Source organism: Cetorhinus maximus, chromosome 19 (genome assembly GCF_964194155.1).
Source record: "Cetorhinus maximus chromosome 19, sCetMax3.hap1.1, whole genome shotgun sequence".
NCBI lineage: Eukaryota > Metazoa > Chordata > Chondrichthyes > Lamniformes > Cetorhinidae > Cetorhinus > Cetorhinus maximus.
In genome coordinates, this window is record NC_135897.1 from 93,460,808 (window position 1) to 93,532,896 (window position 72,089).

General features: G+C 44.5%; 2 protein-coding genes across 2 annotated transcripts; both read right to left on the reverse strand.

Moving 5' to 3' along the window:
- Positions 1 to 224: 224 nt before the first annotated feature.
- Positions 225 to 33,107, reverse strand: cldn11a (claudin 11a). Its single transcript, XM_078564593.1, has 3 exons — positions 32,625 to 33,107; positions 3,481 to 3,645; positions 225 to 640 (listed from the first exon to the last, which is right to left on the reverse strand). Exons 1-3 carry the CDS (start codon positions 32,848 to 32,850, stop codon positions 396 to 398), a joined length of 636 nt encoding a protein of 211 aa, XP_078420719.1. The 5' UTR covers positions 32,851 to 33,107; the 3' UTR covers positions 225 to 395.
- Positions 33,108 to 59,741: 26,634 nt separating this feature from the next.
- Positions 59,742 to 66,275, reverse strand: LOC144694111 (EEF1A lysine methyltransferase 3-like). The gene is made up of 3 exons (XM_078564468.1): positions 66,123 to 66,275; positions 62,627 to 62,738; positions 59,742 to 60,154 (listed from the first exon to the last, which is right to left on the reverse strand). The coding sequence occupies exons 1-3, from the start codon at positions 66,273 to 66,275 to the stop codon at positions 59,742 to 59,744; spliced, it is 678 nt and encodes a 225-aa protein (XP_078420594.1).
- Positions 66,276 to 72,089: the final 5,814 nt, after the last annotated feature.

Consider the following 72,089-nt stretch of genomic DNA (forward strand, 5'->3'; position numbering starts at 1 on the left):
TGTACATTGGGCTTAAATCAGGAACCAATCAATAGCTATTTACCTTTGCTCTGTCTCAAACCCATAACCCGGAACATCTAAGCAGATCCAGACTGGATGTTGCTTCTGCAGATTTGATGCACATAAGATTGGACCTTAATTTTGTCATTTTTTTTCTCTCACTGAGGGAAGAGTTGGTGAGTTTCATAGCTCAACATGAACATGATTCATGAGAAGGTCAACAATAAAAATCACAAATGAGAGTTTATTTTTCTGACCAACATGAAGTACAACTTCAATCTTCATTCGCCTTCAAGTCAGCAGAGAGTCGATCTTAAGGTGGACATTTGCCACCGGTTTTACTGGCCCCTGGATGCAAGATCTGTTGGGGCTTCTCCAGGTTGCATACTTGTTCCTTAGACGTGTGCACTCTTGGCATGTGTTGGGTTTGTTATGGAGGAGGAGCCTTGCGAAGCATAGTAATACCGGTTTTCCTGGTGCTGCGATGAAGGGCCAGCGCAGCAGATGATTACTGCACCCCCGAACAGGCACAGTATGGTGCCTATCCAACCCAGAAAAAGTGAGTAACCAAAATTGAAGAGGCGTGCATCCTGGTGAACTCCCACCGGGAACCAGATTGTGGCAACTGCAGCACAGAGCGCTGTAAGATACAAACACAAGGAAGAGCTTGCACTTAGATAGCATCTTTCACCGCTTCTTTCAGATGGCCATTCATAAATCCATCTCCTGCTTTCCATGTCCAACAGGGGCCTTATATAAAAAAAACCAAATACAATTTGCATTTCAATAGCACATTTCATGACCGCAGGATGTTCCAAAACACCCTGCGGCCAATCAATTCTGATTTTGAAGTTTGGCCACTGATGTAATGAAGGAAAGATGGCAGACAATTTTTGCACAGCAAGATCCCACCCACAGCAATGAGATAACGACCAGATAATCTGTTTTAGTGATGTTGGTTGGGAGGTAAATGTTGTCAGGGCACCAAGGAGAACTTCTCCGCTCTTCTACAAAATAATGCCACAGGATCTAATACATCCACCTGAGAGAGCAAGTAGGGATCGGCTTAAAATCTCATCTGTAAAATAGCACCTCTACAGTGTGGCTTACACTGTACTGCACTGGATTATCTGTCTACGTTTTGTGCTCAAGTCTCTGGCCGGGGCTGGGATTGACTGACTTAGAGACAGGAGTGTTGCCACTGAGCCACAGCTGACACCAGGTCACCTGAATTTCATGGTCACCCACTGATGGGGGGTGTTTAGGCGGGAGAGGAGCGTGAAAAAGCACTAGTCGGCTTCCTGCTGGGTTTCTGCCCGCCCCAACCTTTCAGCGCTTTTACACTGGGGTAGGAAAGGCCCGCCCTGGCCCCAGTTGAGTCCCTTTAAGTGGCCAATTGTTGGCCACTTAAGAGCCGTTTCCCACCCAGCCTCAGTTTTTAGGCTGGTGGGAGAAATTCGCAGGTACGAGGGAAGTCTGAAAATGATCGGGTTTAGGCCTCGGGCTGGAAGCGGTGGGGTGGAGGGAGCGCCTCCATTGGAAGCACCCACCGCTGGACCTCCTCCCCCTGACAACCTCTCCCTCAATATCACACTCCCGCATTATCCACCACCCCCACCTAGGCCTTCCCTACCCTTCCAGCCCTGAGAAAACCTTTCCATGCACTCCTGAAACTTAGGCCATGTGGACTTCAGGACCTTCCTCTTCTGTCCACTGCTGCTTCTGTCACTGCAGGGACCAGAGAGCTGTCACCTAATCCGGTGGGATTTACACCCAAGTGAGTGGCGGAAGTCCCGTCAGCTGCCAATTATTTTTTTATTCTTTCATGGGATATGGGCATCGCTGGCCAGGCCGACATTTATTACCCATCCCTAGTTGCTCTTGTTCAGGGGGCATTTAAGAGTCAACCACATTGCTGTGGGTCTGGAGTCACATGTAGGCCAGACCAGGTAAGGATGGCAGGCTTCAAGGGCATTAATGAACAACAATCGGCGATGGTTTCATGATCATCATTAGACTTCTGATTCTAGATTCTTATTGAATTCGAATTCCGCCATCTGCCATGGCGGGATTCAAACCTGGGCCCCCAGAGCATTACTCTGGGTCTCTGGATTACTAGTCCAGCAACAATACTACTACACCATCGCCTCCTCATTAGTGCTCCCCAAGTTAATGCTCATTCGAGTGTGAAATGGCTGTGGGGCCGGTAGTGTTGGCGGGGAGGTGTTCCCTGCCGACCCTTCAGCTGCCAGGACGAGAAACCCCACCATCTGAAATATCCTGGCCAGTGTTAGTCAAATGGGGACCGATTAAAGGGAAAACCCATCTCATGCCAAAGTCTAAAGCACCTCTAACCCAGGGCTTCCCAGCTGTCAGTCATGGCACTTGGTGGGGTCATGAGGTGAGATTTTGGGGTCGCAAACTCAGTCAGAAGTGGCTGCTGTGGAGCTCCAACTGACAGCGGTGAGGGCAACTCTTAAATCCCTGTGTTGTGTTGCTGGTGGGCGTGGCCTAATGGACTATGCTCTGAGGCTCAATCGCTGCTATAAAAAAACCTGTACAAAGGTAGGAGTGTTCTTTTGTGTAAAATGCGTGCCTTCTCATCAATGCTGAACTTTTGCTCCCCCACCCCCATGGTCACTAAAGCCCAACCCCTCCCCGCACTCAACCCCCAAAGCCTACTCCCCCCATCCACCCCTCCCTCCATCCCCCCTGCTCAAAAGCTCTCACCTCTCACACTGGGGTCTCACAAAGTCTGAGGCATTAAAATGGGGTCACACCCAGGAGAGTATATGGGAAGCATTGCTCCCTAACCATTGGCAGACAAGGTACCAGCATCTCTCACCAGAGGGAAGATACATGTAAGAGACGGCTTGTTAGAGTATGGGATTAGGACACTTCTCCCTGAATCAAGGCCAATCCTGATTTCTGCCCCAGGTCTTTCTGAGTGAGGCTGTGAATGACAGTTTTATGTCCTGGGCTGCCGGCTGCATGGAATTGGACTGAGAGTGCTCCTCATCGATTTCATGAGGGAGCTACAGAGAATTGGGTCTTCACCCTTTCATTCTGCTCTGGATTCAAATCCAGATTTCAGAGAAATTGGGCGTTGGCTATTAACTCACACTGAAACTCAGCCTCTTTCTCACTGAGATCATGGGGTGACTGTGAGTGGTGATGTTGGAGGGTGGGGTGGCGGGTCTTTGCCGGTAGGTGACACTCAACTTTAGTGAACCAGCTATCCATTTTACAACCATCTTCTTTTCCAATGAAAATTCCAACAGATCATAACTGCGAGTTTAGCCACAAAGAGCAACTCAACCCTTCTGTTCCCTTCCTCCCTTGGATAAGACAAGGCTTGTCCATTAACCAGAAATAATTGGGGTGTGAGAGGGTTAGCACCATCACCGTCTACTGAGTGATGGTTTGTATCCTCACGCTTGGTAACCAAGTGCACTGACTGTCTGGTGATCCGTTACTTACCTAACAAAATGTGGAGAATGGCACCCAGCAAGGATCGCCTGTGCTTGGAAGAATGGTTTTCGGTTCCAAGGCGCATGCACGGTAATGCTGTGAGTATGAGGAGAGTTGCCGGCAATCCCAGGATGGAGGCTGTGATCATCAGGGCTCGGCTGGTCTGCAGGTAGGCTGCGAGAGGAAAAAGAAGCCATTATTTAACTGCCCGTTTCAGAAGTAGTGGAGATCATTGATTTGAGAAAAACAGAGATGACTATTTTAGGCTGCTGATGATTTGAAGAGAGGTTGACGAAGCTGAATTTATTCTTAATGGCAAATAAGAATGTAAGGGATAGAATTAGGGAATCATAAAATTTTACTGTACCAAAATTCAGCCTGATCCAGTTCTCTGAAAAGCTGCAGGAAAATGTGATGTTAAAAAAAGTAAATGGGATTTCTGACATAGGGTACAAAAAGGGATGTTATATTACATCTTTATAAATCACTGGTTATGGCTCATCTGGAGTATTGTGTCCAATTCTGAGCTCCACACTTTCAGATGGATGTCAAGGCCTTGGAGAGGGTGCAGAAGAGATTTACTAGAATGGCTCTAGAGATGTGGGCCTAGAGGGACTGGAGAAGCTAGGATTGTTCTCCTCAGAGCAGAGAAGGTTAAGAAAAAAATTAACAGAAATGTTCAAAATTATGAAGGCTTTTAAGAGAGAAAATAGGGAGAAATTGTTTCCACTGTTAGGAGGAACGGTACCCAAAAATCATGGGTGATTGGCAAAATATTCATGAGGGCAGTGAGGAGAATTTTTTTATGTAGCGAGTTGTTAAGATCTGGAGAATGCAATGATTGAAAGGGCGATGGAAGCGGATACAATGGTAATTTCTGAAGGAAATTGGCTTTATTCTTGAAAAGAGAAATTTGATGAGCTATCGGGAAAGAACAGGGGAGCAGGACTAATTGGGGAAGCACTTTCAAGGAGCCAGCACAGGCATGATGTGTTGAATGGTCTCCTTCTGTGCTACGTCATTCCATGCTTTTAATTTGCCATTAATCCCATTCCCATGAGCTTTCCAGGCCTTTTACTCTTATAGATTTTTCTTTTTCAATTATTTATTTGCTTTCCTTTTAAAATCTAGGTTCTGCATCCATCTCTGTTTGTTGTTGGGCATTCAGAGAGTAGTTAAGGGCCCATCATATTGATGTGGACCTGGAGACACATATATTCCTAATTGAGATAAGGATGACGGGCGTTCTTCTCTAAAGGGACATCGTTGAGCAAGTTGGGTTCTCACAACAGCTTCTTGCTTGGCCCTGAAACGTTTTTCAAAAGGGTCAGAAAGTGAGGGAAGTAGAGAAGCAGAAGGGTTTAAAGAGGGAGCAAAGGGCCTTGGTGGCTGAATGTGCAGCCAACAATGGTTGGGTGAAGGAGGCAAAACAGGCCAGATTCAAAGTTATGGTAAGTTCAGGGGTTGATGGTGGAGGGGAAGGGTGGGGGATGGTGAGGTGGGTGGGGGTGCTGCGTGGTGCAATGGTGCTGTGTGTTGCTCCTGATGTTAGATGTCACCCCCGCTGCCCTCTTTCCCCGCAGCTTCCAGTGCAGTAAGCGTCTGTGCATTTGGATAAATAATATATCCTGGGTTTCCACTCAACCAATAGCTTTTACTGGAAAACTAGCAGAGACCCACAAAATCTTTGCAGTGAAATTAGTATCTTTGTTATAATTGTACTTCTTTAAATCCCCAACCCATGCCACTCCATCCTTCGAATGACATCCCTCTCATGCCATACCTATCCCATTCCTTCAGTCCTCTCATACCATCACCATCATACCCATCCTCCCCAGGGAATGGTAGAGCCAGGGGCATTGAATATTCTTAAGGCAGAGATAGATAGATTCTTGACTAACAAGGGAATCAAAGGGTATCGGGGGTAGACAGGATAGTGGCTTTGAGGCCACGATCAGGTCAGCAATGATCTTATTCAAAGGTGGAGCAGGCTCAAAGGGACTTTTCCTGCTCCTAATTTGGGTTTTCGTATGTTCTTTACTCAGTGTTTTTCACTGGAAAATGAAAGTATTGGTTGAGAAAGAGATTGGATTTGAGTGTGTTACCTCTCCATGCAAAAATAGCCTAATCTTACATGGCCTGACAATCCCAGCTCAGACAAGAATAATCGTTACTAGGCTATGGTAGTAAGTGGGGTTGCAAGGGAGCTTAACCACTGGTTGTGGCTCTGGACCCCAGAAAATATCAGTACATTCATTATAAAAGATGAGCAAAGTACAGGGAAAGAGATGAAATTCATCCCTCAAACTACTAAGCATTTGTACAGCTGGGTTCTTCCAGCCAGCCTGACCATTGATCAGCTTGGTGGAGGTAGGTTCAATTGAGGCATTCAAGAGGGAATTAGATGATTATTTGAAAAGAAACAATGTGCAGGGTTATGTGGAGAAGGCAGGAGAATGTCATTAGGTGAATTGCTCATTTGGAGAGCTGGTGCAGACATGATGGGCCGAATGGCCTCCTTCTGCACTGTAACAATTCTGCAATCCTGTGAGCTAAAACCCAGTGCTTCACCTGCCAGGGACTGACTGCTGTTTAACTCTTTTTGATGTAAGTGTTTGAGGATTGTCAGTCTTGCCCTGTGTGTACAGAGGAAAGCCATTTGAGGCCAGGAAAGGAAATCCCAGGATTGTCTGATTCATTCAGTTCCAGCACACTTCCTGTTAGATCATTGGGCAGAAACAGGATGTGACTATGGAAGTTCCAGGGTTTAAAACGTTGCTTGTGATTGTGTGGTATATATATCACAGACTTGTCATTTATATTGAGGGAGAGGTCGTGGGAGGAGCTTCAAAGCCGAATTGGAAAGAGGCTGAGGTATTGAAAGAACTTTGGATCAACAGGTTTGTGCTTTATAGTGGGCCAGACATGCCTTTTCATAATATCAGACAGGTTAATAAGACCATTAAAGAAACTAACCAAGCACTCGGGTTTATCTCTAGAAGATGGAATTGAAAATAGGGAAATTATGCTAAACTTGTATTGAACCTTGGTTAGACCACACTGAGAGTACTGAGTGCAGCTCTGGTCTCCATACTATAAAAAGGATATAGAGGCATTGAAGAAGGTGCAAACGAAATTTGTAACAATGATACCAGAACTGTGAGGTTATACCTATCATGAAAGGATGAACAGGTCTCTTTTCTCTTAAAAAGAGAACGCTGAGGGGTGGCCTAAACGAGATCTTCAAAATTCTGATAAGAGTACACAGAGAGAGAGAGAGAGAGCGAGTGCTTCCACAATGGAGAAGAACAAAACTTGAGGCCATCAATATAAAGATAGTCACAAAGGAATCAAATAGGGAATTCAGAAGAAAAGTCTTTACCAAGAGTGTGGTGAGAATGTCAAACTTTGCAACAATTAAATGAATCATAGATATGGCACAGAAGGAGGCCATTTGGCTTGTGGTGTCCCTGCTAACTCTCTGTAAGAGCTTCTCTATGAGTCACACTACCCTGCCTTTACCTGTAGCCCTGCAAAAATGTTCTTATTTGTTATAATCCAATTCCCTTTTTGAAAGCCATGATATAATCTTCCTCCACCACACTGTCAGGCACTGCATTCTAGTTCCTACCCACTCACTGTGTAAAACAGTTTCTCCTTATGCTGTTGTTGATTCTTTTGCCAATCACCTTTGATCTGTGCACTCTGGTTCTTGATCCATCTGTCAATGGAACAGTTTCTCCCTGTCTACTCTATCCAAACCGATCATGATTTTAAACACTTCTGTCAAGCTCCTCTCAACCTTCACTTCTCCAGTGAGAACAATTTCTGATTAATCTTTTCTGCAGCACATGGAGTAGTGGTGTTGAATAATGCAGGCTATAGAGGAAACAAAATAAGCATATGAAGGAGAAGGGACTAGCAACTGATGCTCATACAATGGGATGAGGATAGATGGAAGGAGGCTGGAATGGAACAAACACAGGAATGGAATCAAAAACAAAAATAGCTGGAAAAACTCAGCAGGTCTGACAGCATCTGCGGAGAGGAACATGGTTAACGTTTCGAGTCCGAATGACTCTTCAACAGAACTTAGGAAATATAGAAATGTGGTGAAATATAATTACATAGTGGGCCACCCACTGTCCTTTCACTCTCTGGGACAGTGGGTATCACTGGGGGACGGGGCGGGAGGGGGTGGGGGATGGGGCGGGAGGGGGTGGGGGACGGAGCGGGAGGGGGAGGGGGTGGGGGACGGGGCGGGAGGGGGAGGGGGACGGGGCGGCGGACGGGGCGGGAGGGGGAGGGGGTGGGGGACGGGGCGGGAGGGGGTGGGGGACGGGGCGGCGGACGGGGCGGGAGGGGGTGGGGGGCGGGAGAGGGAAGGGGAGGGGGTGGGGGGGCGGGAGGGGGAGGGAGTGGGGGGCGGGAGAGGGAAGGGGAGGGGGTGGGGGATGGGGCGGGAGGGGGAGGGGGGAGGGAATGGGGCGGGAGCGGGAGGGGGCGGGAGGGGGAGGGGGTAGGGGACGGGGCGGGAGGGGGAGGAGGAGAGAGCAGGTGGGGGCTCGGGGCTGGAATGGACAAGACAAAGGAAGGTAGGAACACAAGGCTGGGTTTTGTAGCCCCATCCCCCATCTCCCAACGCCCATCCCCCATCCCCCAACCCCCATTCCCCAACCCCCATTCCCCATTCCCCAACCCCCATCCCCCAACCCCCATGCCCCCATCCCCCAACCCCCATTCCCCCATCCCCCATCCCCCATCCCTCAAAATCCCATTCCCCATCCCCTCACCCCCAACCCAATTCCATGTGTGGGAGGAAAAGATTAGTGTCAAGATAATTAAAGAAAATAATTGAGGCTGGCCCTCAACAAAACACCGAGCTTAAAGCTGGGCAGGCAGAGGGATGCAGGGGGGTGCAGGGGGGTTTGGGGTGGGATGTGTGGGTAGGACTGGCCTTTCTTTTTCAGCTTTGTCCATTCTCAGTAAGAGGAACATCATGGTCAAGTTTGAAAATATTCAACATCAGCAAAGAGAATTCTGCTGGGAAGGTTCTGGAAAGAGCAGGAAGCAAAACAAATGTGTTTCTTACCTTTCATTATCATCTTAGGACGTTCCAATGCACTTTAAAGGCAATGGAATGCTTTTGTTATAATGTTGGCAAAGAGAGAGAGAGAGAGAGAGACGAAGGAAGAGAGGGGCAGAGAGAGAGACCAAAAGAAAAAGACAGAGAAAGGAATTAGAGAAGTGGAAAAGATGAAAACAGAAACAGGCAGAGAAAGACAGAAAGAGAGGCAGAGAGAGAGGAAAAGCGACAGAGAGAAAACAAAGATAGAATGACAGGGAGAGAAAGAATGAAAAGTAGAGAGAGAGAAAGTGAAAAAAATAGAGATATAGAAACAGCAGGCTAGAGAAACAATCTACTGTCGTAAAGAGGGACAAAGAATAGGACAGAGAGATAGCAAGAGGGAAGGAGGGAGAAAAAGAAAGGGATATAGAGACCAGGAGAGAGAAAAAGAAAGATTCAGAGCATCAAATAAACAAGAAAGAGAGAGACAGCGAAAGGCAGCCAGATGGACAGATGGGGAAGATGTTTTAGCCACACAGTGTGATTATAAAACCAGTGACATTACTAAAGGAAACCTGATCTTCACATTGTCCCTGCCTCGATTGGACTGACAGCTGATACAATGGTCATGTTTAAAGGGACATTGTGTTTGCCAAATTATTTCTCTTGTTGGAGGGGGAGGATTGTCGAGCATTTTCACCTGTCATGCCAATAACCTAACGTCACAATAGCATAATTGTTTACTTGCAAGCAAGCAAACAAGGAACAAATGAAAAGATTTGCTGAATATGCTTTTTTTTTGCCAAGGTATTGTCCCTTTAAGCTGCTTCTGCTGGCCTCATTTCCTCCGTTTGTAGGTTACACAAACCAGCTGTTACCAGACTTTCACGGATTAAACAGCAGCAGCTGCAAAAACATTGAATTGAGCCGCAATCCTCACTCACATGGTGCCATCATTACCTTGAACCATAGACACAACCCTTGGAATAACTGGCAACTGCAACGAATCAAAAGGGTCGTGAGTCATTATTTTATTTTGACAGAATTGTGGTTGGGGAGGTTTGTTGAAAGCAGCAATAGGGCATGTGGCTTGTGAAAAGCATTGCGTTTTTAGTTGCAAAAATAATAGAAGTCAGAGAGCGACAGGCACCTGGTGAGTCATGGTCCAGTGAGTCAGAAAGACGTGGGTTCAATTCCTACTTAAATGATTTGAGCCCATAATCCAGACTGACACTCCCAGTTCAGTACTGAGGGAATGCTGCACTGTCAGGTCTTTCAGGTGTGATGTTAAACCAAGGCCCTGCTCGCCGTACCCCTAACCCCCTCCCCCTCCCCCCATCTCACCCCACAAACCCTGGCCCTCTAGATCTAAAGGATCCCATGTTACTATTTCAACAAAACGCACCAGGCCCCCAAAGCATTAGCCTGGGGTTTAGGATTATGAGTCTGTGACATTACCACTAGGCCACCTTGGGAGGAATTTTATGTTCCCCTGACGATGGGTTTGTATGTGGCAGAAGGTGGGGTGTGGGGTGACTAAAATTTATTGGATGGCCTTCCCACAGGACTCCTGTCCACCCCAACCTCTCCGCAATGATGTTGAGGCCTAGGCTGGCCTGCCCACCCTTACTCCAGGTTTTTTAAATTGAATTCAGATAGCACCATCTGCTGTGGTGGGATTCAAACCCAGGGGGTCCCCCGACGTTACCCTAGGTCACTAGTTCAGTAAAAATACCATAACACTGCCACCTCCCCACAAGACTCTACCCCCCGCACCCCCACCCCCACCACCCCCCCTGCCCCCCCACCACCCCCACCCCCCTGCCCCCCCACCACCCCCACCCCCCTGCACCCCCACCATCACCCCCCCTGCCCCCCCACCATTACCCCCCCTGCCCCCCCACCACCACCCCCCCTGCCCCCCCACCACCACCACCCCCCCTGCCCCCCACCACCACCACCCCCCCTGACCCCACCACCACCACCCCCCCTGCCCCCCACCACCACCACCACCCCCCTGCCCCCCCACCACCACCCCCCCTGCCCCCCACCACCGCCCCCCCTGCCCCCCCATCACCAGCCCCCCCCCTGCCCCCCAGAATGTCCAGCCCCTGCAAGTCCTCTGTCCCTCCCTGGCATCTTCGCCAACACACCCACCCTTCTCTGCCCACCCCCTTGGGCCCCACCTCCTCTCCCTGCCCTGAGACCCTCAAAACTTACCTGGTCCTGGAATCTCAGGACTTAGGCTCTGGGGACTGCTTGGGCTGTGGGGACAGTCGTGTCCACTGCAGGGACTAGAGAGCCACTGCAGCTCTCTAAGGCATGTCTTCCTTCTGAGTGGGGGGTGGAGCGCTCACCTCCAACCAATTAACGCTTGTTGGAGGATTAAATGACTGCAGAGCAGGCAGTATCGACAAGGATGTGTTCTCTGCCGTCTCCTCGGACAGCAGGCATGGAAACGCCGCCATCCTACAGACCCTGGCCCCAGGAATTTTCTGATGTTTATACTTCACAAGGTGGAATTAAAAAAAACATAAAAGAGAAGCAAAGGGAGAGTATGGAAAGAGACTGGCAGCTAATGAAAAAGGAATCCAAAAGTCTTCTATTGGCAAATAAATAGTAAAAAGGTAACTAAAGGAGGAGTGGGGAAAATTAGGGACCAAAAATAGGATTTACACCTGGAGGCAGAGGGCATGGTTGAGGTATTAAATGAATACTTTGCATCTATTTTTACCAAAGAACAAGTTGCTGCACAGGTTATGGTGAACAAAGAGGTAATTCAGACACTTGAAGGCTTAAAATTGATAAGGAGGAGGTATTGGATAGTCTGTCTGTGCTTCAGAGTGAATAAGGAATCAGGACCTGTCGGGATGCATCCAAGGATAGTGAGGGAAGCGAGAGTGGAAATTGCGAAGGCACTGGCCATAATTTTCCAGACTTCCTTAGACTCGGGTGGGGCCATAGGACTGAAGAATTGCATGTATTACGTTCTTGTTCAGAAAAGGGTGTAAAGATAAGCCCAGCAATTACAGGCCAGTCAGCACCTTGCAGATGGATAATTCATGACAAAATGAATACAGGTATACTCTCTCAAAACTGACAGCCACAGGACCGATGCCATGTTGGGTTTTGGATTTTGCTGGATTTTAGGATGGGTGTGCTTTGGGCAGTGTGCAGTTCGGGCCAGCCTGAGTTGAGTGGGGTGAAGGGTTGCTTGGAGCATGGAAATAGACTGGTGCACAAGGAGCAAAACAGATAACGGGTCTGGTGCCTGCAGCACCTAGCCGAATAGTCCAGGTAAGTTAATTGAGTGAATTTTTAAAATGATGTATGGCACTGTTATGATCCAAGCTGAGGTTAGCTCTGGATAAGTCGGATCCCAGAGTGGAACCCAGCTTGATAGATCCTAACTTTTATTCTTTGTTTGTTTAGATACATGGAGAGTAGCTATTGAACAGAGTCACAGGAGTCAGCTGATGAACTTTTAACAAAATAATAAAACATTTATTCAACAAGAAAAGATGAACTATATTACAATACTTTCATCCACAGCTATAACTTTACAAATGTATACAGATTTGTAAGGAAAATGCAAGTTACAAAAGCTATCCTATACTCTAATGTTGACAGTAAGTACACAGTCCATGTAAACCTATGGCACCCTGTGGTCAGACACACCACACTCTGAAACCAAGTGACAGATGACACATCAAACAGATGCTATAGATCTCTCCTCAACTCTGCTCCCCCCCCCTCCACAGATGCTTGTCACATTGTGAGCCAACCAGTCTCACTAAATTCTGTCCTTCACACGAGGGTTTCCAATCAGCAATCTCCAGGACCTCACCTTGGAATCCTCTCCCAAACTAATGCTTTCTCTCAGACACCCTCCGCAAGGGTTCACCTCCAGGGTTTCAAACTCTCCCTCTGATGTTCCTCTCCCCTGGGTCACCACATGCACTCAAGCTGTCTTTCATGCACTCTCTCTCACCAACTCAGCCTTAACAGTACACCACTGCTTCACATGTCCATAGCAAAGAGTTACAGACCTTCAGTTGTCTCTTTGAACCTTCTTGCTTCTTGCAAGCTGTTCTCACTCTAAACCTGAAGCTTGGAGCCTTTATCTCTGCCCCTCACTCTTAACTTCACTTAACAGGACCTTTTCCCAGGTTCCTGTCCTTCCTTTAACTAGAAAGTCTTCCTTGGACTTTTTCTTCTTCCACTCCCCTGGAGTTTTGGGGTTTTTCTTAGCTTGGGACTTGCTATCTGTCCCCTCTTAGGCTGCTTCTGCTTCATAGCTACCTTCAAACCAACTGAACTCAAACAGCTTCTAAAAGAAACTGCTGTCTCTCTTCTGTGCGTGTGTCTGTGGGAAGAACCTGCCTATCTGCCCCCCCATTGCTAGGCAACAGCACTATTCTTCCTACTATTGTGTGTTTACTTTCACTTTATAAGGGTCGTAAATGTCTCATTAGAAATGCAAACAGCCTTTTAAAGTGAAACAAAAACTCCATTTGACCTTTCTTAACACAGATACAGAAATACAAATCAAACTTAAACTTTAAAACTAAAATTCATTCCTAACACCCACAAATACAAGTATAATTTACTTAAACTATATCTATTTCCTAACAGGTGCATTCTAAAAATGTCTGGTTTTCAGAAAACTCCAGTTTTTAGACAGTCAGTTTTGAGAGTGGGTATCGGTAGGCACTTGGACATATGTGGGTTAATTAATGAAAGCCAGCACAGATTTACTAAGGGCAAATTGTGTTTAACTAACTTGCCGGAATGTTTTGATACGGCAACAGAGAAGGTTGATGAGGGTAATGCTGTTGATTGCGTACATAGACTTCCAAAAGGCATATGATAAAGTGCTGCACCACAGACTTGTAGGTAAAGTTATAGCTCATGGAATAAAAGAGGCAGTAGCAACATGATATGAAATTGGCTGAGTGACAGGAAATGGAGTAATGGTTAATGGGTGTTTTTTGAACTGGAGAAGGACCTGTAGTCAGACAGGAACACCTAAAAGAGTGGGAGAGAGAAGGACCCGGAGACAGAAAGCAGCACCTAAAAGAGCTATTGAGTTCAGTCCAGTCCGTGGCTCCAGGACTACGTGCTGAGGGACGCACTAAAGCTTGGGGCAGCTGCCGCAAAGGCGCAATGGGGAAGGGTCGCTGTCTAAGACCGTTCTACCACAGCGCACCGAGAGACTGGGAACTGTTTAGAGCCCCTCGGGCTGTACAGATCAAAATGAAAGGCTGTAAATGATTGTAATATTGTTTGTACTGATGCACCTGGTGATACATTTTGTAAAAGTTTAACCTGGATTGTACCCTTGTAATGTTGTTTTTGAAATGGTTTTGAATGTGATTGAAGATATTTTATGAATAAAGTATATTTTTACAAAAAAAAAGGATTGACCACGTTCTGAGTAAAATCAAAGTGTGATGTCACAGGAGAACCGGTCATGACAGATCATCTTGTGACCTCAACATCACTATCCTGCCTATGCCTGATCACCTGTGTTTCCCTTGTTAGTCAAGAATCTATTGACCTTTGCCTTAAAAATATTCAATGACCCTGCCCCCACCACTCTCTGGGGAAGAGAGCTCCACAGACACATGACTATCTGACAGAAAAAAAATTCCCCTCATCTCTGTCTTAAATGGGGGATCCCTTATTTTTTAACTGCATCTCCTAGTTCTAGTCTCCCTAGCAAGGGGAAACATCCTTTCAGCAAACACCCTGTGAAGCCCCTTCTTATGTTTTTCAATAAGCTCACCCCTCATTCTTCTGAACTCTAATAGATACAGTCTCAGCCAGTCCAACCAATCCTCATGGAATAACTCCCCCGCACCCCCACCCTCACCCCTGGAATCAATCGAGTGAACTATTCATCTTAACTGGGGAGTTTTAATTCAGGTAAGTAGAGCATTAATTGAAATAATAAGTATATAACCACAGGCAGGACTAGAGGTATTAATTAATATTTAATCAGTAAAAGAATTAACAGGTGCTGTGTGGCGGCTGCAGAATGTGGGAGCTCATGGACCCCCGTGTGATCCAAGGCAAACATGTCTGTAGCAAGTGTTTGTGGCTGGAGGAACTTCGACTCAGAGTCATTGAGCTGGAGTTTGAGCTGCGGACACTGTGACATATCAGGGAGCAGGGAAGTTACCTGGACACTTTGTTCCAGGAGACAGTCCCACTACTTAGGATAGGGTTGTCTGATTTGGTCCATGGTCAGGAACATGAGGGTCTGACTGCTAATGAGGCAAGGATGGGGATCGAGAAGGTAGAAGTGGAGGAGCTTCAGCCCTTGCAATTGTCCAACAGGTTCGAGGTTTTTGCAGCCTGCATGGACAAAAGTAGGGGCTGCAGGGTGGATGAATGAATTGACCATGGTACCATGGCACATGAAGCCATTCAAGCGGGTCGATTAATACGGATGTAGTGGTAGTCAGGATAGTATAGTCAGGGGGATAGACACAGTTTTCTGAAACCTAGAGCAAGCGTACAGACAGCTGTGCTGCCTGCTCAATGCCAGGGTACAGGACATCTGCCCTGGGCTGGAGAGGAACTTGCAGTGGGAGGAGGAAGGTTCAGTTGCTGTGGTCCATGTAAGTACTGATGAAATATATAGCACTAGGAAAGAGGTTCTGCTTAGAGAGCATGAGCAGTTAGAGGTTAAATTAAAAAGCAGAAGTCAAAGGTAATGGTCTCTGCATTATTGCCTGGATCATGAGCAAATCAGAATAAATTAAATAAGATTAGAGAGTTAAACATGTGGCTCAATGGTTGGCGTGGGAGAAATGGGTTCTGATTCATGGGGCACTGACTCTAGTACTTGGGAAAGTGGGAGCTATAATGTTGGGATGGTCTTTGCCTGAAACATGCTGGGATCAGTATTCTGGTGAGTCATATAACTAGAGCGGTAGAGAGAGCTTTAAACTAAATAATAGAGGCGAGGGATCATGTTAGCGAAAATGTGATAAAATAGAGAGGACAAGGGAAGAGAGCAAGATAGCAATAAGCAAAATAATCAGAAGGGAAACAGCATATAAACATAAGAGTGTGCCAGCAGATAAGGCTAGGGGCTGCAAAAATAATAAAAATACAGAAGTAAAGGTATTTTACCTAAATGCACACAACATTTGCAACAAGGTAGTTGAACTGATGGCACAAATAGAAGTAAGCAAGTATGATCTAATTGCCATTACGGAGGCAAGGCTGCAGGTGACCTGGGCTGGAAACTGAATGTTCAAGAGTATTTGACATTTAGGAAAGATAGGCAAAAAGGAAAAGGAGGTGAAGTAGTGCTGTTAATAAAGAATGAGATCATTGCATTCGTGAGCGAGGATCATAGCTTGGAAGGACAAGATGTAGAATCAGTTTGGGTGGAGCTAAGAAACAGCAAGGAGCAGCAAACATTGGTAGGAGCTGTTTATCGGCCACCATACAGTAGTGGCAATGTATGGTATGAGTCAGGAAATTATAGGTGCATGTAACAAAGGTGATACAGTAATCATGGAGGACTTCAATCTACATATAGATTGGGTAAGCCTAATTAGCATTAATGCTGTGGAGGACGAATTCCTGGAAAGCGTACGAGATGGTTTTCTAGAATAGTATGTTGAGGAACCAACTAGAGAATGGGTTATTTTAGATCTAGGATTGTGCAAGGAAAACGTTGGCTAATTAATAATCTCACTGTAATGGGGTCCTTGGGGAAGAGTGACCATAATATGAAAGAATTTTACGTTAAGTTTAAAAGTGATATAGTTCAATCCAGAACTAAGGTCTTAAATCTAAACAAAGGAAGCTATTAAGGTATGAGGGGCAAGTTGGCTGTGGTAGACTGGGAAACTACATTAAAAGTTATGACGATAGATAGGCAATGACGAGCATGTAAAGAATTAATACATGGTTTGCAAAAATTTACATTTGTTACATTTACAAAAAACAAGCAGAAAAGGTGATTCAACCAAAGTTAACAAGAGAAGTTAAAAATTGTATTAGATCAAAGGAAGAGGCTTATAAATTTTCCAAAACAGTTGTAAGTCTGAGGATTGAGAACGTTTTAGAATTCAACAAAGGAGGACCAAGAAACTGATAAAGAAAGATAAAATAGAATATAAAAGTAAACTAGTGAGAAACATAAAAATGGACTGTAAAAGCCTCTACAGTTATGTAAAAATGAAAAGGTTAGTAAAGACAAATGTGGGCCCATTACAGGCAGGGACAGGAGAATTTATAATGGAGAATAAGGAAATGGCAGAGAAACTAAACAAGTACTGGAGGACCAAGGGACTGGTGAGATCGAGGAACTGAAAGAAATTAGTATTAGTGAATAAGTAGTACTGGAGAAATTAATGGGATTGAAAGTTGATAAATCCCTGGATCAGATGATCTACACCCGAGTCAGGTGGCTGTAGAGGTAATGGATACAATGGTGGTCATTGTCCAAAATTCTATATATTCTCAAGTGGTTTCTGCAGATTGGAAGGTAGCAAATGTCACCCCACTATTTAAGAAAAGAGGGAGAGAGAAAATGGGGAACTACAGACTTGTTAGCCTGACATCAGTAGTAGGGAAAATACTTGAATCTATTCTAAAGGATGTGACATATGGACACTTGGATAATAATAACCTGATTGAGCATAGTCAACATGGATTTATGAATGGGAAATCATGTCTGACAAACCTTTTGGAGTTTTTTGAGGGTGTTACTACCAGAATTGATAAAGGGAAGCTAGTGGATGTAGTACACTTGAATTTTCAGAAGGTTTTTGATAAAGTCTCCCACTGGTGGTTGGTTAGCAAAATTAAAGCACATGGGATGGGGGACAATATACTGGCATGGATTAAGGATTGGCTAACAGGCAGAAAACAGAGAGTAGGAATGAACAGGTCATTCTCTGTGACTAGTGAGGTACCACAAGGATCAGTACTTGGGCCCCAGGTGTTCACAATATATATCAATTATTTGGATGTGGGGGCGAAATGTAATAGTTCCAAGTTTGTGGATGACACAAAGCTAGGTGGAAATGCATGTCATGAGGAAGATGCAAAGCTGCTTCAAGGGGATTTGGACAGCCTTAGTGAGTGGGCAAGAACATGGCAGGTGGAATATAATTGCCCGAATAGGCCCGACACGCTGACGCACAAGATGACGCGAGAAGATGTCGGGCGTGTGTCCCAATGTCATCGCACATCATTTAGATCTTTCGTTTGGCAAGCACGTGCCGGAAGCGGCTGTGCACTCGCCGAATGTCAACGTCCTATTAAGGCCATTAAAAAAAACAATTAAAGCTGTTTACGACGCTGCCCGTGCAACCTTAAGGTTGGCAGACAGGCGAAGAGCCCAAGCAGCCTTCGCATTTTTACGAAAGGGATGAGGCTTCCTAAAGCTTTTATTAACTAAATGATAAAATTATCCTGAATTTAAAAACATGTCCCAGCTCATATGAGGGACACGTTTAAATAATTTTGTACTTTATTCATAGCAAAATTTTTTAAGCAACTTAATCTCCCTGAGGTACGGAGCTGCCTCTGGGAGATTGCTGCGCAAAAGAGCGCAGGCCCCGGCTCTCCCTCCTCCCCCTGCCCGCACAGGTAGAGCTGAGTGCTACCGGCCGTGTGTCACGCTGGGCGAGCCTTAATTGTTTCCCCCCCGCCATGTAAAATGGCAGTGCGCAGCCGCCCAGCCCACCTGACGTAGGTGAGTTTCTGGCCAATGTGGAAAAATGTGAGGTTGTCCACTTTGGTAGGGGGAACAAATGTACAGGGTATTCCTTAAATGATAAGAGATTAGAAACTGTAGATGTACAAAGAGACCTGGGTGTCCTTGTCAATAAGTCACTGAAACCTAACATGCAGGTGCAGCAAACAATTAGGAATGCTAATGGTATGTCAACTTTTATCGTAAGAGGACCCGAGTACAGGAGCCTATATTTGCTTGAGTTTTGAAGAATGAGAGGTGACCATAAGACGTAGGAGCTCCACCACTCAATGAGCTCATGGCTGATCTGATAATCCTCAACTCCGCTTTCCTGCCTTTTCCCCATAACCCTTGATTACCTCACTGATTAAAAATCTGCCTATCTCTGCCTTGAATATACTTAATGACCCAGCCTCTACAGCTCTCTGTGGTAAAGAACTCCGCAGATCCTCTGAGAGAAGAAATTCCTTCTCATCTCTGTTTTAAATGGGCGCTCCCTTACTCTGAGATTATGCTCTCTGGTCCCAGGCTTTCCAATAAGGGGAAACAGCCTCTCAGCATCTACCCTGTCAAGACCCCTAAGAATCTTATATGTTTCAATAAGGTTGCCTCCCATTCTTCTAAACACCAATGAGTTACAGGCCCAACCTACTCAACCTCTCCTCATAAGAAAATCCCTCCATACCCGGGATTAACCTAGTGGACCATCTCTGGACTGCCTCCAATACTCATTGAAACCTACAAAATACTTAAAGGGATAGACGGGGCAAATGCAAGTAAGATGTTTCCCCTGGATGAGGTGCCTAGAACCAGAGGACACAATTTCAAAATAAGGGGAGAGCAAATTAGAACCAAAATGGGGAGAATGTTTTTACTCAGAGGATAGTGAATCTTTGGAACTTTCTACCCCACAGGGCTGTGGAAGCTCAATCATTAAGTTTGTTTAAAGCAGAGATAGATTTCTAAATACCAATGACATAAAGGGATATGGGGAGATACGGGTGTGGGGAAAAAGGCATTGAAATGGATGATCAGACATGACCATATTGAATGGCAGAGCAGGCTCGATGGGCTGAATGGCCTACTCCTGCTCCTCTGTTTTTATGTTCTTCACGTGGATTTATAAAAGGGAAATCATGTTTGACAAACATGTTGGAGTTTTTTTTGAGGAAGTTTCTAGCAGGATGGATAAAGGGGAGCCAATGGGTGTGATTTATTTGGATTTTCAGAAAGCTTTCGATAAGGTCCCACATGAGAGGTTATTAAGCAAAATTAGAGAACATGGTATTAGGGTTAAAAAACTGGCATGGATTGAGAATTGGTGAACTGGCAGAAAACAGAGCAGGAATAAACGGGCCACTCAGGTTGGCAGGCTGTGACTTGTGGGGTACCACAAGGATCAGTGCTTTCCCCAAGCTATTCACAATCTAGATCAATGATTTGGATGTGGGGACTAAATGTAATATTTCCAAGTTTGCCGATGATGCAAAACTAAGTAGGAATGTGAGTTATGAGAAGGATGCAAAGAGGTTTCAAGGAGATTTAGACAGCCTGTGTGAGTGGGCAAGAACTTGACTGCTGATGATAATGTGGAAAAATGTGAAGTTATTCACTGTGGTAGGAAAACCAGGACTGCAGAGCATTTCTTAAATAGTGAGAGATTGGGAGGGGTTGAGATCCAAAGGGATCTGGGAGTCCTTCTTCATAAGTTAAGAAAGCTAACATGCAGGTGCAGTAAGCAATGTTTTTCTTTTATTCATTCATAAGATGTGGGCATTGTTGGCTAGGCCAGCATTTATTGCCCATCCCTGATTTCCCTTGAGAAGGCGGTAGTGAGCTGCCTCCTTGAACAGCTGCAGTCCCTGTGGTGTAGGTACACCCACAGTGCTGTTAGGGAGGGAGTGCCAGGATTTTGACCCAGCGACAGTGATGGAATGAGGCGATATATTTCCAAGTCAGGATGGTAAGTGACTTGGAGGGGAACTTCCAGATGGTGATGTTCCCATTTATCTGCTGCCCTTGTCCTTCCAGGTTAAGAAGGCAAATGGTACGTTGGCCTTTATTGCAAGAGGATTTGAGTACAGGATTAAAGAAGTCTTGCTGCAATTGTATAGAGCCTTGGTGAGACTGCACCTGGAGTATAGTGCACAGTTTTGGTCTCTTTACCTAAGAAAGGATATACTTGGCATAGAGGGAGTGCACCGAAGGTTCACCAGACTGATTCCTGAGATTGCGGGATTGTCCTATGAGGAGAGGTTGAGGAGACTGGGCCTGTATTCTCTAGAGTTTAGAAGAATGAGAGCCGATTTCATTGATGTGTACCAAATTCTTAGAGAACTCAACAGGGTAGATGCAGGAAGGATATTTCCCCTGTCTGGGGGTGGGGGGTGGGGGAGGTGGGGTCTAGAACTAGGGGACACAATCACAGAATAAGAGGTAGGCCAGGTAGGACTAAGATGAGGAGGAATTTCTTCACTCAGAAGGTTGTGATCTTTGGAATTCCCTACCCTCGAGCACTGTGGAAGCTTAGTCTTTCAGTATGTTCAAGACTGAGATTGATAGATTTATAGATGTTAAGGATATAAAGGGATATGGAGATAGCGCAAGAAAATGGCATTGAGGTGGAGAGCCTTGATCAAGTTGAATGGTGGAGCAGGTTTGAGGGACTGAAGGGCCTACCCTGCTCCTATTTCCTTTGTTCCTATGTTCATATGAAGCTTCTGAGCAGTAGCAATGATGAATAGTTTCCCACTGTGCTTGAAGTTCCACTGACTCGACACTGCTGTGCATTTCTTCCAGGATCTTCTGATCTTGGCTGAAGAAGGAATATGCAGTGCAGTGTCACTCGAAGAACTCCCTTGGATCATAGTAGAGCCGAGGAAAACAAAACATGCCCTGTTTTTACAGAACTACCTGCCGTTTGGTAAGTTTAAAGACCCAGTCTTTGAATATGAGTGAATGGGTAAGTGGATAAATGAGTGAATCGTTAGGTGGTTAGGTGGGTGAGTGGATTGGGTACGTAGTGTGGGTATTTGGGTTGCGGGATAGTCAAGTCGGGTTGGGGTTGGCCTGGTGGTCGGTGGTTGGTCAGGTCAGGGGTTAGTCAGGTGTTTGGGGGGGTAGTCGGGATGGTTTGGTGGTGAGTCTGGGCATAGTTGGATGGTTGGGAAGTAGTCAGGTTGGGTTGTAAGACAGCTGCGGCAGATTGGGGAGTAGTCGGGGGGTGATTATTGGGTTGGGGTGGTTAGTTGGTTGGCCGGGGAGGTAGTTGGGTGATTGGTGGTAGTCGCGTGATCGGATGATAGTTCAGTCGTGGGGTAGTCAGGTTGGGAGATAGTTTGGTTGGGGTTAGTTGGTTTGGGTCAAGGGTGTAGCCGGGTAATCGGTTAGGGTAGTCAGGTTGGGGAGGGGTAACGAGGGTGAGATGTCAGGTCAGGGGTGAGATTGGGGGTCAGTTATGGAGACAACCAGGTATCAAGATTTTAATCAGTCTAAAATTTGCTGGGTAACTATTCAGGTGAGTACTGCAGAACTGTCCAAATTCTCTGACTCTAACTCAGAGTTGGAGACGTTCGCAGAGGGTTCTGGGGAGCAGGGGAAATTTCCATTGGAAGTTTAAACTTCCTGGGCAATTTCCACATAGGTCCACATGTCAGGACTTCCACAGAGTCCTGATGTACAGCTTCTGGTCAGGAGACCAGAAGATTTGGCCCTTTGTTTAAATAGGACTAGAGTTCCTTTTTAAAAAAAAAATTATTGCTTTGTACAGTTTAAATAAAAGATCTATGGTTTTATTTTGAATCAACTTGAACAATTTTCTGATGACATGAAGATAGGCAGCATTGTAAGCAGTGTAGATGGAAGCATAGAATTCCAAAGAGATATTGATAGATTAAGTGAACAGGCAAAACTGTGGCAAATGGATTCCAATGTCGGCAAAGTGAGGTCGATCCATATTGAACCTAAGAAAGATAGAGCAGAATACTTTCTAAATGGTGAAAAAGCTAGAAGTAGTGGGGAGCTAAAGAGACTGGGGAGTCCGGGTACATAGATCATCCAAGTGTCCTGGTCAGTTACACAAAATAATCAAAAACATATTGGAATACTGGGTTTTATATATACGGAGGACAAAAAAACACACAGGGGTAGAAGTCACCCCTCAGCTATACAAAACTCTAGTTAGACCACACCACACCACCGCCTGCAAGTTCCCCTCCAAGCCACTCATCATCCTGACTTGGAACTATATCAGCATTCCTTCAGTGTTGCTGGGTCAAAATCCTGGAACTCCCTCCCTAACAGCACTGTGGGTGTACCTACACCACATGGACTGCAGCGGTTCAAGAAGGCGGCTCACCACCACCTTCTCAAGGGCAATTAGGGATGGTCATTCAATGTTGGCCCAGCCAGTGATGCCCACACCCTGTGAACGAATAAATAAAACAAAAAAACCTGAGTAATGTGAACAGCACTGGGAACCGCACCCTAGAACAGATGTATTGGTCTTGAAGAGTTGACTAAAGTTCTAGCTGGACTCCAAGGGTTAAACTACCAAAAATGAGAAAAGAAATTGGGTTGCATTGCCTGTAGTTTACAAGGTTAAGGAGTGATTTGTTCAAAGGTTTCAAGATATTAAGGGAAGCCAACAGGCTAGATTGGGAGAAATTTGCATGTTGAGTACGGTAGCTTATTTCATAGGATTCAGAAAGGTAATCGGTATGTCTGGGTTATAATTGGTCATCTTCCAATTCAGGTTAAGTAGCAAACATCAGGGGAAGAATTTTCCCGTCGGTGAGCGGGGGCAGGGCTCGCTCGCCAACGCGTGAAATGGTGCGGGATGACATCGGGTGCAAACTTCTGACGTCGCCCCACGTCATTTTCATTTTCAGGTTGGCGGGGGTGCAGCTGATTCAGCTGTGCACTCGCCGACTTGTCAACGGCCTATTGAGGCCCATTGAGAAACTAATTAAAATCATTAATGGACCTCGGCGGGCTTCAGAAAAAGCATGAAACCTCATCCATGGGGGCAGAATGAGGTTTCATAAGGGTATTTAAATTTTGAATAAAGGTTTCAGAAAATGTTATGGACACGTCCCAACTCTTGTGACAGTGTCACATGAGGGGACATATCAGGGAAATTTTTCCATCATTCGTATTACAATTTTTAATTCGGGAGCCGATCTCCCTGAGGCCGCACTTAGCAGGGAGTTCAGTGTGCTCTTTAAGGCGCACGGATGGAAGAGCGCACTCCAGGCTGAGGAAATTTGCCCCTGCTGCCCACACACCGCTTCCTGGCAGACGTCACGCTGGGTGGGCCTTAATTGGCCCGTCCATGTAAAATGGCGGCGCGCCCGAGGTGCATCCGCTTCCGCACTTCCCCCCCCACCACAACGTGGAGGAAATGTTTCCCCAGGAATTGAAAATTGTTTTTTTTTACAAAAGAGGATAAATTAATCTGGAATGGGATCAATGTAATAAAGAAAGATTTTATCTCCTTTCCTCTGTTAAAGCTGCAAGGTTGCAGTGTTACTGCTGTGGTGCCAATGGCTGTGGCTCTACCCTCTTTTCTGTTTTGTGTAATATAGTTTGGCTTAACTGTGAAAGCTAACCTATTCAACGCTTACTTTACATCATTTGGAATGGCAAATGAGGAATGAAAAGGAAAGATGGCCCAATTTACTTTTTTTGTAGGCTTGTACTATCTTGTTTTATTTTATCTGTTCTATATTGTGTTTAGTTAGTAAAAGATTAGTCTGAACTTTTGAGGTTCACAAACATATTAAATTGTGGAAAGCAGAACTCATGTTGTTGTAATCACAGAAAATTGTCGTTGTTGTAAATTGTGTGAGTCTCTCTAGTTTCAAACACGAGATTGTCACATAAATAATTGGCCAAAGTATCACCCTGGTATGAGACAATGGGAAATACTACTGCTATTGGGCAGCATGATAATAATTTGAAAAAAAGTTAACACTGATGCTCCTAACAATGGTGTTGCAATCTTAACTTGTTGTAATTTATAAGGATGGATAAAAATTTGATCATATTTTTGTGCCTTCATAGCTCACGTTTGAGAATTGGAAATAAAAGCGAAGCTGAAATTTACGTTAAATATTGTGCAAGTTTTAAAGATAAAATGACTGTACAAAAGGCAAAATGGTGTTTGGTTTTATTCATTGAGTAAGTTTTCTTAAATTTATGTGAACGGTATTTGAAAATGTTTCAACAATTTAAAAAAAAATTCACCAGGCAACTCCTTTGGCGTTGCTGGATGTAAATTTATACATTGGTCAGTGTTAAGTTTCTCAATTTAAGTGGATATTTCCCCATGGTGAAATTGTGAACTGAAAAAATAACCCTTTGACCTCCCAAACAGAGCCTCTGTTATTCTTTCGCTATAAAGAGGGGACCATGTTTTCCCAGACCACACGCATGTATGTGGCGTAGCTAGAGACCCTTCAGTTTTAAGAACTTAATCATTTTACCTGCCGACATGTTGCAGCATGGTAATGATTTGGACTAAAGTGTTTGCATTTCAAAAAAATTGGCCTTAATCTATTCAGGGTCATTTGTTATCTTCTGGGACAGAGTGTTCAAGAAGGAGAGAGATGGAAGTTAACTCCTAAACCAATTGCAAGCACTTCTGTCTCTAATGTAAACCACCAAGCCTGGGCATTTTTTTCTGAAATTGGAATTGATAGAAGTAAAATTGATATGAATTGCAGTTGCAGTACTCAGAGGGAAAATTTACCGGAAGATTAAGGAGAACAGGGGAATAAAATTGAACATTAAAAAGTCCTGTCAGCTTAGTAAAGCAACTATGATAAATGAACTAAGGTACAATCTGTTGGGAAATCAAAGAACCAGTGGCTTCATAGGCAGCACTCTCTCACAAGGTGTAAAACTCAGGCAGGTGTAAACTGGACAGGTGACAATAAGATGGGATGGAAAGCAAGTGGGGTATAAATTAGGATTTTGTGTGTGTGCGTGAGAGGGCGGGTGTGTATGTGCGTGCGCGTGTGAGAGGGCGTGTGTGTGTACGCGGGTGTATGTGTGTTGCGTGCGAGAGGGTGGGTGTGTGCGGGTTCGTATGTGGGTGTGTGTGCATGCATGAGTGGGTGTGTGTGTGCACGTGTGAGAGGGCGTGTGTGTGTACGTGGGTGTGTGTGTGCGTGCGTTTGCACGCGTGAGGGTGGGTGGGTGTGTGAGTGTGTAAGAGTTTGTGTATGTTGGATTTGCACCTGCTTGATTTGTCTTATTTTCATTTCTGATGATGTAAGAGATCTGCTAATATCCGTTGTTCACCATCTACTAAATTTGAGGATTTAGCCCCAGCGAGTACAGGAATGATGAGTGAGCGGATCTTAGCAGGGATAGTAGCGTATTGGTATGGGCTAGGTTTATAGAAGGTCAGAAGAGGCATTGGAATATTTGACCTGAAGGTAACAAAGGCAAGGAGGAGGGTTTCATCAGCAGATGGGCTGAGGCAGTTGCAGGGATGGGTGGTTATGGAAGTGAAAATAGGTGGTATTTGTGGTAGCACAGGTATGAGATGGGAAGCTCATTTCAGGACTGAACAGGATGCATCAAATGACAAAAGACTGCGACTGTGGCCAGGAGGTAAATTGTGGCTCATCCAGGACTGAAAGCTCAATCTGACAGCAGAAGGCAGCTGAGAACGTTGATAGAAATGATAGGGAGATAAGAGGTGGGTGTTGCCATTCTTGTGGGTTATTTGCCATGGTGCACCATTCAGAAGAGGAAGAAGAGAGACCGAAGGATAGGTCCCACTATGGGCTCCAGCAATAACTGAATAGGAACAGGAAGAGAAGCCACGGTTGGAGATCCGCTGACTAAAATCATTTCAGCAAGAGGGGAATCAAGCAAGGGCAGGCCCACTGACCTGGATAATGGATAAGAGGCATGGGAGGGAGATGGTGAAGTCAACCATAAAATAGACTGTAGAGAGTACAAAGTGAACACATTAACATCACCAAAATGATCATTCATGACTGTGATCTTCTTGTTCGTCCTTTGAGGGTGAAGGTGACCATGTTCATCATCTCGGTTTTTGGTCAGGTTCTGGTGGGTATGCAGATGACATATCAGAAAGGTGATGAACATGACTTGCCTGTGAATTGGATTATAGTGAGGGAGACTTGCGCATCATCAGCCTCACACTTTCATCCTGACCCATTTTGGTCCAGTGGTAAGATGAGTCTAGTGAGCGACCAGGACATCTTCCGTGTCTTTTTGAGCTCCATGCATTCCACAACAGAGTGCTGACCCACCTTCAAGACGGTTAAACTTTAGATTGCTCTCACCCAGCCAGTATGCCAGAATCTGTCTTTGCATGCCAAGCTAGGCAAATCCCTAAATCATCAAGGGGAGATCCAGGATTTGGCCTGCCCGTCGAAGTGGTTTACCAGGGTGCGGCCACTATTGCATGCTAACAACTATTTGGAGCCAAAGATGACAGCTGGGTGATGGTGAGGAATAATACAGGATGAGCCATTCTAAATAATGTGACGAGACTGTCTGTGAGAGATACTATCCCTGTCCTTTACACCCCTAACACCCTGGTGGTAAGTGCCATTTTGATGCTGAGAGTGGGTTGAAGTTCTGATTGGAGGGATTCAGACATGGAGTTGCAGGAAAGGTGGGCAGAGACTTGAGAAGTGACATCACATTCAAGAATTTTGATGAGGAAAGGAAAGTTAATGATGAGGTGTAAGTTTGCAAGAAAAGGGGTATGTTTTCAGAAGGCAAGTGAAAACACCAATTTCGAAAGTTGGTGGAACCATAGCTGAGGGGATGGAACCACTTACAATGCCTGTCAGCGTCAGGAGTCAGGAAGGGACGTTGAGTGGTCAGCAGTTTAATGAAAATACAATCAATGAAAGAGGTGGACAAGGTGCACTCAGATACATGATGGAGGTGGATGAGCCATATCTGGGTGAGGGATTAGGATTCAGGGCAAGGGCAGGCGCAACCCTGAGGTGGGAAATTTGGCCTGTTGGGTGAGAGAGATAGAGAATTCTTTACCTTGATTGGAGGAAATGGAGGTGGGGAGTATGCTACGAGGAGCTCTCAGGATAGGAGAGGTTAAAAGATTGCTTTCCAACAAGGGCATCAATGGCCAGAGAGTGACTGAGCAGATCAACAGATGCTCAGGCTTCATGATAAATAGACAGCCAAAGGTGGGCTCTTTGGCATTTTGAAAGTACAGTTGTCAATGACTTAGTCGGGGAGGATACATTTTTTTCCCAGGATTGGACACAGAAGGAAACGGGAAGTTGGAAGAGGGTAGAGGAATGTTGTTGGCGAGGAACACAAGGAATTGGTGAAGCATGGTTGTGTGTATCATAGGACTACATGAGAATAATGAAGCTGCGGGAGTGGTGAGGTGTATCTGAGTATGAACAGAGGAGAATTCACATGGAGGGGGAGGTTTAGGGAGGACAATTGTGAGATCAAAGGAGAGAGGGTGAGGAGACCTGAGATAAAGATAAGGTAGAAAAAAGAAAACTTATGTCAGACACCGAGAACTCAATACTACAGAAACCCTAGAAGAGTAGAGAAAGTGGAAGGGTGAAATCAAAAAGGAAATTAGGAAAGCAAAGAGAGAGCATGAAAGAATATTGGCGAGTAAAATCAAGGAAAACCCAAAGATGTTTTATCAATGCATTAAGAGTAAGAGGATAGCTATGGAAAGAGTAGGGCCCCTAAAAGGCCAAAAAGGTAGCCTATGTGTGGAGGTGGGGGATGTGGGTGTGGTTCTTAATGAATACTTTGAGTCTGTCTTCACAAAAGAGGGGGATGATGCAGGTATTGAAGTTAAGGAGGAGTGTGAAATATTGGATGTGATAAACATAGGGAGAGAGGAAGAGTGAAGGGACTAGCACCCTTGAAAGTGGATAAATCACCAGGGCAGGATGAAATGTACCCCAGGCTGTTAAAAGAAGTGAGGGAGGAAATTGTGGAAGGTTTAACCATCATTTTCCAATCCTCACTGGATACAGGCCAGAGGATTGGAGGACTGCTAATGTGGTACCTTTGTTTAAAAAGAGAATGAGGGGCAGACTGAGTAATTACAGGCCAGTCAGTCTGACCTCAGTAGTTGCCAAATTATTGGAATCAATCCTGAGAGACAGGATAAACTGTCATTTAGAAAGGCATGGATTAATCAAGGACAGCCAGCATGAATTTGTTAAGGGAAGATCATGTCTGACTAAGTTGATTGAATTTTTTGAGAAGGTAGCAAGGAGGATTGATGAGGATAGTGTAGTTGATGTGCTCTATATGGATTTTAGCAAGGCTTTTGACAAGGTCCCATGTAGCAGACTGGTTTAAAAAAAAACACATGGGATCCAGGGAAATGAAGCAAGCTGGATACAGATTAAAACAGAAGATGATGGAATGTCAGCACCTGTGGAGGGAGAAACAGAGTTAACGTTTTGAGTCCATGTGACTAAGAAGAGTCATACGGACTCGAAATGTTAACTGTTTGTCTCTCCACAGATGCTGCCAGACCTGCTGAGTTTACCAGCATTTTCTGTTTTGATTTCAGATTTCCAGCATCCGCAGTATTTTGCTTTTATTTAAGCTAGATACAAAATTGGCTCAGTGGCAGGAAACCGAGGTTAATGGTTGACGGGTGTCTTTGCGATTGGAAGGCTGTTTCCAATGGGGTTCTGCAGGGCTCAGCACTAGCTCCCCTTCTTTTGGTGGTATATATTAATGATTTGGATGCAAATGTAGGGGGAATGATCAAGAAGTTTGTAGATGACACAAAAATTGGCCGCGTGATTGATGGTGAGGAGGATTGCTGTAGACTGCAGGGAGATATCCATAGACTGGTCAGGTGGACAGAAAAGTGGCAAATAGAATTAAACCCAGAGAAGTGTGAGGTGATGCATTTGAGGAGGTCAAAGGAGGCAAAGCAATACATAATAAACGGGAGAATACTGAGTAGAGTAGAGAAAATGAGGGACAGTGGAATGAATGTCCACAGATCCCACAAGGTAGCAGGACAGGTTGATAAGGTGGTTAAGAAAGCATATGGAACTTTTCCTTTATTAGCCAAGGCATAGAATCTAAGAGCAGGGAGGTTATGCTGAAAACGTATAAAAGGCTGATTAGGCCACAACTTGAGTACTGTGAGCAGTTCTGGTCTCCATTACAGAAAAGATGTAATTGCACTAGAGAAGGTACGGACGAGCTGAGGAGATTTACAAAGATGTTGCCAGGACTGGATAATTGCAGCTATGAGGAAAGATTGGACAGGCGGAGGTTGCTTTCCTTGGAACAGAGGAGGCTGAAGGGAGATTTGATTGAGGTGTACAAAATTGTGAGGGGCCTGGATAAAGTGGATGCGAAGGGCCTATTTCCCTTAGCAGAGAGGTCAGTGACTCGGGGGTCATAGATTTAAAGTGATTGGCAGAAGGATTAGAGGGGCGATGAGGAATATCTTTTTTCACCCAGAGGGCGCTAGGTGTCTGGAGCTCGCTGCCTGAAAGGGTAGTAGAGGCAGAAACCCTCAACTCATTAAAAGGATGTCTGGATATGCACCTGAAGTCTCATAATGGCCAGGGCTACGGACCCAATGATGGAAAGTGGGATTAGGCTGGGCAGCTTTTTGTTCTGCTGGCGCAGACACAATGGGCAGAGTGGACTCCCCCTGTTTCATAAATTTTTCTACATTTTCTGAACTTTCCAAATATCCAAATAGGAGGAATGTGCAGTGATGTGGGGAGAAGGTGGGGGAGTGGCGGTACGTGAATTGTTCTTTAGGAGAGCTAGCGCAGATATAATGCACCAAATGGCCTCCTTCTGTGCTGTAACGATTCTATCATTGTTTCTAAGATTGATATCAATGACATTGGGGAGCCACAGAGTAGAGAGGATGAGGGAAGAAAGATGTAATGGATATCTGATTAGGAATCAAAGTGGGGGATAGTAGACAATGAGGGTTTCAAAGAAGGGGTAAGAGACCTGGAACAACTTGAGGTGTTCAAAGGAGGGGAGTGTGTCTGAGAAGTAGGAGCAGGGACCAAAGTGTCACTTGGTGATGTCCTTCCTCACCTCCACAAATCCAGTTGCCGATTTCATTTGGACTATTGCAATATCCTGCATTTTTTGCTCAAATCTGTTTGTGCTTCAAAATCATGTTACAATCAGTAAGGATGAATCTCAGGGAGCAGTGAGAATTACACAACAGTACATTCAGTTTCTGGATCAATTCCTTCATCGTCAGGGAGGCGGTGGCATAGCGGTATTGTCACTGGACTAGTATTCCCGAGACCCAGGGTAATGCCTGGGACTTGGCGGAGATGGTGAAATTTGAATTCAATAAAAATCTGGAATTAAAAATCTGATGATGACCGTGAAACCATGGCTGATCGTTGTAAAAACCCATCTGGTTCACTAATGGAAAAACCCATCTGGTTCACTAATGGAAATCTGCTGTCCTTACCTGGTTGGCTCTTAAAAATATATCCAATGAATTAAAATAAAGAAAAGCTGACCATGGGCAGAGTAGAGGCAAGGCAGGGATTGGATCAGGGCTTTGTGGTGTTTGCTATAGCTGGAAAACCTTGATATCTGCAATGTTTATATCTAAAACAGAAGCTGGTTCTTCTGTTTGAGAAACCATTTGAACTTATATTTACATTTTTTAGAATCCCCAGAGTTCACGCCCGAAAGCATAGAACAGAGACACATCCAAGTCAACAGAAAGTAGATTGTAAAGGAAAGAATAAACTTACATTTCTAAAAAAAATCTTGCATGACTTCAGGATCTCCCAAAGTGCTTTACAACCAGTGAAATGTAGTCATTGTTCTAACGTAGCAAATGCAGCAACAAATTTGTGCACAGCAAGATCCCACAAACGGCAATGTGAAAATGGCCATATACCGAATCACAGAATTGTTACGCTGCAGAAGGAGGCCAATCGGCCCATCATGTCTGCACCAGCTCAATGAGCATTTTAACTTCGTGCCAATCTCCTGCCTTTTCCCCATAACCCTGCATGTTGTTCTATTTAAATAATCATTTAATGCCCTCTTGAACCTGCCTCCAACACACTTCCAGGCAGTGCATTCCAAACCCCAACTCCTCGCTATGTGAAAAAGTTTTTTCTCACCTCGCATTTGCTTCTTCTGCAAAACACTTTAAAACTGAGCCCTCTGGTTCTCAATTTGTTTACAAGCGGGAACAGCTTCTCCCTATCTACTCTGCCCAGACCCCTCATGATTTTGAAAACTTCTATCAAGTCTCCTCTTAGCCTTCTCCTCTCCAAGGAAAACAGTCCCAACTTCTCCAATCTTTCCTCATAGCTGAAGTTTCTCATCCCTGGAACCATTCCTGTAAACCGAGGGATCGTACACCTCAGGTGAACTCCTCTGATTCCAGTAGTGCCACTTAATCTTTTATGTCCGCCTGATGAGGCAGACGTGGCTTCAGTTTAACATCCCATCAGAAAGCCGGCACCTCAAACTACAGCACTTCTGCAGCACTGCACTGGAGTGTCAGCCTGGGTTACGGGCACAAGCCTCTGGAATGGGACATAAGTCCACTACCTTCTGACTCAGAGGCACGAGTGCTACCCACTGAGCCACGGGCTGACACTTAGAGTGAGAATAATCACAGGAACTGAACGGTGGGAAGTGATGATGAATATTTTGAAAGGAAGATTGGTAAATTACTGCTCAATTCTGAATTAGTGATCACAAAGGTGTTTGTGGCTTCACTTTAGCCAATGCCAGTTGCTGAACCTTCATACTCTCAGTGCATGGCTTCAAGTCGAGATTCAAATAGAGAATAATGATCTGAATTAGTACTCCATGGGTGGATTAGAACAGGAAAGTTCAAGGGACATAAACACATTAAATTCTGCACCCAGTATTTAAGCCATCTGAAGTTAAATGGGATAATACATCAGGTAAACTCATGGAAAATCAGCCAGAGGCATAAGTTAGCTTCTCAATCTGTAGGTTAAAAGAATGCGATGATTGTCTGAAAGCATTTGGGGAAAGTAGAGAACCAGATGTTAGGGGCATAACATGAAATTAAAGTTAGAACAAAATAAAGGAGAAACAAGAGGAGGGAGAGGGGAATGTGATACAAAGTAAGAATGACTCAAACAACAAAAGAGATTAGATAAAAGGAAGAGAAAGAAATGGAGACAGAGTGGGAGAATTTTAATTTTTTAAACACGGAATTAAAGTGAAGGGATTCATGCCTAAAAATTAAAATACATTGGGGAATTAGTGAAAAAACATCAAGGGGATTGGGGGGAGGGAGGGCGGTGGTGGGAATTGTTGGTAACGTCGGACTAACAGTGATGTAGAAGTTACCTGGCAATCTCAGGATGTCAGACAGTGTCTTGCAGTGATAGGCGCCAGTTGATCGGTAACATTCGGTCCACAGCCCCTGCAGTTTCAATTCATCAAAGAGAAGGCAATCCGTCACTCCTGTTGAGCAGCTTTGAACCCATTCCTTGGTACCGGTTGCGATCAGAATAGCGATCCAGCCCAGGGAGCTCAGCACAAAGCCCAGTGAATGCTGGCAAGCAGGCGACATCCTGTCTTCAACCAACTGAGCAATTCACCAGCACAAAGATGTGAAAATATTTCACACAGCTTCTGTTTCTCCTGTGAAATGTCCTTCTGAAACATAAAGACCTTGACACTGTTTCTAAGAGCTCTTAGGAAACATAAGGTGCCCAAAATAAAATCTTTGCGTTTATCTATCCAAGATAAAACGCTTTCTTTAGTTAACTGTTTTCTTGTCAGTACAGAAATCTGTAAGCAGCACTCACGCAGAAAGTGAGGCTGAGTCCAAAACTAAACTGTAAGAAAGTCTCAGCTGAAATTCCACAAGCCAATCAAGACAACCGAAATCATCTGGGAGTGGGGATTGGGCAGGAACTGCCTCAGCCAATCAGTAAAGAGAAAAGAAAATTGGGTTTTTTTTTTCTCTGTTAATGTTTGTTTCCAGTTATAGAGAACAAGTGCACTAACTGGAATCACACAAGTATTTGTTAATATGAACTAATCTACAGTGTCTGATTGTACTATAAGAAAGAAAGAACTTGCATATATCTAGCACCTTTAACAACCTCAGGATGTCCCAAACAATTAGAGTCAAATAAGTGCTTTTAAGGTGTAGCCACTGTTGAAATATTGGCAATACGGCAGCCAATTTGTGCAGAGCAAGCTCTCACCAACAGTAATGTGCTCATGAACAGATAATATTTTTTAGTGATTTTAGCTGAGCTAGAGACATTGGCCCAGGACACTGGGGAGAGTTCCCCTGATTTTCTTTCAAACGGTGCCCATGGGATCTTTTCCATCCACCTAAAACGGTAGATGGGGCCTTCTCCTTCAAAAGATGACGGCTCTAACAGTGTGGCACTCCCATGGTACTGCACGGGGGGTATCAACTTGGATTTTGTGCTCCGGCCTCTGGTGTGGGGTTTGAATCCACAACGTGCTGACTGAAGCATAAGGACAAAGTCAATATGGAGTGGTCAAATGTCAGCTGTGGCTCAGTAGGTAATACTTGAGTCAAAAGGTTGTAGAACGTAAAATCTCGGACTGCTGTGTGAGAGGGGTGTCCTTCAGACTGGATGTTAAGAACCCATCTAACCCTTCAGGCCCATGTTATAGATGCCATGGTGCTTATTAAAGATCAGGTTGAGTTCTCCCTGCTGTTCTGGCCAACTTTAAAATCTCAACCAACACCAATAAAAGCAGATTAATCAACCTTACAACTCACTGCTATTTGTGGGATCTTTCTATGTGCTTTTCCCTGACAAGTCATCTCACTTCAAAATACTTCATTGTGTGTTTGAGGCTTAAATCTTTTTGAGATGTGGTAAGGTAATGTATATATATAAAATGTTTAATTGTAATTGGTTTAATTTCAATCTATTTTCATGTACAAACAGTAAACTGACTTCTGAGAATTGTTCTGTGATATAAATTGTCAAAATTTCGAAGCATCTTAGTAGTCTGGCGATGAAGAGTACACTTGTTGCACATCTGGTCTCCGGAAGGCTTTTGTCATCCTCTAGTGCTGCATCCTGGTATTGCACCATCAACACACGTATCAGAGCAGGGAAATAATACTCCTTGTATTGCCTGCCAAGGGATTTCTGCCTAAGGAAGAGGTCTATCCGTATTCCTCACACTGATATACCCAATGCTGATGATCTGTTGCATGTGATAAAGAAATTCAGTGTCTCAGTTATTTTGTGCTGTTAGAATTTCCTCATCATTTTTCCCAGATTGCTCACTCTGGTTGGGTGTATTCTGGGAAGGTTCATCAAATTTTGACCTCTTCAGGAATCAAGTGATATGAGGAGCAGGCAGGAAATTGGAGTTGAGGTCGATCAGTCATGATCATATTGAATGGTGGTGTAGACTGGAGGGGCCAAGAGGTCTATCCCGCTCCTATTTCTTATGTTCTTATGGCTTCCTGTCTCTAACCACCCCAACACTGGGCAACTGACAGAACATTCCCACAACACACCATCATCCCACACCAATTGGAACAGCAAACAGTCTAACAGTCTTTATTCTTCACCTTCAATGTATTGTAAATAAAAACAGTCAAGTTCATTCAAAGAAAATTAAAGACATATGCTTACTTTTTAATGCCCCATTGATTTTTCTCCCAGGTCGCTTGAAGCAGTGTCTTGGCAATTAATCACTAATTCCTACAGACTCTGAATCTTTCCTGGAGAATTGGTAACCCCACATTTTGGAGGTTTTGAAAAGAGGGGAAATTGTCCTTATATTAATAATGAAGCTGTCCTATTAGAAAAGCTCAACTGGTTCACTAATGTCCTTCAGAGCAGGGACCTGCTGTCCTTACTCAGTCTGAGCTGACATGTTGGTGATTATTTTAACTTTCGATAGAGTTAGAAAGCTGGAGTTTGCAGATCAACCTTCTTTAATACAGTCTTCCCTATTTATCAACCTTCTTTAATACATTCTTCCCTATTTATCAACCTCCTGTAATAGATTCTTCCCCATTTATATTTTTGTTGACTCTCAATCCATACGTGACAATGAAAGTTGGAGGCTTTCCCATGTCTAATGACACAAGAGGCAGACAAAACATGTGCCTATGTCTGTTTCCATAGCCAGTTCTTCCTGGAACAGGTCACTAGCCTGACGCCAGGAGTTTGAGGGGTACCATGCTACATCAAGCATGGCTGACCAGGAGACTCTCTTGCTCTGAGTACCTGCCATAGGCATATTGGAAGTATTGCAGATTGATAATCAACCTGCTTGGCCGTGTAATGAGCTCACTTTCCTCATGGCTATCAAGTCATGGAATGCGACTTGAACCCAGAGATTCTGTCTCAGAGGCAAAGGGCACTACCCATTGCATCACAAGACCTCCCACTAGATAATTAGGGATGGACAATGAATATATGTGCCAAGAACAAGTCAAAAGAAATACAGGTGGTTTATAGATACCCCAGAAAGTTAACTGAATGTTGGGATTTCTTAAAGAAGAAAGAGATAACTTGCATTCCTATAGCACCTTTCACAACCTCAAGGCATCCCAAAGTCAATGAAATGTGTTTGAAGATTAGTCACTGTTGTAATGTAGGAAATGCAGCAACCAATTTGTGCACAGCCAGACCCCACAAACAGCATTGTGATAACCAAGTCATTAATTAAGGGCAAAAGGAATGGAGTATTCGCAGCATTCACATCTGAGTCAGAAGCTTATGGGTTCAAGTCCCTCCACGACATGAGCATCAAGTGCCAGGCTGACACTCCAGTGCAGTAGAGAGAGTGCCACACTGTCAGAAGTGCTGTCTTTTGAAAGAAACATGAAGCTGAGGCCCCATCTGCCATCTCAAGTGCTTGCAAAAGATCCTATTGCATGAGAGAAGGGGAGTGCTCTACATTGTCCTACCCAATATTTATCCCTTAATCAATATCCTAAAGGCAGATTATTTATTTTTATTTTTCATGGGATGTGGGCACCCCCCGCAAGGCTGGCATTAATTGCCCATCCGAAAAGGTGGTGAGCTACCTTCTTGAACGACTGCAGTCCATGTGGTGCAGGTACACCCATGGTGCTGCTCGAAAGGGAGTTCCAGGATTTTGACCCAGCGTCAGTGAAAGAACGATGATATAGTTCCGGGTCAGGATGGTGAGTGACCCAGACAGGTACTTGAAGGTGGTTGTCTTCCCATGCTTCCCTTGTCTCTCTAGGTGGTAAAGGTCATGGGTCTGGTAGGTGCTGTTGAAGGAGGCTTGGCAATTTGCTGCAGTGCATCTCGTAGATGGTACACACAGCTGCTGCAGTGCGCCTGGTGTGGAGGAAGTGAATGTTTAAGTTGGTTGATGGGGTACCGATCAACAAGGCTGTTTTGCCCTGGACGGTGTTGATATTCTTGAGTATATGCGCCCATCCAGACAAGTGGAGAATATCCCATCACTCTCCTGACTTGTGGAATGTAGAAGGTAGGCAGGCTTTGTAGAGTCAGGAGGTGAGCTACTCATCAGAGAATTCCCTCCTCTTGAAGCCACAGAAGAGTGACATCACAAGACAGTGTGAGAGAGCGGTGGAGAGATCAGAACCAGCGCGAGTGCGGGGAAGCTTCAAAAAGTGACGTCAGCACAAAGGTGGGAGCTGATTGGTGAGTGGGTAAGTGTTTTCTTCCAGTTTTTTTCTCCAGATTTTCTCCAGTTTAAAATAGATTAAGCTAAGGAAAGGTAAGGGTTCTAGCTTTTATTTAAAGTACACCAATAATTTAATTATTTTTTACTGTATTTAACTTAAAGTAAGGGTTTTTTTTCAACCAGGCTGTTGAGTGAGGCAAGGCAGGAGATAGCAGGGGCGCTGGCAATAATTTTCAATACCTCTCTAGCCACAGGAGAGGTGCCAGAGGACTGGAGGACAGCCAATGTGGTACCGTTATTCAAGAAGGGAGGAAGGGATAAACCAGGGAACTACAGGCCAGTCAGTCTAACCTCAGTGGTGGGGAAACTATTCGAAGCAATTCTGAGGGACAGAATTTATCTACACTTGGAGAGGCAGGGATTAATCAAGGACAGTCAGCATGGTTTTGTTAAGGGGAGATCATGTCTGACCAATTTGATTGAATTTTCCAAAGAGGTGACCAGGTGTGTAGATGAGGGCAATGCATTTCACTTAGTCTAATCGGACCTCAGCAAGGCTTTTGATAAGGTTCTGCATGGGAGACTGATAACGAAGGTGAGAGCCCATGGGATCTAAGGCAATTTGGCAAATTGGATCCATAATTGGCTGAGTGGCAGGAAGCAGAGGGTGATGGTTGAGGGGTGTTTTTGTGACTGGATGCCTGTGCCAAGTGGGGTTCCACAGGGATCGGTGTTGGGTCCCTTGCTGTTTGTGGTATATATATTAATGATTTAGACTTGAATGTAGGGGGCTTGATCAGTAAGTTTGCGGGTGACACGAAAATTGATGGGGTGGTAAACAGTGAGGGGGATGGCCTTAGACTACAGGAGGATATAGATGGGCTGGCCAGATGGGCTGATCAGTGGCAAATGGAATTTAATCCGGATAAGTGTGAAGTGATGCACTTGGGCAGGACAAACAAGGCACGGGAATATACAATGAATGGTAGGACCCTGGGAAGTACCGAAGATCAGAGGGACCTTGGTGTGCATGTCCACTGGTCCCTTAAAGTAGCACGACAGGTAGATAAGGTGGTTAAGAAGGCATATGGGATACTTGCCTTTATTAGTCGAGGCATAGAATATAAGAGCAGGGAGGTTATGCTGGAACTGTATAAAACGCTGGTTAGGCCACAGCTAGAGTATTGCATGCAGTTCTGGAATCTGCATTATAGGAAGGATGTGATTGCACTAGAGGGAGTGCAGAGGAGATTTACCAGGATGTTGCCTGGGCTGGAGAGTTTTAGTTATGAGGAAAGATTTTGATAGACTGGGGTTATTTTCCCTGGAGCAGAGGAGATTGAGGAGGGACATGATTGAGGTGTATAAAATTATGAGGGGCATAGATAGGGTAGACAGGAAGGAACATTTCCCCTTCATGGAGGGATCAACAATCTGGGGGCATAGATTTAAGGTAAGGGGCAGTAGGTTTAGAAGGGATGTGAGGAAGAATTTTTTCACCCAGAGGGTGATGGGAATCTGGAACTCACTGCCTGAAAGGGTGGTAGAGGCAGGTACCCTCATAACATTTAGGAAGTATTTGGACGTGCACTTGCGATGCCATGGCATACAAGGCTATGGGCCTAGTGCTGGAAAATGGGATTAGAATAGTTAGGTACTTGTTTGACCGGCACAGACTCAGTGGGCCAAAGGGCCTTTTTCTGTGCTGTAGACCTCTATGGCTCTATAAGTATTTATTTGGCTGGTCCAGTTCAGCTTCTGGTCCATGGTAACCCTCAGGATGTTGATAGTGGGGAATTCAGTGATCGTAATGTCATTGAATGCCAAGGGGAGATGATTGGGTAATCTCTCATTGGAGCTGGTCATTACCTGGCACTTGTGTGGCACAAATGCTACTTGCCACTTATCAGCACAAGCCTGACTGTTGTCCAACTCTTCCTGCATATAGACACAGGCTGCTTCAGTGTCTGAGGTGTTGCGAATGGTGCTGAACATCATGCAATCATCTGCAAACATCCCCGCTTCTGACCTTATGATGAAGGGAAGGTCATTGGTGAAGCAGCTGAAGCTGGTTGGGCTGAGGACACTACCCTGAGGAACTCCTGCAGCCTATAAACACACAAACATACGAAATAGGAGCAGAAGTAGGCCATCTGGCCCCTCAAGACTGCTCCACCATTCATTAAGATCATGGCTGATCTGTTTGTGTTTCGAGTTCCAAATTCCCATCTACCCCCGATAACCTTTGATTCCCTTGGCTAACAAGAATCTATCAACCTCCGCCTTAATAATGTTCAGTGACCATGCCTCCACCGCCTTCTGAGGTAGGGAGTTCCAAAGTCACACAATCATCTGAGACAAAAAGATTTCTCCTCATTTCTGTCCTATGCGGGCGACCCCTAATTTTAAAACCGTGCCTCTGTGTTCTGGACTCACCTAGAAGAGGAAACATTCTTTACACATCCACCTTATCAAGACCTTTCAGGATCTTTTACGCTTCAATTAAGTCACCACTCACTCTTCTAATCTCCAGTGGAAACAAACCCAGTCTGTCCAGCCTATCCTCATTAGATAACCCGCTCATTCCAGGTATCAATCTAGTAAACCACTTCTGAACCACTTCCAATCCATTTACATCCTTCCTTAAATTAGGAGACCAATACCACATGCAATATTCAAATGTGCTCTCACCAATGCCCTGTATAACTGAAGCATATCATCCTTACTTTTAGCTTCAATTCCTCTCGTAATAAAGAATAGCATTCCATAAACCTACTTGGTTACATGCTGTACCTGCATTCTAACTTTTAGTGGCTCATGCACTTAGATCCCTCTGCACCTCGGAATTCTGCGGTCATTCTCCGTTTAATTAATACTCTGCTTTTTTATTCTTCCTGTCAAAGAGATCATCACATTTTCCCACATTCTACCCCATCTGCCAGATTTTTGCCCACCCACTCAACATCTATATCTATAAGGTCTAGGACCAGTGTTCTTGTGGACTGCATAACCAGCGAAGTAGAGAGGGTTTTAAACTAAGTAGTGGTGTCAAGGGATCAAGTGTGGAAAGATGTGGTATATCAAAGAGCAGAGACAAGGTAAGAGAGGAAACTAGTAAAATGGGAAATGAGGGCCAGAGAATGGCAGGAAGGGACGGAAAGAAAAAACCTAAGAATGCACAACAAATCAAAACTTGATGTCACAAAGATAACAAATAGATTAAACTAAAGGCTTTGTATCTGAATGCGCACAGCATTCATAACAAAGTAAACAAATTGATAGCACACATTGAAGTTAACAAATATGATCTGATAGCCAGTACGGAGACCTGGCTGCAAGATGACAAGGACTGGGTCCTGAAAATTAATGGGTGTATGACCTTCAAGAAGAATAAGAAGCTAGGTAAATGAGGATGGGGTAGCACTGTTAATCAAGAATGGCATTTGTGCATTAGTTAGAGATTACCTTGGTTCAGGAGGTCAGGATGTAGAATCGGTTTGGGTAGAGACGAGGAATAGTAGGGGATTTCACTAGTGGGAGTGGCCTACAGGTCCCCTAACAGTAACCACAATGTAGGACTAAGTACAAGAAGAAATATTGGGTGCTTGTGATAAAAGGACGGCAATAATCAAGGGTGGCTTTAATCTATATATAAATTGGAAAAATCAGATTGGCTGTAGTAGCCTGGGTGAAGAGTTCATAGAATGTTTTCAAGATAGTTTCTGAGTGCAGCTCATTCTGGAACCAACCAGAGAACAGGTTATATTAGATTTGGTATTGTGTAATGTGACAGGATTAATTAATGACCTCAGAGTGAAGGCACCCCTAGGTAGCAGTGACCACAATATGATTGAATTTTACATCCAATTTGAAAGGGAGAAGAGTGGGTCTAAGACAAGTATCTTAAACTTAAATAAAGGCAACTATTTGGAGATGAAAGCTGAGCTAATTGAAGTGACTGGAATACGAGGCTAGGAGCTAGATCAATAGAGAAGCAGTGGCAGAAATTTAAGGGGATATTCCAGACTATTCAGAATATGTATCTTCCTACTATAAAGGAATATTCTAAAGGGAGGACCCACCATCCGTGGTTAACTAAAGAAGTTAAGAAAAGCATCAACCTTAAAGAAAAAACATATAACTGCACAAAGATGAGATGCAGGTCAGATGATTTGTCAGAATACAAAGAGCGGCAGAAAATGACTAAAAGGTTAATCAGGAGAAAGAGATTAAAGTATGAAAGAAAGCTAGCCAGCAATGTAAAAACGGTAGCAAGAGTTTCTACAGTTAGTTAAACAGGAAAAGAGTAGTTAAAGTGAGTATTGGTCCTCTAGAGAGTGAGAATGGGGAATTAATAGTAGATAATAAGGAAATGGCAGAAGAAATGAACAAATATTTTGCTTTTGTCTTCCCTATAGAGGATACAAAAAAATTCCAGTAATAGCTGTAATTTGGAAGGTGGAGGGGAGAGAGGAATTTGGTGAAATTGAAATCATTAGGGAAATAGTACTGAGTAAAATGATGGAGCTGCGGACTGACAAGTCTCCGGGTCCTGATAGACTTTATCCTAGGGTCTTAAAGGAGGTGGCTAATGAGGTAGGAGATGCGTTGGTGTTAATTTTCCAAAATTCCCTAGATTCTGGAAAGGTTCCATCAGACTGGAAAGTAGCCAATATAACCCCTCTATTCAAGAAGGGAGGGAGGCAGAAAACAGGAAACTATGGACCAGTTAGCTTCCTGTCTGTCATGGGGAAGGTTTTAGAGTCAATCATTAAAGAGGTTATAGCTGGGCACTTACAAAAGTTCAAATTAATTGGGAAGAGTCAACATGGTTTTGTGAAAGGGAAATCATGTTTACCCAATTTATTATAGTTCTTGAAGGAGTAACATGTGCGGTGGATAGAGTGGAGCCTGCAGGTAGATTGTACTTGGATTTCCAGAAAACATTTGATAAGGTGCCACATCAAAGGTTATTGTGAAAAATAAAAACTCAAAGTGGAGGGGTAACATATTAGCCTGGATAGAAGATTGGCTGGCTGGCAGAAAACAGGGAGTATCCATAAATGGGGCTTTTTCTGATTGGCAGGATGTGATGATTGGAGTCCCACAGGGGTCTGTGCTGGGGCCTCAATGTTTTATAATTTACATCAATGCTTTAGTTGAGGGGAGGGAAGACATGATAGCTAAATTTGCAAACGACACAAAGATAGGTAAGTATGTATGTTGTGAAGGAGACATAAGGAGTTTGCAGATGGATTTGGATAAGTTGCAATGATGCCCCGGAAATGAGATGATTGGCCTCCAACAACCACAACCATTTTTTTTTGTGGTAGGTGTGACTCCAACCAGTGGAGAAATTCTCCCCCTTACTCCTGTTTTGCTAGGGCTTATTGATGCCATACTCGGTCGATTGCTGCCTTGGTGTCAAAGGCAGTCGCTCTCACCCCACCTCTAGAGTTCAGTTCTTTTGTTCATGTTTGGAACAAGTGTGTAATGAGGTCAGGAGTTGAATGGCCCTAGTGCAACACAAACTGGACATCAGTGAGCACGGTATTTCTGCGTACCTGCTGTTTGATAGCATTGCCAATGAGAGTTTGCTGATCAGCAATAAAAGTCTGATGGGTTAGTGATTGGCCAGATTGGATTTGCCCTGCTTTCTGTTGATAGGACATGCATGGATAACTCTCCACATTGCTGGGTTGATGTCAATGTTGTAGCTTGGCTAGGGGTGCAGCTAGTTCTGGAACACAAGTCTTCAGTACTATTGCTGGAATATTGTTTGGGCTCATAACCTTTGCAGCATCCAGTGGTCATTATCAAATTGCTGTTTGTGGGAGCTCGCACTGTACAAATTGGTGACTAGGGATGGACAATAAATGTCAACCTTGCCAGTGATTTCTACACCCTAAGAATTTATTTCAAAAATCATACTTGGCTATCAGAGGCAGCTCTCCACCATCTTCTCAAGGGCACTTAGGGATAGGCAATAAATGCTTGCCCAGCCAGTGATGCCCATATCCCAAGAATAAATTTTAAAAGTGACAATGGCCTGAATTTTACCTTCGGCGGGTGCTCGTGATTGGCAGGCAGTCGGGAAACGGACCGCCAACTGTGTTTGGCCACAGACCGTGATCTCATGCTGATTGGCCAATTAACGGCCAGCTATCATGAAATTCACACTGAGAAGCTCAGTGCTGCCGGGATGGGGGGCAGGAAGAGGGTGGGTGATGGCATCACTGTGGGCGCAGGCGAGCGCTACGAGAGAGCTCCCTAAAGGCAGACAATGGCCTCAGGGAGCTGCAAACATTCAAATGATGAAATAAAAGTTTTAAAAAGCTGTAAAAGAAAAAAAAATCCAGTCAAGCACCTGAAAATATACCTCATAAAAATGCTGTTCACAGATACTTATTTTTGTTTTGTTTCATAACGGAAATCTCATCCCGGCCTTGAATGAGGTTTGGTGGAAAATGTAAAGGCCGCCTGTCTGATTCGCCCCGTCCGCCAACCGTAAGGTTGGATAAACCACGAAAAATCGGAGACAATTGCACCGTTAATGGGCTTAATTGTCCTCTTAATTGTCGGTGGGTGCGCTTCCGACTTTTGCACATGCCCGCTAAGCGAAATACCGCGTGAGTTGCACGATGACATTGGGACACCTGCCCGATGTCTTCTCACGCGATTTGACGCCCAATTGGATCGGGCACGGGCCCAGCCGCGGGACATGAAATTCTGCCCAATGTTTTGTTCAGTGTAAGCTCTTAACTGTGCTCAATGTCCCAAAATACAGCCCCTGCACTAACACAGTGGATAAGGCCTGGCGTGATATAACACTGTGTGATTCTGAGCTCCAGTAAACTTTTCCTGTGGTTAGAACCGGGAAGCCCATCGAAAAGTCAATAAGTATTCTTGCAGACAATGTCCATTCTAACTCTGGCAACAGTTTCAAGTAGCAGGGACACAAGTAAGACTTTCAAACATTGAGAGAATGGAGAAAATTCAGGCAGAACTGAGTTTTTACTAAAAGGGGAACAGAGCTATGGAGTTCGCTGCCAGAGAAATCAATTGAATTGGACTTTGAAGTGGGTTAAAGTGGCAGTGTGGTGAATTCAGTCTTGTAGTGGTTAATTTAAATGACAATTTCAGGGTTGAAGTTCAGATTTTAAAATTGGGAAATAAAACAAGTTTATTTATTTATTTATTTATTTATTTAGTTTGTTCATTCATGGGATGTGGGCTTCACTGGCTAGACCAGCATTTATTGCCCATCCCTTGTTGCCCTTGAGAAGGTGGTGATGAGCTGCCTTCTTGAACTGCTGCAGTCCATGTGTTGTAGGTACACCCACAGCACTGTTAGGGAGGGAGTTCCAGGATTTTGACCCAGTGAAAGTGAAGGAACGGCGATATATTTCCAAGTCAGGATGGTGAGTGGCTTGGAGGGGAATTTCAAGCTGGAGGTGGTGTTCCCATGCATCTGCTGCCCTTGCCCTTCTAGATGGTATCAGTCGTGGGTCTGGAAGGTGCTGTCTAAGGTACCTTAGTGAATTCCTGCAGTGCATCTTGTAATGGTACAAACTGCTGCTACTGCGCGTCGGTGGTGGAAGGAATGAATGTTTGTGGATGGGGTGCCAATTAAGCGGGCTGCTTTGTCTTCAATGGTGTAAAGCTCCTTGAGTGTTGTGGGAGCTGCACTTATCCAGGCAAGTGGAGAGTATTCCATCACATTTCTGACTTATGCCTTGTAGATGGTGAACAGGCTTTGGGGAGTCAAGAGGTGAGTTATTCACCGCAGGATTCCTAGCCTCTGACCTGCTCTTGTAGCCACAGTATTTATATGGCTAGTCCAGTTCAGTTTCTGGTCAGTTGTTACCCCCAGGATAACCAGTAATTAAACTGGATTGCCATAAAAGCCCAACTTGTGATTCACTGATGTCCTTTAAGGATACTGTCCTTACACAGTCTGATCTATATATGACTTCAGACACAGCAATGTTGTTGAAACTCCCCTCTGGTTCCAATCCCCAAACCCCATTTTACTGTAAAAGCTTTTAATTTCCACATTTTAAAAGCCAAATTTATGTTCTGGGTCATGGGATCGGCACCATAAGGCAACACAGGGCCCAAACAACCCCTCCCCCCCACCACCTGAGCATCATGATTAAGTATTCAAAATCAAAGATCAATTGCACTAATTTTGTGAAAGATCTGTGTAAAGCCTGCTTACTTCTGGACAGTTTCATGATCAACAATAAATCAAGTGAGATTCTACCTTCGGGTGTGGTGTGTGTGTGTGTAGAGTTTCAGAAATTGTTCAGAAACATTTTGAGTAAGCACTTTGACGTCCTCTAGTGACAGCATTATGTAATTATCAGTGAAGTTTGCAGTACCACGGGCAGAATTTTATGTCCTGTGGGTGGGCGCGCACCCAAACCAATCGGCCGTAAAATAGCACACGATTGGATGGATGAACGTCCCAGCATCAATGCGCACTGGCGAGCAGGTGCTGGAGCTGTGCCCGCCATTAATTAACAGGCCACTTAAGGTAATTAACAATCCAATTGACGGTGATTTTTCATTGCCTGTGCGATTTTGCGCTCATCACATGGGCAAAACGGGCCGGCGGCCAGCCGACATTTTCAAAAACATCCACTGGCGGCATTGCCAGTGTGAGTAGTGAAGAGTTTGGTGCATAGTTTGTTGCTGGAGACTAATTGGTACTTGGCAGCTTCATCTCTGTTCGGGGCTTAAATCTTAGCATTTCCAGGCCTCATTGGTGTCTCCAAGGACCCTGGGGGATTCAGACCATGTGGAACCTTCCAGGTATCAGACAACCTTCCATCGCCCTGATTGGGGATTGTGGTCTGTGCTGGTGGCATCTCGTCTGAGGAGGAAGAGAGGGGCAGGAGGGAGAGGATGCCAGGTGTCCCTCTGCAGTTTCCAGCGGAGTGACCTGTGGGAGGAGACGCGCCAGCACAAGGGGCGCAGGGGCAACAGGAAGTCCAAGGCGGAAGGAGCCGCAGAAGACACCACTATCCTGCTGCCAAGGTTTACAGGAGGCGATGCTGCTACCTCAATATGTCCGAGGTGCAATGCTGAAGGAGGCTCCACCTCTCCAAGGAGACTGTGACCTCCATTTGTCAGTGATTGGCCCTGAGATCAGTTCCAGCTGTGTGGGTGGACACCCCATGCCAGTGGCTCTGAAGGTCACAGTGGCCCTCACCTTCTATGCCTCTGGCTTTTTCCAGGGCTCAGTGGGGGATCTGTGTGGAGTCTCCCAATCAGCTGTCCACAGTTGCATCAAACCGGTGACAGAAGCTCTGTTCAGATGGGTACTGACCTTTATTCTTTACCATATGGACGAGGCCAGCCAGGCCGAACGAGCCAGAGGCTTTGCAGCGATTTCTGGGTTCCCCCGCGTCACTCACCATCCTGACTTGGAAATTTATCGGCCGTTCCTTCACTGTCGCTGGGTTAAAATCCTGGGACTCCCTCCCTAACAGCACTGTGGGTGTACCTACACCACATGGACTGCAGCGGTTCAAGAAGGTAACTCACCACCACCTTCTCAAGGGCAACTAGGGATGGGCAATAAATGCTGGCCCAGCCAGCGAAGCCCACATCCCGTGAATGAATAAAAAAAAAGTTGGACTTCACACACGTGGCCATCGAGGTGCCAGCGGGTGAGTCGAGTGCCTTTGTGAACAGGAAGGGCTTCCACTCCATGAACGAGCAGATAGTGTGCAGATTCTACAAGTCTGTGCAAGGTACCCAGGCAGCTCCCACGACGCCTACATCCTCAGACACTCCCAGGTGCCGGGGCTCTTCAGTGCTCCAGCCCGGCTGGATGGATGGCTGCTGGGTGACAAGGGCCATCTGTTGAAGAGGTGGCTCATGATGCCTCTCTGCCACTCAAGAGCAGAGGCAGAGAGGCGTTACAATACGAGTCATGCCTCTATAAGTACGGTGATGGAGAGGACCATAGGTCTTCTCAAGATGTGCTTCCGATACCTGGACCATTCAGGGGGTGCACTACAATACCCACCAGAGCGGGTGTCACTGATAGTGTTTGCACGCTGTGCTCTCCACAATCTGGCACTTGCAAGGGAGGAAGAGGATCTTGATGCAGCTCCACAAGGCACAGAGGATGAGTCGAGTATTGAGTCAGGAGAGGAGCACAGTGAGGAGAACGGCAAGGGTATGAAGGCAGACCTCAGTAACCTCCAGGGAGGCAGGGACACCTTGACCCAGCCAGGCTGCCAAAGATCAGCTTCAACCACAGCCAGACCTGCCACCTCCATCCTGGTGTCTGAAAGGACATTTTCATTTCAACCCAAAGAACACTCAGTGCCTGTGGAATAAAGCCAGAGCCACTTACATCCAGCATTACAGACTGGCGTACCCTACACCAATAAAAGAAAAAGGTGAAGCATACTCAGGCCATGATGACAGAAACAAAATTTATCTCATTTTGACAATTCCAAGCTATTTACATAAACTTCTCTGGTCTTCATCCCCAGACCAGTATAGATAATGTAAACATAAATTAACATAAAATCACACATGGACAGTCCCTCTTGTACTCGTGGTGTCTTTAACTTACTCTTGTGAGTGCTACGTCTTGGTTCTCCCCCCTCGCTGGCACTGGCACTGGGGACAGCCTGCTGACTCTGCTGTCTTGTTGGCCTCGATGACCTTGGCAGTCGTCCTCTGGCCAGTGGAGCCTGTGCTGGCCCCGCCTGGGAGGGAGTGGCCAGTTCCACAGTCGGCATCTCCCCAGTCATCGAAGCCTCATCGGATGCGATGGTCACTGGCGGAGGGGCTGAGGAGCTGCTGCCATCTTCCAGCATGCCCTGAGAGGAGCCTGCAGAGATGACAGGCAGCTCATGTGCAATGTGAGGTCACTCTGGATCTCCCTGCTTGCCATTGATGGACAGGCACCTAGCTGGGATACTGGGTGCCTCATCCACCTCCCACACTGAGCACCTGAGGTGAGACTTTTGGATTGTACAACCATTCTTGTGTAGTCTCTTCATTGATGTGAGCCACAAACCTGGAGTCCCCATTGCAGGTCTGAGTGCAACGCCAGGAACCCCTGATTCTGTTCCTGGAGCTGCCTCTCCATAAGAGTCGCCACTCTCTCAATGGAGGAGGCAATGCGCTCGGCCATGAGGGTCAACACAGTGCTGATGCTCCACATGGGCTCCTCCATAATGGAGTCCATGGCACGGATACCCTCATGGATCTCCACCAGATTCTCCCACGTGTCTCTCTGGACATCCAGCATCCGCCGCCAAATGGATGACTCTGGAGGCTCATCATCTTCCTTCGACTGAGCGCCATCCTGGTCTCCAGCAGTCCTCCGACTGCTGGCAGCCTGGCCACTCTCTGCCTCCACCTGCACCACAAGTGAGTGTGAAGTGCCCTCACCAATGATACTAGCCATCAATCAAATGCCCACCAAAGGTGCTGGCATCTGCGCTGTTGCCTGCTTCAGAGAGCGGGTTTGACGCAGGTGCAACTGAAGCCCAGTGGTCCTCCGGTGTCAGGAGTGGCCCTTGAGAGTCTACAGATCGAACGCCTGCTGGCGAATCTAATGGAGAACAAGGACATGTTATTAGTTAAAGCTATCTCACTGTCACTGTGCATGCCAGGCACCCTGGTGAGATAATGGTGATCTGCATCATGCTGCCATCGTCTTTCAATGATCAATGGAGACTCCAGGTTTGTGGCTCACATCAGTGAAGAGACTACACAAGAATGGTCACACAACCCAAGTCTCACCTCTGTGTACTGCACTCTTACCTTCGTCTGGCACCTCCGTCTTTCCATGCTCAGTTGCACATAGAGCCTGCCGACTCTCGAGCTCCAGGGTGTCTTGCTTGAACCTGCTGAGCAGCAGGAGGTTGGGAGGCCCTTTGCCTGTATGTGCCCTCTCTGCCTGGTTATGGCTTGTGTTCTCCTGAAAGAACAGAGGTACATTGATTAGTCCACTCTCTGCCGACAGCACCATTGCAGCCTGGCCAACCCCAGCTGAGGAGCACCTGGCAGGGAAAATCCAAGTCATGGCCCTCGAACCACAAGGCACTCAGTTCAAGCAGCCAGGGCTCACCCACTTGGCGTCATTGACAGTTGGCACTCAGACTCTAGCACCCGAGGTCCATGGGGACACACAACCACACCTTAACACTTCTGCACACTGACCCATGTCAGCACGATACTCACCCTTCCTGAGTCATTGAACTGTTTCTGGCACTGCACCCATGTGCGCCGCACCACGTCACGGCTGCTCACCAGTGCTGCCACCTCCTCCCACCTCTGGGGACAAGGGTGTCCCTCCTGGCAGCTACTTCCTCCAGGAGGACGGTGAGGCACTCGTTGGAAAAGCGGGGGTGCTGAGCATCTAGCTGACCTGCCCCCTCCCACCGCCAGCTTGCTGTGTCCAGCTGCACTTGACTCCATAACTTCGGTTTGGGGAGGCAGAGGAGATGTTCTTCTGTGGCAGCCTTCACGGGTCTGCCTGGGCCGTTTTCAAACCGGCTGCCGGGTCACCATTGGGCCCGGCCGTTAACAGGCCCCCAGCTCCCTCTTGGACCTTCCCGGCCGGTGCGGAGCTGTGTTTCACGCTGGGCGGGCCCTAATTGGGCCTAATGGCTCCCGGGCCCGCCCACCACACTTGTCCAATGGCCTCAAAATCCTGCCTCATATTAAATGAATCTCATTCCCACAGGTTTGAGCTGATCAAGGCTATGTCCCCCAGGGAACAAATAGGGGCTGCGTTAATGGGGCTATAACCTCAAAGGCTGAACCAGGTACTGATACCAGTCAGAATTTAAATCGCACTCCAAAGCTTTCAGCCATGGCTCGATGGATAACACTTTTGCCTCTGATTCAGAAATTTGTGGGTTCCAGTCCCAATCTAGCCAGTAACTTAAATACATAATCCAGTTTGAAAATCCCCTGTGCCAACTGTGAGGGAATGCTACACTGTCAGAGATGCCAGCTCTCAGGTGCGATGTTAAACACGAGTGCAGCAGTTCAAGAAGACAGCACATCACCACCGTCAAGGGGGCAATTAGGGATGTGCAATAAATGCTGGCGTAGCCAGTGATGCCCAAATCCCATGAACAAATAAATATCTGAGCCCCTGTCTGTCCCCTTGTTAGGGGGTAACCATAAAACACAAGAAGTGTGGCTGAGGGGAGCAGTCGCTCAGTGATAGAGTGAAAATCTGCAAGATATTCGATACCTCAATAAGTCAATGGGACACAAGGGATTACAGCTAAATGTTTAATTTGTTATATATTTAAGTGCTGTTTAATTTATTACATAATTACACTAAGTATTCAATTAATTAATAAGATCTAGGGGATAGCACTAAAATGAGCTAAGGTAGTGGATATTCACATTAAAGAGTTTTAAATTTTCAATTTTTAAATTTTAAATTCCGACCTCCTCTGGAGGTCCCCAGCATCACAGATGCCAGTCTTCAGCCAATTCGATTCACTCCACATTATATCAAGAAATGGCTGAAGGCACTAGATACTGCAAAGGCTTTGGGCCCTAACAACATTCTGGCAATAGTATTGAAGACTTGTGCTCCGGAAGTTGCTGTGGCCCGAGCCAAGATGTTCCAGTACAGCTACAACACTGGCATCTACCCAGCATGTGGAAAATTGCCCGGGTATGTCCTGTACACAAAAAGCAGGACAAATCCAACTTGGACAATTACCGCCCCATCAGTCTACTCTCCATCATCAGTAAAGTAATGGAAGGGGTCATCAACAGTGCTATCAAGCGGCACTTGCTGAGCAATAACCTGCTCACTGACGCCCAGTTTTGGTTCCGTCAGGGCCATTCAGCTCCTGACCTCATTACAGCCTTGGTTTAAACGTGGACAAAAGAGCTGAATTCCCGAGGTGAAGTGAGAGTGACTGCATTTGACATCAAGGCATCGTTTGACTGAGTGTGGCATCAAGGAGCACTAGCAAAACTGGAGTCAATGGGAATCAGAGGGAAAACTCTCCACTGGTTGGAGTCATACCTAGCACAAAGGAAGATGTTTGTGGTTGTTGGAGGTCAGTCATCTCAGCTCCAGGACATCACTGCAGGAGTTCCTCAGGGTAGTGTCCTAGGCCCAACCATCTTTAGCTGCTTTATCAATGACCTTCCTTCCATCATAAGGTCAGAAGTGGGGATGTTCGCTGATGATTGCACAATGTTCAGCACCATTTGTGACTCCTCAGATACTGAAGCAGTCCATGTCCAAATGCAGCAAGATCTGGACAATATCCAGACAAGTGGCAAGTCTCCAACAAGAGAGAATCCAACCATCGCCCTGGATGTTCAATGGCATCACCATCACTGAATCCCCCACTATCAGCACCCTGGGGGTTACCATTGACCAGAAACTGAACTGGACTAGCCATTTAAATACTTTGGCTACAAGAGCAGCTCAGAGGCTGGGAGTTCTGCGGCGAGTAACTCACCTCCTGACTCCCCAAAGCCTGTGCACATTCTACATGGCACACGTCAGGAGTTTGATGGAATACTGTCCACTTGACTGGATGAGTGCAACATTCAAGAAGCTCAACACCATCCAGGACAAAACAGCCGCTTGATTGGCACCACATCCACAAACATTCACTCCCTCCACCACTGACGCACAGTAGCCTCTGACCGTGTTTCTAACTCTCACTCCCGTTCAAAGAAACTTAGCCAGAGTATTTCAAGCCAGAAACATTTACTGCACTTATGGCAATTCAAGACAGTTTTGCTGACCATAAACTCCCAGATATTACAGCCCCAACACACAACCTGCACAAAAACAGAATTACCTGGAAAAACTCAGCAGGTCTGGCAGCATCGGTGGAGAAGAATAGAGTCGACGTTTCGAGTCCCCATGACCCCTGGGTCATGGGGACTCGAAACGTCGACTCTATTCTTCTCCACCGATGCTGCCAGACCTGCTGAGTTTTTCCAGGTAATTCTGTTTTTGTTTTGGATTTCCAGCATCCGCAGTAGTTTTTTGTTTTTACACAACCTGTACTGCTATTTCTAATTGAATTAATTTATTAGATTTATTTTAATTTACATACAATACAATTACTTGAGATCTAGATTATTTTTTTGAATTTAGCTTGGTTTCAGATTCATTTGTACTTCATTAGCCTTGTTTTTTGTTTATTAACCTCTTTACTTTGTTATTTCCTTAAGTATTATTTATTTCCGTGTCAGGTTTAATATTTTTTAAAAATTCATTCTTCATGGGATGTGGGCTTCGCTGGCTGGGCCAACGTTTATTGCCCATCCCTAGTGCGCACCATCTACAAGATGCACTGCTGGGATTCACCAAGGCTCCTTAGACAGCACCTTCCAAGCCCACGACCACTACCATCTAGAAGGACAAGGGCAGCAGACAGATCGGGAACACCACCACGTTGAAGTTGCTGTCCAAGTCACTCACCATCCTGACTTGGAAATATAGCGGCCATTTCTTCACTGTTGCTGGGTCAAAACCCTAGAACTCCCTCCCTAACAGCACTGTGGGTGTACCTACACCACATGGACTGCAGCGGTTTAAGAAGGCAGCTCACCACCACCTTCTCAAGGGCAACTAAGGATGGGCAATAAATGCTGGCCCAGCCAGCGAAGCCCATATCCCATGGATGAATAAAAAAAATATAAATTAAATCTGACATGGAAATAAATAATACTTAAGGAAATAACAAAGTAAAGAGGTTAATAAACAAAAAACAAGGCTAATGAAGTACAAACGAATCTGAAACCAAGCTAAATTCAAAAAATAATCTAGATCTCAAGTAATTGTATTATATGTGTTATTTGTAACAGAAGTCGTATTATCTCCAGCTGTGACTCACCAGTATCAAACATCACTTCCAACTTCAAGTGCTGTGTTATGACTTCAACTATGTCTGCTTTCTTTGCCCCTACAGGTAACCTTAACTGCATCTTATTCGCCAGTTGTGTTAACTTACCCTTAGATACTTTTTGTAACCCACTCAGACTTATATCTTCTACTTCCATGGATACAGCTATTTTTGTAGTCTCACCACTTAAAAAATCCCTCACACCAACTACTGAATTCAAAGTGCTTCATGTACTCATCACCTAAGATTCACCAACTCCAAACTGAACAAGGAACTTCAAATATCCCGCAAAGAGCCCCCAGTTTGTTATGACGCGGCAGATGATGTTTGCCAGGTGGATCAAATTCACGATGGAAACTCGATCGCGCTATCACACCGGCTTTGCAAATTGTATTTATTTTGAGATATGTGCCCTGAATTCAAAACTAATAAGTGCACCAAGACTTCAGAGATTTAAAAAAAAAACCTAAAAATATTTATTAATAAAAAGCAAAGATTTTTCTTCTTATTATTATTCATTCATGGGATGTGGGCTTTGCTGGCTGGGCCACCATTTATTGCTCATCACTAGGTTGGGGGGGACCAGAGAGAGTCGGGGCCAATGCTCTTCCACTCATGCGCACAAAAGAGCGCATCTCCCTGAGGCACAGAGCTGCCTCAGGGAGATTGAATTGCTATTGTAAATAATGAATAAAAGGTTTAAACATTTATTTAAACATATCACCTCATGTGGCTGTGTCACATGAAATGGGACATGTTTACATATTAATGAAAATTTTTAAATTTAAATGATAAAAGCTTTAGGAAACCTCATCCTGCTCGTGGATGAGGTTTCCTAAAAAACAAACATTGCTTGGACATTTTGCCTGCCCACCAACCTTAAGATTGGTCGGGCAGTGTTAGCAAATACGTTAATCAGTTCCTTAATGGCCTTAATAGGCGGTTTACACATTGGCGGGTGTGCAGCTGACTCTGGCGCAGGCCCGCTGAACAAAACATCGCGACACAGCACGATGACATTGGGATACACGCCCAACATCATCATGCATCATTTTATGCATCGGCGTGTCAGGCCCGCCCCTGCATGCCAACTGAAAAATCCTGCCCTATGTTTTTCAATAAGGTCACCTCTCAATCTTCTAAACTCCAATGAGCATAGGCCCAACCTTCTCAACTTTTCCTGCAAAAGACAATGCCTTCATCCCAGGAATCAGCCAAGTGAATATTCTCTGAACTGCATCCAATCCAATTATATCCCTCCTTAAGTAAGGAGACAAGAACTATACACAGTACTCCAGATTCAGTCCAACAAAGGCCTTATGCAGCTGTACATGACTTTCCTAATTTTATACTCAATTCTGCTTTCAATAAAGGTCATCATTCCAATTACTTCTATACTTGCATGTTGGCTTTGCGTGATTTATGCACTGGAACACCTATCCTTCTGTACCACAGATTTCTGCAATCTTTCTATATTTAAATAATATTCTGCTTTTCTATTCTCCCTACCAAAATGGACATGTTCGTATTTTCCCAAATTATACTCCATCTGCCAAGTTTTTGCCCACTCACTTAATGTATCCATATCCTGTTGCAGCCTCTTTGTGTCCTCCCAACTATTGGCAACATCTGTGGAAAGAGAATGTCAATGAGGTTTCATCAAGACAAAAGCAGAGAAATTAATTACTGAGCATTATGAAAGCAAATAGCAAAGTACCCAAGAAGCACATGAGTAACAAACCAAAAGTAAGGATAGGGATAGAGCCACTAAGGGATATATACAATGAACTTCCAAGTAATCAAAGTGAAATTGCAGATTTTAATTTAAATTAGGGATGTGTTAGCAAGGGCAATATTGCATACATTCATTATTCAGTGAAATTCGTTAGAAAAGGGAACATTATCAGTTGACAGTTAATAGGATTCCTGCATATAAAAGCAAAGATAGACAAAATCAGTGGATATGCAGACCAATGAAGTTAACATTGGTGTCAGAAAAGAGATTGGATTCTTACTCAAAGGTGTAACATAAAAACATTTAAAAATAAAACATTTAAAGTGCAGTGACAATGGGTTCTAAAGAAGATTATACCTAACCATACATTAGGGATTATGTATGGTTATTATTTAAGAAGTAACGTATAAGATCGATAAGGGTAATGAAGTGGGTGAAATATTCACCTGACATCTGTCAAAAGCACCTTTTTTTAGTTTCATCTTACCCTCTATCTCTTTAGCCATCCAGGGAGCTCTGGATTTGTTTGTCCTACCTTTTCTGCTTATGAGAATGTACCTTGACTGTACCCAAAATATCTCCTCTTTAAAGGTAGCCCATTGCTGTGTTATAATTTTGCATTAAAATATTTGATATCAGTTCACATGGGCCAGATCCATCCACACTCCCTTGAAGATAGCATTCCCCCAGTTAACTATTTTAACTCCGGATTGCTTCTTATCCTTTCCTACAGCCAGCCTGAAATTTATGATGCTATGATTACTGTCCCGTAAATGTTCCACAACTGACATTTGATCCACTTGATCAACCTCATTCCCCAGAGCCAGATCCAGCAATTCCTAATTCCTCATTGGATTGGAAACATGCTGATGTAGGAAATTTTCTTGGATACACCTTAGAAAGGTGTGCCTCCCTGCCCTTTACATTATGACCATCCTCGTCTATATTAGGATAATTAAATCTCCCCCATTACAATTACTCTATTACTCTTGCACCTCTCTGTAATTTCTTGGCAAATCTGTTCCTTCATATCTTTGCCTCTAATTGGTGGCCTGTAGAATACGCCCAGTAATGTTATGCTACCTCTACTGTTTCTTAGTTGTAGTCAAATAAATTTTGTCCTTGACCCCTTTAAGACATCTTCTCTCTCCAGCGCTGTAATGTTCTCCTTAATCAATCCCACCACCCCTCCTGTGTTTCCTTTCCTACCTTTCCTGAACATGACATCCAGGAATATTTAAATATCCAGTCCTCCCTCTCTTGAGCCAGTTCTTTGTTATTACCACATCATATTTCCATCTGTCAGCTATGAATAAATTGGTGATACTTGGTTTTCATTATACAATGTGTTTTATTGATTTAAAGAGTAAATAATAAATAATAACCTGCTGTTTCACAATTTTAATTGACAGTAATCTTTAGCAAGTGTTTAAAGAATTTTAAACTATAACGTGGGTTAAGAATTTGAACAATCTCCAGATTAGTAGTGCAAAATGGTGAAATCAGCAACAGTATATTGGACAGTGTGCAACACTTTTCTCAAGCTGGATACAGAGTTTTCAATAAAATATAGACAGCACAATTAACTTGAAATGTAACTATGTGCCAAATGACAATAGAAGCAGGAAAAGTTAAATGGTTACAGTACTGTAGTGGGCAATCTTATTGTCTGATGTACTGATAATATTTTTTGATACTGTTAACTGAAGAAAAAGATGAACTTTAAATGTTTTTGAAACATGCACTATAATTATAGATGGAAAGCTATAGCTTATGTGCAATGTAGATGACAGACTTTACCCTGCCCTTTGTACAATTGTTACTCATAGTCAGTGCTTCAAGTAGAGAGAAACCAAATTTCCATTGGGATTTCCCAGGGCAGATGTTTTACAGCGAATAACAGAGTTACGATCCAGTTTGGGATCGGTATCTTTTTGTTAAAGTAGTCAAAGCTTGAAATCCAGTCACCCGCCAGGAGAATAAAGCCACAGGATTCCATGGTTTTCAACAAACAAAATAATTACTATGCAAACTCAGAAAAGTAAAACAACTTACAATATCTGCCCTATACTATAACTCTCAGAAATAACAAGATAATCACGAATCAATGAACAATCTGTAGTTGAACACACCACACTTCACATTAAATGCAGTTGTGAGCAAGATGAGTCCATGGAATTTCTCAGCAACCAACCTGGTTGTCAATGACCGCTGTGAGTCTCAAAATCTTCTTAAAATCCTGCCCCCCTTATAAGGGATTTCAACACCTCATTTTCAAAGATCTAGCCTTTGAATTCCCTCAAAAACTGCTCTGACTCAGACTGCCTCAAAATGACTGCTCACCTCCTGATGGTTCAATCTTTTGTCCTGAGACTGCATTCCATGGGATTCAAAAAGCTGCACTCCCAACTCTAATTACTGACACGCTCCCAACTCTTTCACTGACCACTAGCTTCACTAAACTGGCACTGCCCCTGAGTTTCCCATAACTCCAGTCTCCCATCTGCACTGAGCTATAAATGGCTTCCAGAACTTCTCTAGATGGAGAATAGATAGATGGAGGCCCAATCTGCCCCCAGAATGGCCACAACAACCTTCCTTCATCTTCTCAGCTCTGCAGCACTTCTTCTGAACCCTAACTGTATCAAACACCTCCCAGAGCTTCACTATAAGCTGCAAACCACATGAGGTCCAAAATGCAACTAACACCCTCCCCCAGCAAACACACCATCTCCATGATGACATAGAGTTTCAAGGTTCACTTAATGCTTTTCACCTAATTTAGCTCTAACTCCCAAAACAAAACATCTATCTGACTGCACTTCTTTACAAGCAGTGTAGATGTCACTGGCTGAGTTTTATGTGCACTGGCAGGCATGTTTCCCATGGGGAAGAGGGTGCTTAAAATGGCACGGTCACTCAGCCCAACACCTTCCCACCTACCCCTGAGCTCACCCTGATAATATGGGGGGTGGGTGGGAGCAAAAGCCAGCTGCCCACCTGCAATATTAAAGCGACCACTTAAGGGCCAATAAGGCTTGTTATCAAGCCTATTGACCCTCATAATACATTGCCCACATCATAAAACATTTAGCATGGGCAGCTGGGTGGGAGCAGGAAGCCCGATTTTGAACCTCAAATGGTTGAAGGGCGGGAAGGAAAGGCGGGGTCATTCTTCAGGGGCTGCCCTTGGTCGATCGCAGGGCTTCCCCCCTTAGACTGAACCTCGACTTCCTTCCTACTCACTCCTTAAACCCATTCTCTAACCCCCACTGCCCCTGTCCTTAAAGCCAAAGGACCTGGATTTACCTGCTCTGGGGATCCTAGACCTTGGGCTTCTCTCTTCAGCTACAGCCACAGCAACTGCCACTAATACCCTCCTGGTGCTGCCTGGACTTTTGGAACTGCCGGCCAATCAAATTTGCTGGCAGCTCCAGGGGGCGGGACTTCTTCCCCAATGAAGAGCAGGAGACCCACTCAAACCTTGTTAATGAGCCCCGCAGCACTTTATTGCTGCAGGGCTGCTCGATGCGGAATTGGTTGACTTCATGCTGATGTGGTTTTGGGGGAGGGGGGGGGGGGGGGGTGGTGGGTGCATGCCTTCTACACACCCCCACCCCCATATTATTCAGCCCTCCCCTCAGTTCACCGGCTAAGTCAGCCCGCTTGCTTTTTTTTTAATGGCTCCATATCTTCTATTCTGACTCTATTATCGGGGCAACCTACTGAACTGCCATTCTCTTTTAGGTGTTCTGGCAGTTTGTAAATCCAGCACAACAACCACAACATAAAATTTAACAGAAATAAACGTCACATCTGAAATATTAACATGAAATATGAGCTGGATATTTGTCACAATAGAAAGAAGGGTGAAAACATGCATTTCTATAGCACTTCTTACAAACTCAGAACATCCTCAAGCATATTACATTTAATTTGAAAATATTGTCGCTAGTGTTAGCAAAAGCAGCCGCCAATTTTTGCACAGCAAGATCGCACCAACAGCAACGAGACAAGTCCCTTAGTAATAGAGAGAATTTGAGGCAAGAAGCAAGGTAACGTTTCAGTTTAATGACCTTTATTCCGAACTCAAAGATTCTGCCCAGCCTTTGAGCATTTCCAGTATTGTTTGTTTTTATTTCAGATTTCCAGCATCCGCAGAATTCTGCTTCATGGTTAAAGTCATTGGGTAATCAGTTTTTGGCAGAGTTGGCTGATTCATAAATGCTGGCCGCCAGAATAGGTGAACTTGCTGATCTTCCTCAACAGTCAAACGTGAGCATGTTCCTCTACTTAATCAGGTAGTTGTGGCTACAGTTTAATGTCTTCGTCAACATATCTCACCCTGGATGTAAAACTCTCCTCTAGTACAGCATTACATTGAAGAGTGAGCTTCATTTACATTCAGGGATCCTGGACTGAATTTGTACCCAAGACCTATGACAGAGACAAGAGTGTCACCTCTGATTCGATCAGGCTTTCATAAAGCCTTCAATGCCTCAATACGGACAGCTAAGGATACAACCGAAGTTCACTGCTGATAATGTAATAATTTCTATTGGAAAATCGTGTGCGAATGTTGGGAGAGAAAACAATAGATTTAAGACCCTGAACAGTCTTGACAAAGTGGACATGGAAAGGATGTTTCCTCTTGGGGAGTGAGTTCAGAGCTAGGGGGCACTGTTTTAAATTTAGGGGCCACCCTTTTAGAGCAGAGATGAGGAGAATTTTTTTCTCTTGGAGGGTTGTGCAACTTGGAAATTCTCTGCCTCAGAACGCAGTGGGGATGGGGTTATTGAATATCTTTAAGATGGAGGTAGATAGATTCTTGTTAGGCAAAGGGATCAAAGCTCATTGTGGTGGGGGTGGGGGGTGGAGGGGGGGGGCGGGTGTAGATTGGAATGTGTGGAATTTGTAATACAAACAAATTGACCATGATCTTATTGAATGGCGGAGCAGGCTCGAGGGGCCGGATCGTCTTCTTCTGCTCCTAGTAAGCATGTTCGTATGGTCGTGCTGGGTTGAAATGTGAATTACTGGACAGTATCGTTCCTGCTTCCGTTTATTCCGCAAGGCTTGTAGGTAGATTGGGAGAAAAATAAAAGAAAATTATAAAATGCAAGCCATGATAAATGTTCAAGTGAAAATGATTTTTGAAGCTAATAATCACGATCCAGACGAATGAGAAACGGACTTTTAATTCTACCATTGGAGGAGGCCTCCAGCGGTAGGAGTTTTGCGAGTCATTCTGTATATGTTGACATCGCTGGCTTTGTATCTGCAAACAAGCTCAGTCTCAAAATACTGAGACAGGATCACATAACCGTTGCTGATCAATGGCCGGCCGTACGACATATTGGAGCCGAAATAAATGATGGTGTTTTCATTGCTGAGATGTAAAAGAGTATCTAGAATTAAAGGAATGTTTTCGGGAAAGCACAGGATATCCGAACCCAGGATATAGTCATAGTCTGAGGGGAAGAGGATGTGGTCACAGCCCCAGGAGAGGGCACGGATTTTGACGTGATGTTTGAAGGAGGGAGAGAGATTGAACGACACATTCCGTTCTATTTGCTTGAGCAGCTCCGGTTTGTCTGTAATGGTGACATCTCCACCTGAAACAGCAGAAAGAGAGACCCTTCTCAGTTAGTGGTATCCCTGCGACTGGGGACACATCAGAAACTTTAGTCCCGGGGAAGTACAATTATAATGTACTTCCCGCCCATTTTACCAACACTCTCGAAAGGTAACATCACAGGAAAAAAGTGTCTCTCCGGGTCTGGCCACTCCCGGTAAAGAAACGTACTAACAGGGTGCGGCGGGCTAGAAACTCTGATGCTTCGCCCTTTCAAATTAGCCATTGTAAAATCAGGTATTGGTGGCCTCATGTGGAGATAGTTCAGTTCCGGGAACAGGGGACAACATAGGAAGAGGTGCAGATTACTCAGCCTCTCGGGCATGTCATGTTGTAATATGCCTTCAAGCAATTGCACCATGACATCACTAGAAAGGAAGTATGTCATGCCATCGAGTTTTAGTTTTGTTTTTGTTTCCAGCAGAGCACACACGAATACAGGCCCGCAGCTCCGAAGTCTTCTAACTTTTTAGCCATCTACATCTGTTAACATGTGCCCGTTCTTAATAAATGAACCCATAATGAGTTTACCCAATCCTTTATGAGAGATTGGTGATTTCATATCATTATTACAACACCACATGTCTCAACATTCAATTAGATCCTATCTGATGCTTACCTTAACCTCATTTTCTGCCTTTGATCAATATCTCTTCACAATAAAAATCATTCTATCAAAATTTTCAAAGATTCAATACTCTGCCTGCACCACAGGTTTTTTGGGGAGAAAGTTTCTGATCACTATTACCCTTTGGATGGGAAAATAAACGCCTCAATATTATCACTGAAAACAGTGGCTCTAATTTTAATGTTGTGGTCTCTTGTTCTGAATTCCCTATCAAACAAAATATTTTACCTTTGTCTACATTGTCAAGGCTTTTATCAACCTTTCCACTTAAATTCAATCACCCCACACTCTTCAGAAATTAAGGTAGTACAAGACTAGTCGATGCAATCTGTCCTGATAACTTAACCCTTTTAACCCTAGTATCATTCTGGTAAATCGGCACTGAACCCCCTCAAAGGCAACTGTATTCACCTTAAAGAATGTCAACAAGGTAAATGGCATCCAAGCAGAGCTCTATATAACTGTAACATAACACACACATTTTTATTCCAACCCTTTGAGATGAAGGCCAACATTTCATTGGAGTTTTTATTAATCTGTTTGTAGACAAGCTGTTAATGATTTTGTGCTCATCACCTTAAACCTTTCCCTTGCTCCACAGTTCCTAGCTGGCAAATTTCATCAGAAGCCAGTGGTAATAGAAGTAACACTTTTCCTAGTCATACCTAGCACATAGGAAGATAGTTGTGGTTGCTGGAGGTCAAACATTTACATTCCAGGACATCATTGCAAGAATTAATCAGTGTGTTGTTCTAGGTCCAACCATATTTAGCTGCTTCATCAATGACCGTCCCACCAACATAAAGTCAGAAGTGGGGAAGTTCACTGATGATTGCACAATGTTCATCACCATTCATGACAACTCAGATACTGAAGCAGTCCATGTCCAAATGCAACAAGATCTAGACAGGATTCAGGCTTGGACTGAAATATAGCAAGTAACATTTGCACCACACAAGTGCCAGGCAATGACCACCTCCAACAACAGATAATCCAACCATGTTCCCTTGATATTCAATGACATTACCATCGCTACATCCGCCACTATCAAGGTCTTGGGGGCTACCATTGGTCAGGAACTGAACTGGACTATCCATATAAGTAGCTACAAGAGCAGGTCAGAGGCTGAGAATTCTGCAACGAGTAACTCATCTCCTGACTCCCCAAAGTCTGTCCACCATACACAACACACAAGTCAGGAGTGTGATGGTATACTCTCCACTTGCCTGGATGAGTGCAGCTCCAAAAGTACTCAAGGAGCTCGACACCATCCATAAAAAAGCACCCCACTTGATTGGCACCCACCACGACAATCATCATTCGCCCCTCCACCAATGATGCGCAGTGGCAGCAGTGTGCAGAATCTACAACATGCACTGCAGCAACACACCAGGGCTCCTTCAACAGCACCTTCCAACCCTGTGACCTCTATTCCACCTATATGGACAAGGACAGCAAATTCATGGGAACACCACCACCTGCAAGTTCCCCTCCAATTCACTCACCAGGTTGGCTTGGGAATATATCGCCAAACCTTCACTGTCACTGGGTCAAAATCCTGGAGCTCCCTCCCTAACAGCACTCTGAGTGTACCTTCACCACAAGGACTGCAGCAGTCCAAGAAGGCGGCTCACTACCGACTTCTTTGGGGCAATTAAGAATGGGTAATAAATGCTGGCTTAGTCATCGATATTTATATCCCATAAAATAATTTCAAAAAGCACAAACACCATACACACTTATGGTTGATCGTTAGTTTTATTCATGCTTCAGAAAATGATGGCTTTGTTGCTCCCATGGGTACGTGAGGTGCCTTTCACTCACCTAGAAGGGCAGTAAGAATGCTCAAAAGTCCAGTGCCTGCTCCAAGTTCAATCACTTTCTTATTCCAAAATCTGATTTTCTCTTTCTCAAAGTACTGACACAGAGCAAGAGCCTTTGAAATAAAACAACACATTCCTATGTTACAAATGCTACACAGGGATGCAGCAGCATAACAGCATCATATGAACATGTGAACATACAGACATACAAATTAGAAGCAGGAGTAGGCCAATTGGTCCTCGAGTCTGCTCCAACATTTATAACAGTATGGCTGATCTGATGTGGCCTCAACTCTGCTTTCCTGACTAATCCCTATGTCCTTTGTCTCCCTTGTCAATCAAGCATCTGTCTAACTCAGTCTTAAACAGATGAAATGACACAGCCTGCACTGCTCTCAATACAAGACAATTCCACAGATCAACAACCATCTGAAAGAAGAAAAAATTGCCATCCTTCCATCTTAAACGGGAGGGCTCTTATTTTTAGACTATGTCCCCTAGTTGTAACCTCTTCCAAAAGGGAAATATCCTCCCAGCATCCATCTTGTCAATTCCCCCCAGGATCTTTATACGTTTCATATGATCAGCTCTCATTCTTCTAACATCTAATGGATATCGGGCCAATATGTCCAACATTTCCTTCACGTTGACACCTTCACGTTTATCGATATAATGGCAGGAAACCTGCTCGATTATGCACTCATCTTGAACTGAAGACAAATGAAAAAGTTAGCGTTGCTACAATCAGGAATAAGAGATTTTTTAATGTCATATTGTGGTACTGCTGAATAACACCTTCAGCCCAGAAAAAAAATGCATCCGTGTGGAAACTCAGAAGAGAATTAAGGTTGGAGGTTTTCTTATAGAAAATAAAACCTCATTTTTCAGTGTTTCTGTTTGTTCTTTTTGATTTCTCTTCTTAATCCTATGTTTACATACCAATCGTAACTCTGCTTCCTGCACAACGATTTAAATGCAGTTGTGGATTTATGCAACTGGATGCTCTTTTTGCACCCAGTTTTGTAGTCTTCATGTCTCAGTGAGAAATCTTCAACCTGATTGGTTGAAGATGCTCCCTCTTGCTTGCTTTCCTCGCCATCTTGAAAGAGACGTTGAACGACTGCACGTCTCCCATGATAAGCCCGTGAAAAGTCTACGGGGAAACTTTATGTTAACACACAGAGCAATACTGGGACCATTAGTTAACAGCAGAGATTCAAAAGAAGTGTGACCAGACTCCTTAGTTTCTTTAAAAAAGTGAAAACGTAAGTCACACTATACCTCTACTTGTAAGGTTCCACGTGAACAGTGATTGATTAAACTCAAAGCTGCAACCCGAACAGGAACTGACTAAATAATAGGAAACAATAGGAGAACACAAGTGAGTGAGAGGGGAAAATTTAGAGTGGAGTGACTTAGGGCTCAGAACTCGGACCACTAGTGTTTGTAATTTACTGAAATGTCTTGAAACTCAAGACAACCTGACCTAATTTGCTAATGATACACGCTAAGAGTGAAAGTGGGTTTGGCGGGGGAAACTCGGGGATTGTAACATAAATTCGACAGAATATGAAGCTGCGCAGGATTGTGACTGATGAGACTTAATAAAGGTCATCATAAAGTGCTACAGTAAGGAAAGAAAAGCAGACAGCATGCATCTTTAGGGATTGCAGTGAGACAGTTCTACCGCTGTCGCCGATGCTAAAGAGGCCGACAAGCCTGAGTAGACTTCGCCCGAAAATGATCAAACAATGGAGAACAATGCACACTAAAGCCAGTTATTCTTTCAATGCACAGCCAAACGGAAGGACACATGCCAGAGAAATGTGTGAGCAAAATATGTAGTTACGATAAACAAGAAAAGGAAGCATGCTGGAGCGGTGCGGAGAAAAGCCACGAGGGTGATCCTCAGTGTTGGAGATATTTGGGATGGACGCTCCTGGGGTCACAAGATATTAATGGGATAGAAAGGGAATATTGCTAGTCACCAAATTATGAGAACAGAAGGAGTGGATGCAGGCTGACACAACCAAAATGTAATTTTAAACTTGATTTGAGGAACTTGTTCTTCATGATGTGCAATAAACTTACAGGTAAAATTGGAAAGGGTAGGCAGTTAATAAGCGAATCATTTCAGAAACAGTTGACAATTACAATAAGCGATATTAGAACTTCTATGTTTGGATGCATTGAGATGCTCCGAATGGCCTTCCTCGTTTGTACAGTAGTCATGCTACCAAGAGACATTCTTCCAGTCCTTTTTTGGGGGGCGTTTGCAGTGCAGGAATCACGTGCAGGAACTAAGAACTTCAAACATGATCGTGGTCATTCTAGGCCTCATGATAACCAGACAGTGGGAGTGTCAGACTTTTTCCCAGCTGAAAGATTGTATATGCACAAATTCCTGCAGCATTTAAAGCTTGCAAATAGTACAGGGGTACTTTGAAAGTGCAGGGATGAGGTAGGATTAATTGGATATCTCTACTAAAGAGCCAGCAATTGCACTGTAGCCCGAATAGCCTGCATCTCTGCTTTTTAAATTAATTCATGGGATGTGGGCGTCGCTGGCTAGGCCAGCATTTATTGCCCATCCCTAATTGCCGTTGAGAAGGTGATGGTGAGCTGCCTTCTTGAACAGCTGCAGTCCATGTGGTGTAGGTACACCCACGGTGCTGTTAGGCAGGGAGTTCCAGGGTTTTGACCCTGAAGGAACGGCGATATATTTCCAAGTCAGGATGGTGAGTGGCTTGGAGGGGAACCTCCAGGTGGCGGTGTTCCCATCTATCTGCTGCCCTTGTCTTTCTAGATGGTAGTGGTCGTGGGTTTGGAAGAAGCTGTCGAAGAAGCCTTGGTCGATTCTTACAGTGCACCTTGTAGATGGTACACACTGCTGCTACTGTGCGTCGGTGGTGGAGGGAGTGAATGTTTGTGGATGTGGTGCCAATCAAGCAGCTGCTTTGTCCTGGACGGTGTCAAGCTTCTTGACTGTTATAGGAGCTGCGCTCATCCAGGCAAATGGAGAGTATTCGATCACACTCCTGACTTGTGCCTTGTAGATGGTGGGCAGGGTTTGGGGAGTCAGGATGTGAGTAACTCGCCGGAGGATCTCTAGCCTCTGACCTGCATTTGTAACCACTGTCATGCTGGGTCATCCGGCGCAGGCCGAGATAGATCAGACATTCGGCAATTCTGGCGGAAGATTGTAGCAAATTCTTCAGCCTTATCTGAAGTTGTATCAGTTGTATCCATGATTCGATGAGAAACAGTTATACGAGATTATGCCTCTGTTAACTTGCCACAAGTCAATTGGGTGCATTCTAATCGACCTCTTCCCACGCCCACCTCCCGCACGAAACTGTTGGTGAATTATTTACTGTGCAAGAAACCTAACTCGTATTTTCTGACAGTTGAATGCACCTTTGGAAGACAAGTAACATGATTAATGAAGTCAGGTCATTCCTGTTCATTGGAAACTAAGCAAACTGAAGTGATCTTACAGCTTCCCAGACTGTAGTTCCAAATCCGAGATCAGATAATGGGTTCACACCAATTTCAAGATGGAAACCACACGTTTCATAGTATTCTTTCCTCGTGAAGTCATCGTCCTCTTGGATAAACTGATAAGAGACTCTTTCCATCAGTTTTGGCATCTTCGGCTCGGAATTTAGGCTGGATTACCTCGGACTCTGGTAGAACGCGGTAGACTTTGACGGGCTGCTTTGTATCGTCACTTCTTCCTTCAATGTGAAAAAAAAAAGAAATCTTTGAATTCAAACATTTGGAAACATCATTTGTTCTTTTCCGAACATCAAAGACAATCCTGTCAAAGTTTAGACACATTAATATGGCAGAGGTTCGTGTATGACGTTAAATTAAAATAGACGGTCCCAATGAGATGCCTGTCTTCACCCTCAGCAGAATCGAACCCGAGAGAACTGAGTATCGAGCGGGTCGTATAACAACTGGTGGATTTGATGCCGCTTCTCTTCCACGAAAGACCAAAACGACTTTACACCCAACTGGCTTAACTGAATAATGAAAATTAATTTTGAGTACGAGAACAGTAGAGCAGTGAGCTGACACATTTATAACATTTACAGCGTGGTAAAGTGTTACCATTCCAAAGAAACTTGTACATTTTGGTCTGAACAGGACGCTTTGTTTTGTCATAAAGAAACAAAGAAAAACATTTATCAATCAATAACAGAAATTATGTTAGGAATGAACAACTTCAAATGCTGACCTTGCTGTGCTGAAACTGATTTTCATTTTCCAGACGCTCAACTCGAAATTGTCGACCAGCAGATCCTGGCAAATCCAGAAAGCGATCACCACTAGCCAGCGGCAGAATCAGCAAAAACGTTGCACGGATTCATCCATCCAGATATTTTGACATTTCCCCGTTGCAACATCCAACTTCTTTCGTAACATTCTTCAGGATAATTTCCTCTAATCGGATATTTATTCCTTACACGAATCTCTCCCTCTGCAAAGAATGTCCTGATATGTACCCTGATGTTACACTCTGTAGTTTGAACCTCTGTCTACTGGGTTTATAACTGCAGTTTAATTGAAAATAATGTTCTGGATTATTAAACGTGAATACGAAGACCACATGGATGCCTCGTTTTCTGGTTGAAACGTCGACATTCATCTAACGTTTTACTCATATTTCACCCCTCAGTTGAAGGTCAGCCATTCCAATGTCGCCTGTATTTGAAAACCTTTCTTACTTTTTTACGACCAGAACTGGACATGTTATTCCCGATGTCGTTTGCCATAGTACAATGGAATTTGATCATTCCTTCCACTTACATGATGTACTTTTTTGACCATGAGGTTTGGAATTATTTTAGTTTGTTGACAACTGCTCGGCATTAGATAGACCTTTTTTAATGTTGACTCTATTAAGAGTCCTGGCTCTCACTCAGTTTAATCTTTTTCTATTTCAACACTTCCTGGATTGCGTAAATCATCTCTTTTCCTCTTTCTCCATTACTCTCATTGTACTTCTCATTTAACTACTTGGTCCATTTCATTATATCATTTCTCTGTTGCCTGCTACAATTTAACCTTCTCTTTTCGTTGGTATCAAGTGAACATGTGACACGCAGTTTGTGAATTCGGGCCATGAATGCAAATTAGAAATTGTAGTTGCTCCAACTCCGAACTATTACCTACTCCACTCTGCACTTTCCCCCATTCCGACGTAAGACCTTTTGTTTCTTACACTTCACCCAGTTTCTTACCCATTCTTGGACTTTAGGTTGAATTCCCATAGCTCTGAATTGAAATAATAGCCGCTGACTTTGAACTTTATTGAATCCCATTCTGGAAATGAAAATACATCTATCATTGGATCCAGGACAGTTCAATTTATTATGTCACTTTGTAAATGACGTTAAGTAGGCTGATCAAGCAAAATGCTCACGTTCTGACTCTACACTGACTTTGGATCACTCCAGTATCTTTGTATAGAGCTTCTGAAAGCGTAACTATTCCATTACAACAATGAATATCCTTTGACAAGTGCATCAATGACTGAACAGCGCTTTGAACAATCTTGAAGTAATAGAGCCTTTATATAACTTTTTGTCTTTCTAACTATATATTTTATTCAATTCATCAACACAATTAATTTGCATTTTTATAGCACCTTGAATAGATAAGCGAATAATCGCCAGGCTCTTCAGAGCATTGTAATTAGAAATCTACACTGAACCGAGGATATTATGAAGGAGAACTAAAGGCGTGATAACAGTTCTGTTTAAAATGGGATTTACAAATGGAGTTGGAGAGGTGGAGGCGGCTAGGGAGCGATTTCCAAGTGTTAGGTTGTAGACTGTGAACTGTGTATGTCGGTAGAAGGGGCTACAGGTGCACATTGTCAGAGCTGGGGTATTCCGGTTCCCGGAGAGGACTAATAAAAGGTGAGACGTTACCGACAAATAATGCCAGGAAAGGGTACAACACAAGGAAGAACATTGGAAATTTATGCTGTGGGTATCTGAAAACAGTGCAGCTCAGTGAGTAGAGGGGTAGTGGGCGAATGTTTCTTGCTGAGGAATAGGATAGGACCAGCCGCACCTATTGGAATAGGAAAATGCTAAGCCAGCGAGGAAATCACTGCCACGGGCGGCTGAAGTAAAAATCAACCTGAATAAGCGGTTCAACAGCGGGTCGGTTGAGGCAGTGCTGGAGACAAACAGGGCTTTGGAGGTGGAAGCAGGTGATTTTTATGATGCGGCGGATGTGAAGTATGAAATTCAAGTATATATCAATAGAACGCAGAGATCGCCACCGTTCTGTGCCAAGGTACGCAATGGCCTTAAAGGCGGGAGAAACTAAGGACAAGAATTGAAAGCTTGTGTTGGGGACCGAAGGCTAAGAAGATGCGGCACATTCAATACTAAATTCGGGCAAGAAGTCTGATAATGCGGAAGCAATAGAGGGGTCAGGAATGGTGGTGAAGAGATGGGTATGTCCAAATGTACTGATGGTGTGTTTTCTAGCCTACTTTTCTAGCCCTCTTTCCTCCCTCAGGTATTTAGAGAAGTTTGAGTTCATTAAGTCGAGCCCGCACTGATGTGTAAAAGGCAGATCATGTTTGACAATCGAATTGAATTTTTTGATGAGGTAACAGAAGGTCAATGAGTGGAACACAGTGGATGTTGTCTGTATAAATCATAAGGCATGAATCGATGGTTGACATAATTGAAGCTCATAAAATAGAGGGTTAGTGTCAGCTTGGATAAATCCAAAAAAAACCCTCTAAATTGGAATGCAGAGGGAAATTTCAAAACTTTCCAATCATACCAAATGAGGAGGTGTGACAGACATTGAGGACGATACCAATCGCCTGCAATTGGACATAGATAGGGGAGCAGAACGGACAGACAAGTCGGAGATGAAATTTAATACTTAGATGTGCTTGGAACGATATCGTTGTTCCCTCACTGTCGCAGGGTTAAAATCCTGGAATTCGCTCCTTAACAGCACTGTGGGTGTACCTACACCACATGGGCTGCAGCGGTTCAAGAAGGCAGCTCACCACCACCTTCTCAAGGGCAATTAGGGATGGGCAATAAATGCGGGGGTGGGAGGCTGGATCGGTGAGGAAAATCTGTTTTAATGCAGCGAGTGTCAATGACCTGCTCGTGGCTGCTTACACTAGTGGGGTAAGGAAAGACCATGAATGACTTCAAAAGGCACTTGGATGGGCACTTGAAGGAAATGAACCTGCAAGGCTCCAGGGAAAGAATTGGGAAATGGGGCTAACTGGATTGCTCTACAAAGAGCCGGCAGGGGCACAATACGCGAATGAGCGATTTCCGCATGGTTATGACTGCATCTTCTCCCTCCGACCATCCTCATGGGAGTGATTCTTTTAACTGATGTCTCCTATTCTTCAAAGTCTCTTTTCCTAAACGATTTAATTGTAGACTCTCTCCCTTTCTAGTCAGCTTTATGCTGCAAGTATTCCATTAGCTTTCACTGGATGTGGGCGTCACTGGCTAGGCCAGCATTTATTGAACATTCCTAATTGCCCTAGAGAAGGTGGTGGTAAGCTGCCTTCTGAAACAGCTACAGCTGAAGTCCTTGTGGTGTAGGTACATCCACCGTGCTCTGAGGGAGGGAGTTCCAGGATTTTGACTCAGCGACAGTGAAGGAACAGTGACATAGTTCGAAGTCACGATGGTGAGTGGCTTGGAGGGTAACTTGCAGGTGGTGTTCCCATGTGTCTGCTGTCCTTGCCCTTCTAGGTGGTAGGGATCACAGGCTTCGAACGTGCTGTCGAAGGTGTCTTGGTGAGTTTCTGCAGTGTCTCTTGTAGATGGTGCACATTGTTGCCACTGGGCGTCAGTGGTGGTGGGAGTGAATGTTTGTAGCACCAATCAAGTGGGCTGCTTTGTCCCAGATCGTGTCGGGCCTTTTGAGTGTTGTTGAGGCTGCACTCATCCAGGCAAGTGGAGGGTATTCCATCACACTCCTGACTTGTTCCTTGTAGATGGTGGATAGGCTTTGGGGAGTCAGGAAGTGAGTTACTTGCCACAGGATTCACAGCATCTGACCTGCTCCTGTCCCCACACAGTATTTATAATGCTGGCCCAGTTCAGTTTCTGCTCAATGGTAACACCCATGATCTTCATTATTCAATTCTGTTGATTATTCAGTTCTCTTGGTGAACTCCCATTCTTTTCCAACTACTTGGTGGACACTAGAGAACACCATTTTCAGATTTTTTAGGCTTACCCTCATATACTTGGCTTTATTCACTATATCATATATCACGTGCATAAACCAATACAATGGGTCTCTGCCTGTCCCTTTCATTATCCCTTCCGATATTCCCACAAACTTTCCATTTGGGTCTCAACGATTACAATATATATGTTAATGACTTAAATGAGGGGATTGATTGCAACGCATTGCTGAAAGTACAAAATTAATTGGGAATTTGAGTGCTGAGGGAGATGCAAAGAGACTGCAGAGGTTTATGAACAGGATGGGTGGGTGGGCAAGAATGTTGGAGAAGGAATACAACGTGATGAAGTTCTACGTTATCCCCTTTGTAAGTAAATATAGAAAGTGGAATATTTTTGAACTGTAAGTTTTTGGGGAAAGTTTACATTCCTATGTCCATGTACATGAATCACAGAAAGGTAACATACAGTTATAGCAAGGAATTGGAAATGCAAATGATATGTTAGCTTTCGTACAAAGTAATTGAAGCAAAAGATTAAGGAGTCTTACTGCAATTATGCAAGTCATTAGTGAGACCAGATCTGGGTACTGTGTGCAATTTTAGTCTCCTTACCTAAAGACAGACATATTTCCTCTAGAGAAATGAAAAGAAGGTTCACTAGACTGCATCCTGGATGAGGGAATTTTCCTATGAGGAGAGACTGAGCAGGCTAGGTCAATATTGCCGTGAGTTTACAACAATAGGAGGCTGTCTAATTGAAATATTTAACATTCTTCAGGGGTGGGACGAGGTAGACGCTGAGAAAATGTTCCCCTTATTTTGGGAATCTAGAACACCAGGTCAGTGTCTCAGAATAACGGGTCAGCCATTTAGAACCAAGATGAATATTATTTTTTTTTCAGTCAAAGGGGTGTAAATCTTTGCAATTCCCCACACCAGAGAGTTGCAGATGGTTAGTCGTTAAGCACGTTCAAGATAGCAGCCAAAAGAGTTTTGGGTACTAAGAGAATTAAGAGGTTTGGGGATAGTGTGTGGAAGTGGAGTTGAGGGAGAAGGTCAGTCAGGATCATGTTGAATGGTGGATCAGATTAGAAAGGCTGAATGAAATACATCTAGTCCTATTTCCTATGTTCTTACGTTGAAGATGTGCTACTCTAGCTCTAGACACAAATCTCGTCATTGTCATACAAGCACACAACACAGATGGAGACAAATCAGTGCATCACACCTTTGTCAATTCTTTGAAGGAAGTGTGCAA

What these genes read in the sequence shown, in the direction of transcription:
- cldn11a (XM_078564593.1), bottom strand. Translation starts at nt 32,850, where the DNA reads ATGTCGCCTGCTTGCCAGCATTCACTGGGCTTTGTGCTGAGCTCCCTG. An exon ending in TGACATCCTGAGATTGCCAG is followed by an intron (nt 3,646 to 32,624) that starts GTAACTTCTACA and finishes TTCCTCTCGCAG; the next exon opens with CCTACCTGCAGACCAGCCGA. An exon ending in CATTCTCCACATTTTGTTAG is followed by an intron (nt 641 to 3,480) that starts GTAAGTAACGGA and finishes TGTATCTTACAG; the next exon opens with CGCTCTGTGCTGCAGTTGCC.
- LOC144694111 (XM_078564468.1), bottom strand. Translation starts at nt 66,275, where the DNA reads ATGCCAAAACTGATGGAAAGAGTCTCTTATCAGTTTATCCAAGAGGAC. An exon ending in GAACTACAGTCTGGGAAGCT is followed by an intron (nt 62,739 to 66,122) that starts GTAAGATCACTT and finishes TTTATTTCAAAG; the next exon opens with GCTCTTGCTCTGTGTCAGTA. An exon ending in CATTCTTACTGCCCTTCTAG is followed by an intron (nt 60,155 to 62,626) that starts GTGAGTGAAAGG and finishes CTGCTGTTTCAG; the next exon opens with GTGGAGATGTCACCATTACA.